The 60,948-nt window shown below is 36.4% G+C and overlaps 3 protein-coding genes across 3 annotated transcripts; 1 reads left to right on the top strand and 2 right to left on the bottom strand.

Annotated features, from left to right (window-relative positions):
- Positions 1 to 13,800: 13,800 nt before the first annotated feature.
- On the bottom strand, positions 13,801 to 14,460 carry LOC133800045 (pollen-specific leucine-rich repeat extensin-like protein 2). The gene is made up of 2 exons (XM_062238025.1): positions 14,207 to 14,460; positions 13,801 to 14,077 (listed from the first exon to the last, which is right to left on the bottom strand). Exons 1-2 carry the CDS (start codon positions 14,458 to 14,460, stop codon positions 13,801 to 13,803), a joined length of 531 nt encoding a protein of 176 aa, XP_062094009.1.
- A 17,673-nt stretch (positions 14,461 to 32,133) lies between these two features.
- On the top strand, positions 32,134 to 44,410 carry LOC133802467 (anaphase-promoting complex subunit 6). Its single transcript, XM_062240778.1, has 16 exons — positions 32,134 to 32,474; positions 32,924 to 33,058; positions 33,937 to 34,010; positions 34,162 to 34,201; positions 34,517 to 34,562; positions 34,787 to 34,866; positions 35,027 to 35,208; positions 35,361 to 35,486; positions 36,265 to 36,339; positions 37,049 to 37,174; positions 37,758 to 37,827; positions 38,439 to 38,521; positions 38,688 to 38,801; positions 39,174 to 39,273; positions 43,490 to 43,525; positions 44,084 to 44,410. Exons 1-16 carry the CDS (start codon positions 32,226 to 32,228, stop codon positions 44,183 to 44,185), a joined length of 1,638 nt encoding a protein of 545 aa, XP_062096762.1. The 5' UTR covers positions 32,134 to 32,225; the 3' UTR covers positions 44,186 to 44,410.
- A 635-nt stretch (positions 44,411 to 45,045) lies between these two features.
- On the bottom strand, positions 45,046 to 56,558 carry LOC133802469 (pathogen-related protein). Its single transcript, XM_062240782.1, has 4 exons — positions 56,335 to 56,558; positions 56,111 to 56,243; positions 53,086 to 53,384; positions 45,046 to 45,406 (listed from the first exon to the last, which is right to left on the bottom strand). The coding sequence occupies exons 1-4, from the start codon at positions 56,509 to 56,511 to the stop codon at positions 45,245 to 45,247; spliced, it is 771 nt and encodes a 256-aa protein (XP_062096766.1). The 5' UTR covers positions 56,512 to 56,558; the 3' UTR covers positions 45,046 to 45,244.
- Between the last annotated feature and the right edge of the window lie 4,390 nt (positions 56,559 to 60,948).

The raw sequence follows: 60,948 nt of genomic DNA on the forward strand, positions 1-60,948 counted from the left end.
GCAACAAATTACAGCAAAGTCAAATAAGAAAACGACCAAGATTGGTATATGATCCGTGATTGATAATTGACAGATATACCTCTACAAACAATGAAATACAAAAAGAAAATCTTGTAGGAAAGGCTAAGAACCCTATTATTTTAACATGGATATGTTAAGATATGAGGATTGGATACGTATTCCGATGGATGCTGGCATCAAGGTGGAGACTGTGGATGATTCTTATACCACCCCTTATGCTTGTTATAGCCAGGAATTTTGAATGTGTGTTAAGACCTAAAATCTGTACACCGAGCACGGGTGGGGGATATCAGAAGCCAAAAAGGCTATTATGACTATAGGGTGTCCTAGAGTTAGTATGGAGGAATATAATTATGAATTTTATGGGTGGATCACCTTAGATTGTGGGTAAGATGATCGAGTATGAGAAATTGTGACTCGACATATTAAGTTAACACACTCTTGTATGTGTGAGTGAGTTATCATAAGAATAAATATATGGACATGACATCGTACATCTTTGTGGGGCACTAGAGTCGATAGTGTCGGACTGAAACCCTTTATTTGTTTTTCCCATGAGCATAATGGTGAGATCTTGAATTATTGGTTACCATCAGACAGATTGACAACCTGAAGGAACAACTCAAACTTTAAGCATTTTATTTCGAATATGTAAGTTTTCAAGACATTGAGGCAAATACGATTCCTTGATTGGATTGTCACGGTGATGAATACCGGTCAATGGCTGGAGTGACCCTAGATAAGATATTTTGAGATAAGAAACAAGAATTACCCACTTCGGGGAATGAAATGAGAGACAGGAAGTTTTCTGGTTCGGAATCAGTCCGAAGGACCAATAAAGTTACTAAAGATTAGTAGGGCAGGAGTGTCTGCTTTATTGAAAGAACATAAGAGTTCACAAATTTTAATATGGGACCGTGGGATTCCAGAATAAGAGACCTTGTGCCTCTCTAAGTATTATTAATTAAAAGGTAAAATAATTTGGAAAGAAAGAGAAGACTTGACTCTAGATTTGTTAGATTTTTGAGATCCTAACTAGGATTAGGCTAGGGGCCTACACATTATCCTTGCCCTTGCATGGGTGGAGGCTCATAATGTTAGGAAAACTTATACAGGATCTTTATTTATTTTCATGTAGATCTAATATTAAACAAATTAATATAAGATAACCTAGAACATGTTTCTAAAATTGAATTCTAAGAGAAACAATGATTAGAATACTTACAGTATACGCAGTGGAATGAATGACTCATTCCTTCAGTTTCTCTAACCCTTGTACCATTTCTATCGCAGAGTATTATCAAGAAACTGAACTGATTTTCTATTATCTTCACAGTCTTCCAAAGTATCCTTAGAATCACCTAGACTAGAGTGAGCAATTCTCAACACATGAGATAGATACAGAGAGAAGAATAGAAAATAACAAAGAGGCTTAGAAAAGGACTTGTGTTTAGAGAGAATCTAAAAACTGTCAAAAAATCTGACTTATGACTTGTCAAACTTATGTTTTGACTTCTCTCTAAGCAATCCTTTTATAGACTCAATTAGGCCATTTAATTTAATTAAAAAATCAATAAAATAATAGCCAATTTGAAACCCTAGGTCGAAATTATCATGGATTTTAGGCCCGTGAAATTTCTCATTTGATTATAAGCCCATTAGACTTAAAATCAAGGCGTGTATTATTTTCTATTGATTTAATTAATTAAATAATTATTTAAATTCTTTATCAAATTAATTATTTATAATTTGAACCTTGATTTAAACTTATTTATTAATTTAGATACCAATTTATCTTAATTACTAAATCTGCCCTAATTTTTCTTTTCTTCTCAAAATTACATAACTCTGTGAAACTATCCAAAATTGACCTGGTCAACTTTGATAATTCTAATTGATAATTAAATCAATTAATTGAGACTATCTAGATGATTTTATCCAAGGTACAATGGGGACCATGGGCCTATGAAATCAAGCTCCAATAAGTTATCATAAATCTAACAAATAAATTTACTAACTTATTAATTCCTCGTGACTCCACTAAAGATGCAGAATTGCACTCTTGAATTTATAGAACGCTCTATAACAAATATAGATATGCTATTAATTATCCATTGTTACAACCATAGTTGTCACTCAATCCTCTATAGACGGTCTTCAATGAGATGGGACTAAAATACGGTTTTACCCCTCATTGTATTTTATCCTTAAAACACTTAGTTCCTTGTAAATGATATTTCAGTAAACTATGAGATCTCTATCATTTAACACCTTGAACAAAACTAAAAGGAAACCATTGTTTCACTTCTTCATTAGAAGCTATAGATGTTCATATCTATGATTAACACTCCCACTCAATTATACTACCGAGTTCCCAAGATGTAAGTATGGGCTAGTCCGTAGGGTAAGCTGGTAACGAACAAGTCAAAGAACTCAAATAATATAATCAGTTAGAATACTAACCACTCAGAATTGAGATTAAATTGACCTATGGTCAACTATATGATATGACTATAATAGATAATAGCGGCATGTTTACTTATCTTATCAACTGTCAATATCGATCTTGTCTGATGTAATAAATACATCTGATCTTATCTACCTTGCTAATGTTCTGGAAAGTACATAACACTACAATGTATAAGTAGATCATATCGTAGATTGGCAAGTCAGTGTAAATCCTGTGCACTGACTAATCTTAGGACTAACTTATTTTGAACATATAATCATATTTATATTCCACTGTGATTATGTCACTATAAATACGATTAGCTATATGCTCGATATTTAATAGAAGTTTATATTAAACAAATAATCATGAAAATAAAACATGTGAGCAAAGTGGTTGACCAAGTCAAAAAATGATTTCTATTCTTTTATTGATAATAAAATGAGATTACAAAGAATTTGGGTTTTAATTAGGGCATAAAACCCCAACAAACTCTCACTTGCACTAATTGAAGCTAATGCCTTAATTCTACTAATCCCATTTCCTTGATATGCTTATCAAATGTAGCTTCTGGTAGTGTCTTTGTAAACGGATCTGCAAGATTGTCTTCAGTTGCAATCTTCATAACCTTCACATCTCCCCTGGCCACATATTCTCGAATAATGTGATACTTCATTTCTATATGCTTACTCCTCTTGTGACTTCGAGGTTCTTTCGAGTTGGCTATCACTCATGTATTGTCACAAAACAACACAAGCGGTTTATCCATTTTTGGAATAACACCAAGATCCGAATAGAACTTCTTTAGCCAGACTATTTCCTTAGCTACTTCTGACGCGGCTATGTACTCAGCTCCATGGTGGAATCTGAGATTGCAGACTGCTTTACGCTTCTCCATATCACAGCTCCACCCCCAAGATTAAACACCATTGTAGAAGTAGAATTCCTGTCATCGACATCAGTCTGAAAATCTAAATCGGTGTAGCCTACAAGGTTCAGAACACCACCCTTGTAGACTAACATATAATCCCTAGTCCGTCTCAAATACTTCAGGATATGCTTTACTGCTATCCAATGTTCCGGTCCTGGCTTTGACTGATACCTGCTCACTACTCCCACTGTATAGCAGATATTTGGTCTAGTACAAAATATAGCATACATTAGACTTTCAACTGCAGATGCGTAAGGAACTTTTCTCATTGCATCTTCCTCTTTAGGAGTCTGGGGAGACTGCTTCTTTGAAAGATGAATTCCGTGGCGAGACGGTAGACGCCCTTTCTTGGAATTTGTCATTGAGAAACATTCAAGCACTTTATCTATGTAAGCTACTTGAGATAGAGCTAAGAGTTTGTTCTTTCTATCCATGATGATCTGGATACCTAGAACATAACTTGCTTCATCCAAATCCTTCATTTGGAATTGAGTGCTCAGCCAATTCTTCACATCTGATAATTTCTTAACATTGTTTCCAATGAGTAAGATATCATCTACATAAAGAACCAGGAATACCACTATTTGATTTCCCTTTAGTTGGTAAACACAAAGCTCATCAATATTTTGTTCAAAGCCATAGGTTTTGATTATTTCATCAAACCTAAGATTCTAGGAACGAGAAGGTTGCTTAAGTCCATAAATGGGCCTATTCAACTTGCAAACTTTTCCTTCTTGTCCAGCTACTTTAAATCCTTCTAGATGATCCATATAAATGACTTAGTCAAGCTTTCCATTAAGAAAGTTTTCTTGACATCCATTTGCCAGATCTCATAGTCGAGAGTGGCTACTATGGATAGGAGGATGCGAATGGACTTGAGCATGGCTACCGGACTAAAAGTTTCCTCATAGTCCACGCCTTTTCTTTGGGTATTACCCTTTGCCACTAATCGAGCTTTATAAGTCTCGATATTTCCACCAACACCTCATTTCTTCGTGTAGATCCACTTGCACCCAATGGCCCTAAAGTCACTAAGTGCTTCCCCAAGATCCTAGACGGAATTTGAGTACATGGACTCCATAACCTGTTTCATGGCTTTGAGCCATAGTTCCTTTTCAAGGCTAGCCATTGCCTGTTTGAAAGACAACGGATCATCATCACTAGTGTCACCAATAACCATATTGGTTTCACCATCCAAACCATAGCAAACTAGGTTCCTAGAAACCCTCCCACTACAACGAGGCTCTGTGACTGTTTGCTCAGGAACAATGGTACTTTCTTCATTTAAATCGACTTGTGCCAGTTGGACATGAAGAGTGGGAATTTCATCTTCAACTCGCGTTGATGACTATGGAACATTGGTTGGATTCAATTCTTTAACCATTTCCTCTAAAGTTACTTTGCTGCGAGGTTTGAAGTATTGGACATAGTCATTTTCCAGAAAAGTAGCATTTGTAGAAGTAAACACTTTTTTTTTAATGACTATAGAAAAGTCCACCCCGAGTACCTTTAGGATAGCCAACAAACATGCAAACTTCTGTTCACGGTTCTAGCTTTCCCTCCTTTTTCCTCAGGACATGAGCGGGACACACCCAGATTCTATAATAGCATAAACTAGGTTCACGACCATTCCAGCGTTCTAAAGGTGTTTTGGAGATTGATTTAGACGGCATGACATTGAGAATGTCGTTCGTGGTTTCAATTGCATGTCCCCAGAATGAGGTTGGTAGAGTTGAGTAACTAAGCATGCATCTAACCATTTCCAATAAAGTTATGTTCCAGCGTTCCGCTACACCATTTTGTTGCGGAGTACCTGGGGTAGTAAGTTGTGATAAAATCTCAAGTTCAATTAAATGATCTTGGAGCTGCATATACAAATATTCTCCACCCCAATCAGATCGCAAGATCTTTAACATTTTACCTAATTGGTTCTGAACCATTGCTAGGAATTCCTGAAACTTTGAAAATGTTTCTCATTTCCTATGCATTAGGTAAAGACATGAGAATCTAGAGTAATCATCAATGAAAGTGACGAAATACTCAAAACCACCCCTGGCTTGTACATTTAAAGGTCCACAAACATTTGAATGAACAAGTCCAAGTGGTTCTTTGGCCCTATCACCCTTTGCAGAGAATGGACGCTTGGTCAGTTTGCCTTCCAGACAAGATTCATAGACAGGTAATTCACCTAAGGTGAGTTCCCTCAAAGGCCCGTCCTTTGTAAGTCTTTGAATCCTATCATAGCCAATGTGACCTAGTCTCAAGTGCCATAAATACGTCATATTATCGTTATCGGTCTTTTAACATTTATTGGTCATAGGTTTAGCTACTTTGAATAAATCATTGTTAAGAGTGAGGGGTTCGTTAGGTCGCAGAATATAAAGCCCATTTTCCAAACATGCAATACACAATTGTGATCCATTAAAGGAAATAGATATATTAGAACTTGTGAAAGTCATAACAAATCGTTCTAATTGCAACATGGAAACTAAAATTAAATTTCTACTAAAATCCGGAATAAAAAATACATCATTTAAAATTAAATATTTATTTTCAAACTTCAGACGAGCTCTTCCTCTAGCTTGGACCGCAACAAACGCTCTGTTCCCAACTTTAAGCTTTAAGTCGCCTTCGTCCACTTCCTCCCACGATTCAAGAAACTGTAAATAGTTGCAAACATGGTTGGTAGATCCAAAATCAATAATCCAAACGGATTTATCATTCTCTAAAACACATGTTGCGGTGAAAGCACTAATCTTTACTTTTCTTGTTTTTCTTGTTTATCCCCTTAGGCATCTGTGCACTTGGTTATGCACTCGACTTTGCAGCCTTTGCAGGCTTAGGGTTGTTGTTTTATCCATCTTTCCTCTTTTATCCAACTTTCGAAGACAAAGCTTGGTTAGCTTCAGCCTTAGCTGGATCAACAGCAACAACAATAGTCTTATTTTCTCCTCCTTTACTAGGTCCACCCATGATAGGCTAAAGAATTTGAAGCTCCTTCATGAGATACATCAAACCATAGTTGAGTTGATCATGAACGTGCAGACACAGTGTCATGCGAGCATTCACGGTGTCATCACGTATGTGCGGAGACAGTGCTACCAAGCATTTATGGTGCTATCACGAGCATTGACAGTTCCATCACGAACGTGCGGACACGGTGCTCGTTCTGGGGATTCCTCAATCATGATGAATTCAAAGTTGTCACCAATCAAGTCTATGTTGATATTCTGCTTCCAATTAAGGAAGTTTTCTCCAGTGAGTTTCTCCATCGAAAGTTGAGAAAGGATGGGAGTAGACACAGACACTACTTACAATAAAACTCCTATTCACACAAATTTCAAGAAATAGCACAACATATACCAAAAATATGTAAGATATGAGAAAAAAAATACCAAAAATAATCATATCTCTATTTCTTTAGGTTTTTAACTAATCTATGATATCCTTGTCCCGGTTGGCGAGAGTAAAAAATACCACTAGTTAAATAGAGTTGTAAACTCATTTAATAATGGACACCACTATTGACGGTAAGAACTCGCCAACGGAATATGGATGGAAAAATCAAAAACTTAAATCAGTATCTAATGAACAAAAATGAGCTTATAGAAACTTGAAGGAAAACTACAAGTAAAAAATAGAAAGAAAACTCGTATATTGCTCTTAGATTAATCTGATCTTACAAGAATTTTTCCAACCCCCCTCAATGATGAAGTGAGGCTCTCTTTATAGTGGGCTCTAATGGCCCCTAATACATTGTGGTCCCAGGGGACAAAATTATCCATAAGTACAATGTCAGGGAAGTGGCACTAGACGTAGTGGCACAGGTGGTTGTGGTGTCGGATGTGATATATGATCAGAGACATGCAGGCCATGTCACCACTCCTCATACTTCCACTACTTGCCATGGATGGATGTCAAGAGTTGGCTAAGAAGGACCACACCAGGTACCTCACTCGTACGACTACTACCTATGTGGCATGGATATGAGGGTCAAATGCATGGGGTTCTCAAAGTCATACACCAATACGTACTTCATACCCGTGCGATCTTTTTGAGCCGTGTGTAGGCTCTTACACTCATAGAGCGCCTATCCCTTTTACCTTTGAAAGCTCCATCTTTGCTAATATAATCACTCCATTGGTGCGAGTCACCGTATGGTTGATTGGTGTGTGCCGAGGATCTCGTGAGGTACTGGGCCTGGGCACACGAGCGAGGCACGTAAGACGGTGGTGCGCGAGGCCCTCCTGTGAAGCACATGAGACGGTGGCTCACGAGACACTGGCGCAAGGCACTACTGCAAGCACGGGCCTGGGCACACAAGTGAGGCATGCGAGATGGTGGCGCGCAAGATGGGGGCGCACGAGATGCTGCCATGAGGCCCTCCTGTGAGGCATGAGCCTGGGGCACTCGAGACGATGGTGCGTGAGGCCCTCCTGCAAAGCACACGAGATAGTGGCTCACAAGACGCTGGCGCGAAGCCCTCCTACGAGACACGGGCCTGGGCACGTGAGACGGTAGCGCGCGAGATGGGGGGCACGTGAAATGCTGGCGCAAGGCCCTCTTGCGAGGCATGTGAGATAATGATGCATGAGGCCCTCCTGCTAAGCAAGCGAGATGGTGGCTCGTGAGACGCTGGCGTGAGGCCTTCCTATGAGACACGGGCCTGGGCACGCGAGCGAGCAGACGAGATGGTGGCACGCAAGATGGGGGGTGCATGAGACGCTATTATGAGGCCCTCCTGCGAAGCACGCAAGAGAGGTACACGAGACAATGGCATGCGGCTGGTGGCGCAAGGCGCCTAGGTGCGCGGCACCTAGGCATGGGTCTATAGGACCTTTAGTGAGGTGGGCGAGGTGAAGTGTGCTTGGGCCTTGCGTGGGGCGAGACAGGTCAGTCTCGCGAAGGCCTTCTGTGAGGCTTGGGTCTTTCAGGATCATGTCCAAATTGCGGTGTTCACACTTGCCCCCAGTCTACGAGAGAGTCTTCAGGCTCTCTTGCAAACTTCAAGGTGCGATGCATTCAGGATGCCCGCGAGGTATTAGCTTGTGGATCCCAAGGCAAGTGCCAAGCCCCCTTCTTGACCATTGATCAAGCATCGAATCCAATGGCTAAGATGAGCTTATGGTTCTTATAAATAGGCCTTCATATCTAGACTATTATGTACACTTTATCCCCTTAGCTTAGTGGTTTTGGAGTCTTTACTTCTTTCAAGAGGTAAGGGGTTCAATCCCCCACAACCTCACTTTGGTTGTCCTTCCCTTTTATTATTTGAGTTCATTTATTTTATGCCAATATCCACACAGGTCCTTGGGGACTAAAACTCCTCTCTCCTCCATTTTTTCAGGCGCGAATCTTCAACCCTTCGCATTTGTTCGATCACGGCGGTGCTTTGGACCCTTGCCCTCCTTTTGACCGTGTTGGTACTTTCGACCTTCGGCCTTCCTTTAACTGTGACCACGCTTGATTTTTCTTACATAAGGTATACTTTCTTTATTTCTTATTTCATTGGGTCCAAATTAGCACTACTCAGGATGGGTTTCCTGGGTCGGAGCTTGTTGTGAGTTGATCCATTTACATGCCCTTGTTTGTACCCCGTAGTTGGTCATTTAGAGCGCTCATGTCTAGAGGTTTTGAGCCCATTCCTTTGTGTTTTGTAGCAATCCCCTCATTTACACGTGCACCCTTATTACCTACAAGACAAGGTTCCATGGCATGTGAGGGATCGTCTGGTGCTCCTCCGGGGGTCGAGTTTGTAGACTTATCTTTAGACTCAAAGTCCCCCAAAAACGACCCTCACCAAGACTATGACACTTTGAGGCAGGCCCGTATACGTCACCTTGAGCATATGGCTAAACTTAGGCGTAAAATCTGGGTAGTGGAGAGCGAAATAGACTCAGTTTTGAGGGACGATGGAGTTTCTTTCCCCTTTGACCTTAGCGACTACATAGCAAACCTTAGGGTGACTCTTTTGGATCTATAGATGGAGTTGGAGTTCATGGAGGGAAATCTTCCACCTGAACCTCCTGCCCCGTTCTCCCCATTGCCATGGGGTCATCCCGGGTTCCCCTCAACCCTTGTTTTCAATTCACCCTTGCTTAGTGCTCCCACACTCAATGCCTCGGTGGAAGACCCTTACTAGGAAGAAAAAATGGAGGGTAAAGTACCCTGTTTCTACCTCACCTTTTTCCTTTGGTTTTGCAGATATGGCAAAGAGAGTGCATCAGCAGGTGGCTTCCGAGGCACAAGATTCTTGTCCTTTATTGGCATCTTCTATTATGTCCAATGTGTCAAAGAGTCGGCTGTTGGAGCTATTCGCCAAATATCGCATTGGCAAGGAATACAAGTTGTATGTTACTTCCAATAACTGTCGAGCCGATAATCCCCACCAGGGGTGCGTGGCCATGAGCGAGCATATCTTGAAAGCGGGTGGGACCATTCCTTTGCACCCATTTTTCATCATGATGCTCAATCACTTCGATCTTGCTCCGCTCCAGCTGGTGCCTAACAGCTAGCTGACCTTAAGTTGCCTATACATGGCGTTTACTAAGCTCAAACAACGCGCTCCTATGGCTCGAGAGGTGCATTTTATGTATAACCCCATGCCAGCCCCTAAATCCAAAGGCTTCTATTTCTTACATAAGGCCAATTCCTAGGTTTCCCTCATAGAGGGTTCTATATCAAACCCGGGGTCCTGGAAGCAAGACTTTTTCTTCGTAAAAGGTCCCATTTTTCGTACGTGAACGCTTTTGCTCGTCCCCAAGTAAGTACTTCAAGCTTGTCTTCCTTTTACTTTGAATTGGTTATTTTGGAGCTTATGCTTATATTGGTAATTATGTTGATTGTGTAGAGGAGTTTGGTGACCTTGACATTCCCCGGTCGGAGGCAACGCCAATGGACAAACTCCTCGATGCCGACCCCGCCAAGAAAATGGTTGCCCGCCTCTTCATCGTGGCAAACCTGAACTGCCACAATTTATCTGCAGTATCGGATCCTGATCCATTGTGGCACGTTTCCAAGTGAAGAAAGAAGGCGCCTTTAGTTGAACATCACTCTGACGGGGGCAACGCAGAGTGGGTGCCCAAGGAGGTTTCCCAAGAACCCAGACGACCACGCCAATCATCTTCGTCTCCCAAGGGGTGCCCTCCTTTGGCCCTTATGGATCGTGACATGGCCTCTCACTCCCACGGTCTCCAGGCCATGCCAGGGTGCTTCGTCTGTCCCTTTTCTAAGGAATACGATACTCTTCCTCCTTCGTTGAGGGCACCCCTTGAGGGCTCATTTTCTCGGTGTTCCTGCGCCCCCTCCTCCTTCGGTGAGCGGGTCATCTGTCCCTGCTCATTCGGGCACCCCTGACTCGGAGGGGGCACCCTGGGTGGGTCGTATGGAAACCTCTTATGGGCAACGGTATACCCGGGTCGCCGAGGGTCTTCCTGAGACCGATTGGAGAAGTCTCGGGAATTTTTCCATGTCAGAGCTTGGGGAGACTCTTGTGCGCTCCACAACTTGGGTGAGTTCATGCGTCTTGCATTGGCCTTACTCTCTCTCTCTCTCTCTCTCTCTCTCTCTCTCTCTCTCTCTCTCTCTCTCTCTCTCTCTCTCTCTCTCTCTCTCTCTCTCTCTCTCTCTCTCTCTCTCTCTCTCTCTTTTGGATTCTTTATTCGCTCATCATCATTTTTTTATACACAAGTTCTTTTTTTTTGTGCAGGCTTCTCTGGTGGCCCAACGCTTCGCCGACTCGGCGCAGGACCTCTCTTCGTCAAATGCCGAAAGGGACCATCTAACGATCATGGTTCAGGAGCTTGAGAGGGAACTCACTGATACCAAGCTTAAGCTTGAGAAGGCCCTGGCGAAGGCCTCTTCATCGTCGAAAAAGAAGAAAAGGGTGAATGCCAAGGCCGTGATACTGTAGGAGAAGGTTGCTCACCTAGAGGCTGATCTTGGGGGAGCAGAAACTAAGGTCGCAATGTTGCAGGAGAGGGTCACTCTCCTAGAGGCGAATTTGGCTAAAATCGAGTACAAATCCATAGAGCGCGCCCTCTATGGAATGTGGAGGCAAAATCTTAACTTCGATTTCTCCTCCTTTGGTGAGCACGCCGTCGCCAGGGTGGTTGAGTGGAATGCTTGCGACGGGAGGCCCTGAGATTCTGCTTCTGCGATATTATCATTTAATTCGATTTGGCTGTATGCTCACTTGAGCCTATCATTCTTTTTTTTTTTTATTTTGCTGGAACTTTTTTGAGTCCTGCTATATTATCACAACTCCTTTTTTCTGTATATATATATAAGCGATTATTTGCTTTTGTTCCTCTATGTTTGAGGTCCTTTTGAGCCCGCAAAAAAGGGTTCGATAGGTCTTTTCTTTATATGCTTTTTTATTTATCATGCTTGAGATACTTTGGAGCCAGTACAAAGGGATTCAATAGGTCTCTCTTTCATTCACCTTGATTGTATCTATAAGGATATGTTGACCCTTTGGGTTCTAGTCATCCTTTTATATACTTTTGCGCGCTTATTATTTCTTGCGAGAAGTGTCCTTCTCGTCATTATGCATAGTACTATTTTTGCAATGGTCCCTTTTAAGACCCTTTTTGGCTAGACGGCTTGGTGGCCGCCCTAGGCTTATTGGTGGATGCTCTTCCTGAGGCCTTTCCTCTCGTGGAAGCATCAGCCTTTACTAGGAGGCTCTTCCTGAGACATTTCCTCTCGTGGAGGTATCAGCCTTTATTAGGAGGCTTTTCCTGAGGCCTTTCCTCTCGTGGTGGTATCAGCCTTTATTAGGAGGCTCTTCCTGAGGCCTTACTTCCCGTGGAGGTATCGGCCTTTATTGGGAGGCTCTTCCTGAGGCCTTTCCTCTCGTGGAGGTATCAGCCTTTATTGGGAGGCCTTTCTTCTCGTGGAGGTATCAGCCTTTATTAGGAGGCTCTTCCTGAGGCCTTACCTCCCGTGGAGGTATCAGCCTTTATTGGGAGGCTCTTCCTGTAGGACCTTTTAACCCTCTTAGTATTCATAAGGGTTGCTAATCCTTGTGAACTCAAGAGATGTCTTGCAAGGTTTTCTTCCTTATTATTTTTTTATAAGGGTCTCTTTTAGAACCATTTATGGCTGTGTACCCTGCCCCCCAAGTGGTTGGCGAGATTTATCTTGTCGGGTGCTTTGGTCATTTTGCTCATGCGCTTTGATAATTCCAATAGGTGATAGGTGCAAAAGTTAGATACGTGCTCACGTAAATGAGGGGTGTGACATGCCAATAAAAAACATATTCATTAAAAATAAGGAGAGTACATAGGTATTTGTGGCAACGATGTTCTTACTACATATCAGGACATCTAAGTTACCCCTCTAATTCATAGGGGATAACTATGGTAACCCTCGCCAATGTCTTTATGATATGAAATTGACAGTACTTAAAATGGGTGCATTCCGCGGTGGTGTGGCCAATGTTTTTATGATACTGACAGTACTTTCTAGGGTCTCTCTTTGACCGATCTCTCTTCATTGGTGGGGGTCTCCTGAAGGGAACCTGATTCTCGTTTGCTATGAAGATATGCTCCCTAGTATGTGTCAGGTCAATGTAGAAGGTGTGGGATGTTTGCCTAGGATTACCTCCGTGTTTGTGCTTCCTCTGGTGGTCATCTCTTGGGCCTTCATACACCCTTTTCTTTTTTGCGTCATTCAAACTTTCAGGGGCTGTGGGCTTGACAAGAGATGCCTTCAAGTTCTCATGGCCGACTTCGACATGAATGTACTTCTGTGCTCACTCGTAGAAATCGTATAAGTCTGTGACCTCCCTTTTGAGCATATTATCCCAAAGCTTACTGCCTGGGCGCACTTCGGTCGTGATCGCCATCTTGAGTTCTCCCCTGGTCAAGCTTCCCACTTTAGCCACTTCCATGTTGAACCTGTGGATGTAGCTCTTCAACCTCTCTCCTTCACCTTGCTTTATATTAGCGAGGCTAGTTCCCGATAAGGTATAATCGCATACGACATGATGCTGTTGGAGAAACTCGTTGGAAAATTGTTGCCAAGACCTAATAGATCCTGATCGGAGTCTCTTGAACCATTTGTACGCAGGTCCTTTTAACGTGGTAGAGAAGCAGTGGCACCTGACCCTGCTATTAATTCCTCTCAATTTCATCAGATCATTGAACACGTCTAGATGGTATTTGAGGTCCGTATTTCCCTCATAAGGGGTCATATGAGGTTCTTTAAAGTTATTCGGGAACCGTTCCAACTGGATTTCTCGCGTGAAGGGCTACTCGTAGTCGAACTCTTCATCGGTAATGTGCCCCCCAGACGACGTGACGATCTTGCTCCAAAGGCTCCTCATCTCGATGTCTAGCTCCTATCGCCTCCTATTCAAGGAGTCCCTCAGCTCTGTAGGGTCGGCCTTTCCCTTTTATCTACCCTTCGAAGGGGGCACAGGAGGTGTTGTCCTTACTTCAGACCTCCTTCTATTGAGCTTTTCTCTTAGGTCAGGTGGCACTTCCCTAGAGGTGACTTCGGCGTCATTATGAGGGTTAGCGTTGTTCTTCTGCTCTGGCCCCTGGGGCTGCTTCGCCTTCCCAGGGTGTTCACGTTGCTTTGTCCGAGGGGTATTACTAGTGGAGAGCCGAGTCCTCCCATCATCCATAGGGATCGTGGTTTCTCCGCCCTCTGGGCCTTTTTCCTTTCGTCTAGGAAGGGGCACGCTCAATTTTCCTTGTAACAGGTTGTTCAACACCTCTTGCATATTTCCTAAGGTGGTTTCTAGCCTTTGGTTCTTCTGGTGTAACTCGCGTATCTCCTCTTCATAAAATTGAGACCTTGAGCTTATAGAATGCACTCGGTGACTCTTTCCCGGCTTGCGCATTGATGGACTCGGATCTTGCCGGCCGGAGTTCGGTACCCATGGTGGCCTTGGGGGTGGAAGCTCTCCGGCATCTCTCACGGGAGCAGCCGCAGATCGTGGATGGTTCTCATCAGGTTGGACAGTTGGGGATGAAGCCTCCCTCTCATTCCCAGGAACCGTGGGCTCCTTCGGTGCATCCACATTTTTGGGTGGCGAAGGAATTTTCATGGAGGCTTTCAGTTGATCACCGTTGAGGTGGACCTCCACCTCTCGTGGCTCTCTCAGTCGCTTAGAGCGTCTTGGCATCTTTTCTTGCCGGAATCAATGGAAGAACAATGGATTGGCACTTATCCTTCCCACAGACGGCGCCAAACTGTTGACGATAAGAACTCGTCGACGGAATATGGATGGAAAACTCAAAAACTTAAATCAGTATCTAATGAACACAAATGAGCTTATAGAAACTTGAAGGAAAACTACAAGTAAAAAATAGAAAGAAAACTCGTATATTGCTCTTAGATTATCTTATCTTACAATAATTTTTCCAATCCCCCTCAATGATGAAGTGAGGCTCTCTTTATAGTGGGCTCTAATGGCCCCTAATACATTATGGTCCTAGGGGACAAAATTATTCATAAGTACAGTGTTAGGGTAGTGGCACCAGACGTAGTGGCACAAGTGGTTGTGGTGTCGGCTCTGATATATGGTCAGAGACATGCAAGCCATGTCACCACTCCTTGTACTCCCACTACTTGCCAAGGATGGATGTCAGGAGTTGGCTGAGAAGGACCACACCAGGTACCTCACTCATACGACCACTACTTATGTGGTGTGGATATGAGGGTCAGATGCCTGGGGTTCTTAGAGTCGTACACCAATACATACTTCATACCCGTGTGATCTTTTTGAGCCACGTGTAGGCTCTTACTCTCGTAGGGTGCCTATCCTTTTTACCTTTGAAAGCTCCTTCTCCGCTAATATAATCACTCCATTCGTGCGAGTCACCGTATGGTTGATTGGTGTGTGCCGAGGGTGCAGCTATGTGGTGCACGAAGCGTGTTTGATGAGGACCTCGCGAGGTGCTGGGCTTGGGCACACGAGCGAGGCACGCGAGACTGTGGCGCGCGAGGCCCCCTGCAAAGCACGCGAGACGGTGGCTTGCGAGACGCTGGTGCAAGGCCCTCCTGCAAGACACGGGCCTAGGCACATGAGCGAGGCGCAAGACGGTGGCGCGCAAGATGGGGGGCCCACAAGATGCTGGCGCGAGGCCCTCCTGCGAGGCACGGGCCTGGGGCACCCGAGACGGTGGCGAGCGAGGCCCTCCTGCGAGACACGGGCCTGGGCACGCAAGCGAGGCATGCGAGACGGTGGCGTGCAAGATGGGGGCACGGGAGACGCTAGCGCGAGGCCTAGGGCACGCGAGACGGTGGCGCGCGAGGCCCTCCTGCGAGACACGGGCCTGGGCACGTGAGCGAGGCATGCGAGATGGGGGGCGCGTGAGATGCTGGCACGAGGCCCTCGTGCGAGGCACGGGCCTGGGGCACGCGAGACGGTGGCGCGCGAGGCCTTCCTGTGAAGCACGAGAGTGAGGTACACGAGACGGTGGCGCGCAGCTGGTGGCGCGAGGCGCCTAGGTGCGTGACACCTAGGCACGGGTCTGTAGGACCTTCAGTGAGGTGGGTGAGGCAAAGTGTGCTTGGACCTCGCGTGGGGCGAGACAGGTCAGTCTCGCGAAGGCCTTGTGTGAGGCTTGGGTCTTTCAGGATCATGTCCAATTTGCGGTGTTCACAACCTACTATTCGATCAAAATAAGAAAACAAAATCTCTTATTTTATGAGCTAAACCCATGGTTTCGATAATCATAGTTTAGTTCTAGTAGTCACCGTTGGGGTGAGTCTAGTAGAATTTGACCTATAATTATCTATCTTTCGAAATCTAACATTGTCAAAATAACTAATGAACACCTTCCGTAGGGGGACGAATCAAAGTGTCTCGAGGCCCCATTAAGTTATAGACTGTGTTAAACCAACGGTGGAGATCGAATATAATTCTTAAAATAAGCTCATTATTAAAATTAAAAAATAGTATTTTTATTATTTATGTTTAGAAAATTAATGACTATGTTTCTTTAAAAAAATTTAAGATTAGAATTTTTAAAACCAAAGTCCTATAATTTCCTATTAATTCTAAAATGTCACATTGAAACAAATTCAATTAATTTAGAACTAATTTGTTGCTAATCAATATTTAGGTTTAACTAATATAATGAACCTATACAATTAAGTCCAACTCAGGTAAATGGGGCTTAACAATTGGGCTTATATGGAGGAGGGTTGGGTCCAGTATGTCGTTCCCACTACAAAGGCCCCCAATCTTCCGTACAATGTCCAAAAGACAGAAATTCAAACCTTCGTTTTATTAATTGATTAGGCCCACTATAGTCATGAAAAACAAATGGGCATTCACAAGTAGAATCACCCACAAGAGAGGAATTTAAACTTTACATTTTCTAATGGGCCCAAATAAAACCTATAATTTTATGAATATTTTATTTGGCAAAATCCATATATCTAACAAACATATGAGCCATTATATGTATTTAAGCTCAATTGCAAAAATATCACATATAGTGCAACACAGACAAGTTATAATTGGATGGGCCTAATCATGTTACTATATGAGCAATTCTATGAATTTATGCAAAAATACCACAATTTATTTTATTTGCAAAAATACCACAATTTATTTTCTAGAATTTATCAAAAAATTCGAATTAATTAAATTTTTACAAAAATAAGTCAATTTAAATGAAATTTAAAAACTTGTTTTTGATTAATTTGAAAAAAAATATATTAATTTAAATAGGATTATCAACAATTAACCAAAGTTAATTTAAATCCCATTTATTAAAAAAATATTTTATTAATTGGTTGAAAAAAATTATATTTTTCAAAATTTGATCAATTTTAAATTTTAAAATCAATATCTTAACTGTTTTTAAAAAAATATCTTGTGTTGTTACAACTATTAGCTAATATTTTAACTATTTAAAAAATAAAATATTAATAGTTATATCAATCCTAAAATATTTCAAAACAGCTAATCAAATTCAAATATCCATAAAAATATCTAACTAACAATATTCAAATTTCAAATAATTTAAATATTAAAAACTATAGAATAAAAATATATTTATATTTTCAAATAAAGATTTAATAAAAATATCAAGAATTTAAAAAAAATATCTTAAATATTTGATATCTTAATTCTAATATTTTAATATATTAAAAGATTTAAAATTAAGTTGTTAGTCTATTTTAAAATTTGAATTTGAATCTTTGTAGAAAATATCTAATTATTTAAATCTCAACTAACAAAAATATCTTATTTAAAAAATTATATTTTTAAATGATAAAACAAATCTCATATTTTTGGCTTTGATTATAAATAATAAATTTTCACATTTAAAATTTTCTTTAATTAAAAAAAAAATTTAAATTGTGATGAACATTACCCGTGACGGGTACTGATCACCATGCTAGTGGCTGGGCGTTGCACGCGGGAGTGCTCGCGGGGCGCGCGGGTGGTGCGCACATGGACAGCCAGGCCAAATTTTTCCAAATTTTTTTTTTTTAAGAAATTTTTCAATCCAAAACCATTTTCTAATTAATTTTTAACATGTTTTACACAAAATAAAAGCATATATAAAAATTAATAACATAGAAACACACAACAAAATAACCTAAAAATTGATAATAATCACATAAAATCAATATGTTTCATATAAATGTGGAATACCATCTAATTATTCAAACACATCAAATAATCCAATTTTTAACATATTCATGCATGAAAAAAAAAAGATTACCAAAGGCTATGAGGCCAGTTGTTGGCAAAACTTATACATGATCTTTATTTATTTTCATGTAGATCTAATATTAAACAAATTAATATGAGATAACCTAGAACATGTTTTTAAAATTGAATTCAAAGAAAAACAGTGATTAGAATACTTACAGTATACGCAGCGAAATGAATGAGTCTTTCCTTCAGTTTCTCTAACCCTTGTATATTTTCTGTCGCAGAGTATTATCAAGAAACTGAACCAATCTTCTATTATCTTCACAGTCTTCCAAAGTATCCTTAGAATCACCTAGATTAGAGTGGACAATTCTCAACACATGAGATAGATACAGAGAGAATAATATAAAATAACAAAGAGGCTTAGAAAATGACTTGTGTTTAGAGAGAATCTAAAAACTATCAGAAAATCTGACTTGTGACTTGTCAAACTTGTGTTTTGACTTCCCTCTAAGCATTCCTTTTATAGACTCAATTATGCCATTTAATTTAATTAAAAAAAATAATATCCAATTTGAAGTCCTATGTCGAAATTATCATGGGCTTTAGGCCCGTGAAATTTCTCATTTGATTATAAGCCTATTGGACTTAAAATCAAGACCTGTATTATTTTCTATTGATTTAATTAATTAAGTAATTATTTAAATCCTGTATCAAAATAATTATTTATAATTTAATCCTTCATTTAAACTTATTTATTAATTTAGATACCAATTTATCTTAATTAATAAGTTTGCCATAATTTCTCTTTTTTTCTCAAAATTACATAACTCTGTGAAACTATTCAAAATTGACATGATCAACTTTGATAATTCTAATTGATAATTAAATCAATTAATTGAGACTATCTAGATGAATTTATCCAAGGTACAATGGGGACCATGGGCCTATGAAATCAAGCTCCAATAAGTTATCATAAATCTAACAAATAAATTTACTAACTTATTAATTCCTCGTGACTCCACTAAAGACTCAGAATTGCACTCTTGAATTCATAAAACGCTCTATAACAAATATAGATACATTATTAATTATCCATTGTTACAACCATAATTTTCACTCAACCCTCTATAGACGGTCTACAATGAGATGAGACTAAAATATCGTTTTACCCATCATTGTATTTTATCCTTAAAACACTTAGTTCCTTGTAAATGATATTTTAGTAAACTAATGTAATTACTGAAATGAGACCTCTATCATTTAACACATTGAACCAAACTAAAAGGAAACCATCATTTCACTTCTTCATCAAAAGCTATAGATGTTCATATCTATGATTAACACTCCCACTCAAGTATACTACCAAGTTCCCAAGATGTAGGTATGGGCTAGTCCGTAGGGTAAGCTGGTAACGAACAAGTCAAAGAACTCAAATAATACAATCAGTTAGAATACTAACCACTCAGAATTGAGATTAAATTGACCTATGGTCAACTATATGATATGACTAGAATAGATAATAACAATATGTTTACTTATCTTATCGACTGTCAATATCGGTCCTGTCCGATGTGACAAATACATCCAATCTTATCTACTTTGCTAATGTTCTGGAAAGAACATAACATTACAATGTGTAAGTAGATTATATCATAGATTGGCAAGTCAGTGTAAATCCTGTACACTGACTAATCTTAGGACTAACTTATTTTGAACATATAATCATATTTATATTCCACTGTGATTACGTCACCATAAATACGATTAGCTATATGCTCGAGATTTAATAGAAGTTTATATTAAACAAATAATCATGAAAATAAAACATGTGAGCAAAGTGATTGACCAAGTCAAAAAATAATTTCTATTCTTTTATTGATAATAAAATGAGATTACAAAGAATTTGGGTTTTAATTAAGACATAAAACCCCAACACATAAGGTGTTAATGGTGCCAATGCTAAGGAAAGAGGAGTCGACTACTACCCCTGTTTGGGTGAAAAGACCCTGGGATTTCAGTAGGACTCATTGTGTAAGGAAAAGCCAGTGGAAATCCTGGATAGAGGAGATAAAGTCTTACGAAACACGACTGTTACTTTAGTGAGGGTGTTACAAAGAAATAGTAAGGTAAAGGACTTGACTCTGGAGTTAGAGTTAGATTTGCTGGACCAGTATCCCGAGATGTTTGAATAAATTTCGAGGATAGAATTTCAATAAGGAGGGGATAGTTGTAACGTCCCAAATTCGCTAATAAGGCTTAATACCTTGATTGCTATGCCAGGATGGCATAATCAGAGTTATAAGTGAAATTAATTGAATAAATGTGTGATCATGTGGCATATATGATTTATATGGTGATATGAGTATTTATGCATGTTTATGTGTATTAAATATGCATGTGGGCATGTTTTGGTTATCTAAGGCATATTTGTAATTTTTGACCCGTTGAGGGTATATTTGTGTTATATATGCTTTATGAGTGAGAGCACTGATAACTCCATTTCAGTGTTGTTTTAGGATGTGTTTTTGTGGTAATCTTGAGTATTTTTGTTTGTTTTGTGCAAGATTATGCTTGTGTTTATCTTTGTTGTAGGATGGTGCTATGAATTATGATCTAAACGGGAAAAGAAGAAGAAATGGTGGGAAAATGGAGCTTTTGGTGGTTGTTCGAGTCAAATTGGCATCAAGGAGGAGTTAGAAGAAGTTTTTGATGAAGGAAGGATTTAAAATGGTCAACTTTTGAAAAAAAAAATAGAATTAGAGTCGCGACATGGGCTTAAGAGTCGCGACTCTAGCAAAGTCAGAAGATATTCAAACATGGCATGAATTAATGCCACGGCATGCCCTTTAGGGTCGGGGCATGATGAGTGGTAGAGAGCAAAGGAAAATCTAGGCATGCACACGGGCAGCGGCATGGTCATCTAAGGGTCGTGACGCTTAAAGACGGAGGCGCAAACCTCCTTGGCATTTTGAAAACATGGGCCGCGGCATGAGCAGACCAGGGTCGTGGCACGCGTCCCTAAAGAGAAAAAAAATACTATTTAGGGTTAAAAACATGAGGATTAGGTATTAATTAGGGTTTTAATTACGAATTTTTAAAGAGTTCTTGATAGCTAAGCTTATTTTCTGCATTCTTCTTGTAACGCCCTGGATAGCCAAGACTGCTACACTGTGTGATTATAAAGGTGTGAGACTTACTAATCAAGTCGTTTAATCAAAACGTGTCATTAGTTAAAGTGTTATAGGGCTAAAAGACATTTGGCCTCAAAAGATACATTTTATAAATTATGAACAATTTATAGAAGGGATCCCCAAAAGTACAAAGTTTAAAAGCTAGTTTACAAAATTCAACAGTTAAAAGTAAACATTAGCCATACTAAGGCAAAATACAAGGTTCTGGTCCTTTCGTCCCTGTAATCTCCTCAACCATGGCGGCTGAGCGGCCTATCATGTACATTCACCCTGCAGAGCTCTCCAATCAGGGTTGATCAATCTTGCCCTTGCCTTTACCTGCACCACGCAGCACCCGTGAGCCGAGGCCTAGCAAGAAAACAACATACACAACATATACAATAATGACAGTCAAATACTTTAATGAGCATGTTCAATCATTCAATCCATAGCATGTAAGCATACTTCAAGGTGAAAATAAACCTCATCTATACTTAGATTATTCAACAATCTCATTATTTCACATTTATAGCCAGTACAATACTCAATTCACACAATAACTAGGGTCGACACCTTAGGCCGCACCCTCTGTTTAACCCACTGACTCCGGCTCGCTTAAACCGAGCTCAGTACATGATAAGCTGTCCTCGGATACCAGTGTCCGAGCCGCACCATTTGCGCAAGTTAACCGTGGCTCGCTTAGGTCGTTGGTTTACAATTTATATGGCATAATACCATTCTCTCAATCATATATATCAAGGAGCCCTTAGTCCCGTTCAATTATTCAACCGGGTATAGTTTTCTTACCTTTAATCTTTACGGTTTCGGATTACGAGCGATGCTCCTCAGGCACGATCCGTTCCCGAGCCTAAGCCTTTATCACCTAGTCACAACCAAGGTAAAGGATACCATCAACAAACTTAAACGAGCTCTTAGACAAAGTTCTAATCTCCGGAACATTGAATTTCACCAAACATGATAAAAGATTCAATCCCGAGCACCCTAGGTTAATTTCCCAAGCCTAGAACCTCAAAATCCCAAAATCCCTTAAGGGTCGCGGCATTAGCCAACCATGCCACGACATGGCCCCAATCAGGGACCACCCAATGCCCAAAAATAGGTAAGGGCCGCGGCATTGCTTAGACCATGCCACGGCCCGCCCTCCTTCCTCAGCATCCATCAGCTTCGAAGGGTCGCGGCTCACCAAGAACTATGCCGCGGCCTGACCCCTTCGAACCCAGAAAAATCACAATTTTTAACTCTCAAACCTCATGGAAACTCACTCAAAACCACCCCAAATCCTCAACTCAACTATCCACAAACTTCCCACAAGATTACAACAACTCAACCGAGCTGAAACCTAGGCTAGAAACCCATCAAAAACCCATTTCAATTACTGAAACTTTCTAACTTAAAAACACAAAACCCAGCCATGCCAAACTCGAATTCAACCATTAAACCTTGGATTAAAGCTTACCTCAGCTGCAGAATCACTTCTCCAAGAGTTCCTTGACCTGACTTCAAAGATTCCAGCCTCAAATTCAACCTTAAATGCCAAAACCATAAATATTTAAAACTCAGCCATTACTCAAAATTTCTAACCACAGAAACGAAAATTCATTGCTTACCTTAGCTCTGTTTTAGTTCTTGATTGGTTCTTGAGCTAAACCTCTAATTCATCCCTTCAATTTCCCTAAGCTTTAGCTGATTTCCCTTGAAATTTAAGTATTTTTTCTTCCTTAAGAGAGAGAAGGCTGAGAAAGAGTCGGTTTAATTTCTATCTCGTGTTTTCTAAAGTCTTCCCAAGTCTATCCTTAGGCTATTAAGCTAATCTCAAAGCTCGGGGTACCGGAAACGTCCCCAAGGGCAAAATAGTAAATTTCCCTAGTATTCCCGCCTAGACATCCTAACCACAAATATATACCCAATTATTTATTTTCATAACCCGATAGTCTAAATGACTACCCGATACCTAAAATACCCTGGACTTGTCCAAAGTCAATCATAATGCCCCGTTGTGACTTTTCCCGCTATCTAGCCCTAAGATCGCCCCAAGTCGCCGGCTGCAGAGTTATCCACATAATAATGTGGTTCTCACATATATCACATGTATATATATTTCATATCATCATACAATATCATCAATTATCATATGCACACTATTAATCATATAATTGCGCATTTAAATCAATAAAATTCATTCTAATCCCAACCAGCACACTAATCAAGGCCCTTAAGCCTTATTAATGATTTTGGGTCGTTACACTTCTTCTTTAATTTCTTTTCAAGTTTTGGATGTTAAAGAGTATAACATTTATTTTTATGGTGTTAGCGTTGTTTGCCATTGTAATGCCCTCCTAATCCAGGACCGTTACACTGTGTACTTAAAATTGTGTTGGACCTGCTAAACAGGTCATTTGGCTTAAATTGTGTAACTAAGGTTAGTGACAAGGGTTAAGGTTAAAATTTTTGGTCAAAGAACCATTAACTTTTACTCCAAAAGTGTTATACAACATGGGATCCCACAATATTACAACACAATTATTAAAAAGGGTAAATACATATCAAAAGTTACATTAGCCAGCCTAAACGGCAAAACAGAGCTATAACCCTAGTTCCTCTGAGGTAACCCCGGTCGTGATGGTCAAGCAGTCGCATATGTACACGCCGCCACCGAAGTTTTCCAACTCATGGCTGGTCAAGCTTTCCCCTTTCCCTTACCTGCACTACAAAGAAAATAGAACATATAACAATAGAGAATATAACTTTAAATAACCATTCAACAATAATCAACAACATTAATTCATAGCCAATGTCATTTAGTTCAAACACACAACCATTGGATCGACCTGGGCCGTTGCCCTATTTAGTTGGCTTTCATGCCAACTCTCGGGCCTATGCCCTAGCTACATGACCATAGAGTCACCTGGGGCCTCGCCCTTAGCTCTGTCTCACTAGCCATAGAGCTAGCCCAACCCCCGTGGTTCATCTTCGACCTTAGAGTCGATCAACGTAATAGTACGTTGCTGGTTTAGGCCAATGCTTTGCGACCAACATATAGTGCGCTATTGCCGTCCTTGACTCATAAGTCAAACCATGATCCAGGGTCACATACCTTACTTATAAGAAACAGATGTGGATAGGCACATCCCAACAAATTAAGCACATATTCATGCTAATCATATAATCCCATTGGATAACCATTTCTATAACACTAAACATATTCACATGACGGGGCCACATGCCCTAACCATCGAACTTATGTAACAAATATAAGCACTTAAGCATTTATCAACAAGCATTTATAAAAATAGTCTAACATAACAAATCTTGGGGCCGAAGCCCTAATCATATTAATATATAACAAATGGGCCAAGCCCTAATCACATACAAACACGTTCTGGGTGCAGTTTTCTTACCTTAGGTCCAAGCAAGCGTAAATAAGAACGACCCTCGAGCACGATCCCGGTTACGAGCCCCTTAGCGATACCCTAAATCATAACCATAAAATAGGATTCTATTAATATCGAGTGATCAAAGGCTTTCGGATCAAGTCCTAGCCTCCGGGACCTCGGGTTCCACCAAACCGGGTAGTGGAAACAATCCCGAGCCCCTAAGGTTGAGTTCCTGCGCTCAAAACCTTCTAGGGGTCCAAAAACCCCTTAAGAGTCGCGGGCCTATGCCCCTATGTCACGACCCGCCTCCAAACAGAGGCCCAGCCTCCCCAACCAGCAGACATGCACCGCGACCCAGCCATAGTGGCGCCGCGACCCACCCTCATCCCTGGGTCCCATCTGTTCTAGAGGGCTGCGACATACCAAGAACAAAGCCGCGGCTCGACCCCCTTCGAACCTAGAAAAACCTCCATTTCAGCAGCCAAATCTCATCCAATTTAACCCAAAATCATCCCAACAACACAATTAGATCAACACAACAGCTCAAATATGCTCCCAGCAACAAAACACAACAGAAAACTAGTTCCAAAACTCACTAAGCCGCCAATTAAATCTTTGAACTTTAAGAGCTCAAGAACACTTAAAACCAGCCATGAAAACTCAAATTTTAAATGATAAAACCATAATTCAAAGCTTACCTCAATCTCTGTTTGAATCCACAAGCTAATACTGAGCTAATCTCCAAGTCTAGAGCTCTAATTCTTGTGAACCTAGCCCAAAAATCCCTTGGTTCAATGGTTAGCTTGAAAGAGCTTCTTGAGAGAAAAAGATGAGAGTAATTGGAGAGGGAGAGTCAGTTTCAGGCAGAGCTTCTAAGTGTTTCCCACCCTTTGTCTTACCTAACTTAAGTCACTTAAGTTAATCCCAAGGCTCGGGGTACCAAAAACGTCCCCGATGGCAAAATGATAAATTTCCCCAATATTCCATTCTAAACATTCTAACTTCAAATATATCTCAAATTATTTATTTCCATAACTCGATAACCAATTAAATATCTAATACCCAAAATACCCCTTACTCTCCCCGAGTCGGTGTTGGGTCCCGTTGTGGCTTTCCCGCTAACTTGCTCCCTAGGATCGCCTCGTGCCGAATAGTTCAAATAAACCCACATAATAGTGTGATCTCTCACATAAATCACATATATCCACATAAATACACATTTATGCCCGCAACAGGCCAAATTACCAAAATCACCCTTCTAATAAGAAGCGGCCCACATGCATATTTAATATCCCTAAATATGCGCATTTAATCATATTATCACATAATTCACATATTTACAACTAATATAACAATTAAACACGTAATTCCATATATTTTCATCCCGGCCCCCTAATCAAGGCCCTAAGTAGAAGATTGAATTATGCTGAAATAGTTAAATTGACAAGTGAATTAGTTGATGAAATTAATACCCTATGTCTTTATTCTTGAATTACTTGTTATTATTGCTTTGTTTACTTTATTTTTTATTATTAGTTTATTAATTAATCTGAATTTTGATAGTCAAATAGAAACCAAGAGTAAATTATTGGTAATTGATTAGTCGTCTTTGTGGGATGATCCCATTCTTACGGAAATTATTACTTGTCACGACCATGTATGCTTGTGTGCGTTATTTTCCCGATCAACCACAATGTTAGGGGGTTATATTTGAGATGTGTGGCCCGAGGTGATCCTAGGGAGCAATTTGGCGGAAAAGTCACAACAGGGATTTATACCCGGCTCGGGGTGAGCCAAGGGGTATTTTGGTAATTTTGTGTATTTTAGAAATTTATGGAATATGAGATATATTTGGGGAAAATAATTATGAGTGGAAGATTAGTGAATTAAATTGAGACCTTGAGGTAAGTGGGAATTTTTAGGCTAATGACCATTTTGACCTTGGGATTTATTAAGAAGGGGTATTGGGAGGAAGGGTAGTTTGGTCTTTTGACCATGGGGATAGTGGGAGTTGATGCTAGCTCCTTTCCTCCTATCATTCACGCTCTAAAGTTCTCTATTTATCCTCTTTGGTTACTCTCAAGAACTCTACCAAAATCATCATCACAAAGGGCCTTGGTTGAGCAAATTATTGGGCATTTGGAGTATTTGGGATGGATTGGTAGCTGCTAAGAGTCCATTTCGCCTAGGGAATTCGAGAATTTTAGTAAGGTCGTTTCTGGTTTTAGTTTCCTTGATGTTCTTCCAAGTTCTTGCTAAGTTTTGGGTTTAAGGCAAATTCTGGGAATTTGGTGTTTCTAGGAACTTTTGGGTTGTGATCTATGGCGGAAAGGCAATTATAAGTTGTTCTGAAGCTTGGAAGTTAATTGAAAATTGGAGATTTAGCTTGAATTTTCAAATTTGGGGTAAGTTTCTAAACTCTTGGCTCCCATTTGTTTAATGGTTGGTGTTTTGTTGTTTTGATGAGTTTGAGTAAGTTTTGGTGCTATATTAATATTTGTGTTAGGATGTTAGGAGTGTATAGGGCGTTTTAGGGTCATTAACCTGTTGGAAATACTTGTTTGGGTCAAGTTTCAGGTTTGGTTTTGTAGGGGAATCGCGGTTTTGGGTTTGGGGAAGAACATATTGGTTTTTGGGCATTTTTGGGTTTCTGGCAACCTAGCACGGTCGCGCTAGGTTATGGCGCAACCACGCTAGTGTCCCAGAAATCAGAGAATTTGGTTGGGATTGGGGTACCTAGCCTAGGGGCACTACCGCGCTGGGCTAGGGAACGAATGCGCCAGGGGTAGGCGCGACCGCGCCAGGTGTCTCGAAATGTGGTTTTGCTGATTTTTAGGATTAGGGCTCGGGGAGTTCGAGAATCCATTTGGTGGCCCACTTGGGGGCTTGGGGGACGTTTCTAATGTCCCGACAATTGGGAATAGTAATTTTAAGAATTTAGGTCTGGGATGAGGCTCAGGATTTAGAGTTAATCCCTAATAAGAGTGTGTTTATGTTGTGACTAGGTTACCGCAAGGCTTGGGACCAAGATCGTACTTGAGGCCGTATGGTCTATCGCACGGAACTCGAGGTAAGAAAATTGCACCCGGGTTGTAATCGGGGCTTGGACCTCTATTAACGGATATGACTGTGGTTATAAATGTAATTTTTCGATTAGACTTGCATGTATATGATGCATCTGATTGTGTATTATGCAATCTATATATTTGATCATATCTAATTTGGGACCCCGACCTAAGGGCGCCAAGGCGGACATCAAGCATGCGGAACACAGCTCGGCCTAAGAGAGTTGGGTCTGACCGTCACCTAAATATTCAGAAGTGACGATTGCACTTGTCTAACTCATCGATTACTAAATTGGATTATGTATTTGTTTGAGCAGACTGTTGCTGCTAAGCTTGTTGTTTATATTCTCTTACTTATTGAATGTGTTGATTTAAGTTTTTTTGCTGAGCCTTGGCTCACGGGTGCTTTGTGGTGTAGGTAAGGGCAAGAGTAAGCTGGACCATCCATGAGTTGGAGAGCTTTGGGGGCGATGTGTATATATGCAGCCTACTTGATCGCCACAGTCGGGATAGCTTAAGAGTAACTAGGGTTGAAGTCTGTTTTTCCACCTAGGACGACTAGTGTGTATTTTATTTGTCTTTTATCTGTTTGTAACCACTTTTTGGGATCCCATGTATAAACTAAACACTTTTAATGAAAAATGATTACTTCGTTGACCAAAATTTTTAATACCTAACCTTAGTTTAGTATTTAATTGCACATTTAAGTCCAAATGACTCGTTTATCAAGTTATGCACCATTTTAAACATATAGTGTAACGGTCTTGACTAACTTGGGCGTTACATAATGTTACAATAAATATAAAGCAATACTAAATATACTTTTATATAAAAATATATTATACATTCTAATATTATGCTATACTATACAATACCTTATTATAATAAGACACATCAAATCAAAGGCACGAAAGATTAATTTAGGGGCCTCTGGTATGTAGGAATCTGGAGATGAGAATGAGAATCTGAACACTCATGTTTGGTACTATGTTTGAATTTTTCTAACCCAAGAAACTGTACTCCAAGGGTTTTAACTTTTCTTAATTCAAGGTTCAAGCGAAACCCTTCTGACAGGGTGGTTTTCAGATACCTAAGAATGTGAAACATTTCAAAATTATTAATAAAAAAAATCTTAAACCAATAATTTTTTGTGAATGACTTATTTTATTTTTGAAGCTTATAATATAAAAACGAATATACATTTATCAAACTATAAAATGATAAATAATATTTGTTTATTTAAATAAATTGATATGTAAAGTTTTTATATCATTACTTTAGTTTTAAATAATAAATAAAATATTATTAAAAATAAAATAAGGGTATTTTTGTATTCTTAAAAATTAGACTAGATTCTAGTATATAATAGCGGTATTTTCAAATTCTGTGTTAAAAGAATATTTCATAAGTAAAATTGTTTATAAATTATAATTTAAGAAAAAATTTGGTAATTTTTTAAAATTTTATTTGTTATTTATGATTATATTATTTATTATTTTGATAAAATATATCATTATATTAATTTTATAAAAAAAAAAACTTGATTGATTCATGTACATAACCAAAACACAAAATAAAGTGGTATTTCAGTAATTAAATTTCAGTGCTCAAACATACACGCAACTAAACTAGTGAAAATTATATTTTAGATGAGTTTTTTAATAAAATTTTCAAAAATATGGCATTTTTTTTACAAGTATTATTTTATGATTTTTTAAAACTTGTATTCCCTTCTATGGGATTTTTTTTCCATATTTTTGTAAAAAAATCATTATGCCATATTTTTATAAAAAATTATTATTATGCCATATTTTTTTTCTCATAATATGATTTTTTTAATTAAATTTGTCCATACAAACGAAGAAAAGTTTAATTACCATATTTTTGCATGCATATTAACGGCTAAAAAGCCATATTTACGAAAAAAATCCCATATTTATAAGAGATGTTTACATAAATATGGGAAAAATATATATAGTTTCTAAATTTATGGGAAAAAATATAATTGTACAAAATATGGTAAGTTTTTGAAAAAAAAATTTAAAATATGGTAAATAAATTACCATAAACTTAATTATCTTATTTTCTCTTCTCTCCTCACGATCTCTCTCTCTTCTTCTCATTTATTTCTTTCTCCTCCCCCATTTCTTCCTCATTTCTTATTTTCTTTCTCACGATCTCTCCTCAGATTTCTTCCGGTGATGCTACCTCCACCGCTGCCTCCGACGACGACGACGGCGAACTGGTTTTTCTTCTTCTTCTTCTTCTTTCTTTCTTCTTCTTTCTTTCTTCTTCTTATTCTTCTTCTTCTTCTTATTCTTATTCTTCTTTTTCTTTCTTCAAATCTAGTTTATTCTTTTTCTTCTTTTTCACATCTGATTTTGAACTTCATATTTGATTTTTATGGGTTTTTTTTCTTTCTAAATTTGTTTAAGTAACCAGGTACTTGACTTCATATTTGATTTTTCTGGGTTTTTTTTTCTAAATCTGTTTAAGTAACCAGGTACTTGACTTCATATTTGATTTGATTTAAGAAATGTACTTAAGAAAAGTTGATTGCTATTATTTAATATAGACTAGGGTAGTATAAGAAGCTAGGTAGTTGAATATTTTAGGGTACTTTTAACATATGAAAGCTTAGGTTAGCTGATTATTTTTTATGGTTGAAAATGGCAAAAGTTGTCAAAAGGTTCTTCCCTGAGATGTTTAGATCAATTGGATATAGGTTTAGCAGCCAAACGTTCATCAAATAAGGTTCTAACATAAATATTTATGTGTTTATTTATTATTTAAAGAAATAGAACTAGAACGTTTGCTCAAAAAATGTATCGATAGGTTTACAAAATTTATTCAGAATACAAGTACAAGAAATAAAAAAACAAGCAAACAAAACTTTTGATTTTTCTGGGTTTTTTTTTCTTCCAAATCTTGTTTAAGTAACCAGGTACCATGACGCCTGATTCATTTTATTCATATATGATTTTTTTTAGACCTATGAGTAACCAGTTACGATAACGATTAGATTTGATTTTGTTTTTACACTTGACTAAGTAACCAGGTACCATAGCAATTGGTTTTTTTTAGATTTGATTTTTTTTTCAAACCTCGCTGTAACCAGTTACGATTATGATTAATTTAGATTTTCTGTTTGAATCTTATTTTTTTCCAAGTCTGGCTAAGTAATCATTTACCAATGCAACTGTCTCTGTTTTTTTTTCATTTTTTTCAGACCTAGTTGTAACCAGCTACTTTCAAGATCAATGTAGTTTATTTTTTTCATATCATTTTTTTTCTTCCAAATCTCACTGAGTAACCAGTTACAATTCAGTTGATATTTTGATAATGATACATTACTTAAAAAAATAAAAATTATTTTTATAGTTGTAACCAGTTACTACAACACCTCTTAAATAATAAAACTGATTTTTATAGTTGTAATCGGTTACCACATATCATTAAAAAAATAGACAGTGGCATACGATTATTATCACAAAAAAAATCAAAATTGTTTTGATAGGGGTAACTAGTTACTGTGGATAAAATATTGATTAAAGAAGATAAAAATGGAAAAAAAGAAGAAGAAATGAGAATAAAAAGTATGGTGAAGAATGTCTCAGTTTTTTCTTTCAAATAATAATGTAAAAAAATATTTTATCAAAAATAAATGATAAAAATTAACACAAATAGATTAAAATTATTAAAATAATCTCAAAATATAAATGATACTTGCTTGATGATGATTGATTTCTTCTCTTCTTTGGAGGAGCAGTGGTGGAAACAATTGAGGAAGTGAGAGTAACAGTGGATGAATTAGGCTGCTGTAATATGCAATGCAAACACTTTCTAATATATCTCCAGGAAAATAAGATGAAGATGAAGAAGAAGAAGAAGAAAAAGAAGACGAAGAAGATAAGATCAATCCAAATTATATGAAGACACATCCATATGAATTTGAAAACCCAGTAGCAACTTTCAAACAACTAAGAAAAAAAAAGAAAAAAAAAATCAAAGAATATGAAGAGAAAAGAGAAATGAATATATAGATAGATAAATATAGAGAAACAATAAGAATCTGGAAAATCAACAAAAGAGAAAAGAACAAAAAAAATAATACTACCAATAATAATATAAGAATAATCAATACAATCGTTTTCTTTTGAATATCTCTTAGTTTTATCTTTTAAAGAATTATATAAAAAAATATTTTATCAAATATAAATGATAAAAATTAACACAAATAGATTAAAATAATTTCAAAATATATCAAAAATAGGTACTAAAAAAAAATAAAAGATAAAATATAGTATACAAATAAAGTTTTACAATGAAAAAAAAAATCCCATAAAAATGTAAAAAAAAAAATATGCCATAAAAAACTTTAAAAAAAAAAACTGCAAAAATACCATATTTGGTTTTGGTGTAATTTCCTCTATTTATAAATACTGACAAAAGCCCAATACAGTCCCCGAACTGAAACCTCCAACTCTATTCAACCTCAACAAAAGCCCTTTCTCTCTCTACCCCTCGTCATCTTCGTTTTTCCTGGTTTTTGATAAAGAATGATGAGAGAAGAAGAGATCGAAAAGCTTCGGGGAGTAGTGAGGGACTGCGTGAGCAAGCATCTCTACTCCTCCGCCATTTTCTTCGCTGACAAAGTCGCCGCCTTCACCAATGACCCAGCCGATATCTACATGCAGGCTCAAGCTCTCTTCCTTGGCCGCCATTACCGCCGCGCCTATCACCTCCTCAATGCCTCTCAGATCGTCCTCCGAGACCTTCGTTTCCGATATCTCGCCGCCAAATGCCTCGTAAGTTTTTTTTTTAATGGCAGCCGATTGATACAGAAATTCAAATTCCTACAAATGGAGGTGAAAAAAGAAAGACTTTCTTATGATTTGTTGCTTGAAAAAAAGTTTATAAAAGCTGTGTTAAGAACTTGGCAGAAGCATTGAGTTTAGCCTTTGTGTACAGTGTAGACCTACTGATCAGTAAGATTTTATGTTTTCATGCTACTCCAGATGCTGCAAATGTATAGATAAATATATATTATTTTAAGAATTTGAATGGAACTTTTGTATGGGTTTGACTTGAGGGTTTCCATTCCACCCTTTTGCTTCTTTTTGTCTTGTAAAAAATACTAGTGAAAGAAATTTTATTGTAGTAGCGATGAATTCAATTGTTTACTGCATAACTGAACAGAAGCTTGTGTATATTATTAAAAAATACATCGGTGGTTTTAAATGACGTGTTTCATTAGGAGGAACTGAGAGAATGGGATCAGTGTCTACTAATGCTTGGGGACGCTAAAGTGGATGAACACGGGAATGTCTATGACACAAAGGCTTCCAATGCATTGCACTTGGATAAATATGGGGAAGATCGCGAAATTAATGTAACTCTTTCTTATCTCTTATTTTCTTGTGCAGTTTGTAATCTATGTTGTACCACTTATTAGTCACTCGAATGGTTAGAATAGAAAATAGTATATAATTGAGTGGTTAAATTTGCAGGAGCTTACTTTTAAAATCTAATAGTGTTGAGAAGCTGCTTTATTTATTTATTTTTTTGTTTACTATTTTTTTAATTGCAGTTTAGATAATCTAGTTTCATTCATATGTCTATACACATGAATAGTAATGTACTATTTACTTTCAAAAGCAAAAATCAGTAGTGTTCATCTAATATTTAGAATTTTAGGCTAAGTTTGTTTGCAGTTTCTTTCATGTTTGCTGATCTGGTGAAAACATTTCTAATGACAGTTTAACAATTTACCTTTTTTTTTTTTTTTCAAAACTACTTTTCTAATTAGTAAACTAATTACTTCAATTTGTACCTTGTACAGTAACAGTAGTGATCATTAATCTATTTGGCATGAGTGAATGTGAAGTGTGAAATTTTGAATAAGTCTTGCAAACAGTTGATTATGAATTTTATGATGAGACATACTGGTTTTATAAAATTTGCTTAGTGACGAGAAATGAATGACAAAGGGGGGGAGGTGGGGTTTGGGGGGTGGGATATATGGTTGATATCAGATATACTTTTCACTCATTGGATGTTAAGTTTTCTCTACAAGTTGTTTCAGTAAATAATGTGGCTACTAGCTATTTCAAAATTCGTGGAGATGTGTATTCCTGACATTGTAATCATGATGATAATAAGTGTACTTTATATCTTATTGTCTTGGCTAATATTGTGATTAAATGTGTTAGATGCATTGAGATCTTTAGTGAAATCAACGGTTAAATCAATATTCTTATTTTGCTACAGATATCTTCTGCAATATGCTTTTTGAGAGGCAGAGCATATGAAGCTTTGGAAAACCGTGCCCAAGCTCGACAGTGGTTACTTTTTGTTTTTTCAGCTTGAGTCCATATTACTTTTATGTGTTTTGGATTTATGTTAAGCAGATGGTTTTAGGTGCTTATCTGTATTCATCTTGGAATACTTACTGATAGGATACTTAACAAAATTTCCATTTTCTGTTTTGTGAAGGTATAAAGCTGCTATTAAAGCTGATCCTTTATGTTATGAGGTATGCTTGGATTTATATATTTTGTTTTGGTTGGGTCTCTTAAATCTTTTGTTAGACGAAGTTAGCTTCCTTGCCTATTTGGTTAGTGGAAATCTCCAAGTAACAGTTTGTACTCTTTTAGCTTCATTAAAATAACTAAAGTAAAATCCAAATGTCAATTAAAAGAAAATTTATTTATTAAGATTCCTTCCCCCCTCCCATTTTGTTGTTGTTTTAACATTTTCTTTTCAACTCAATATGTGCTAGATTTATTATAGGGAATATAATTGTTCATCCTTAATACTTCTCTTATTGTTGGTCTTGATTGTTTGCCAGGCTCTAGAATGTCTTATTGAAAATCACATGCTTTCAAGTGAGGAAGGTATGCTGTTGGGTGTTCTTTTTCTCACTAATTATTGTAGTAGCAAGTGGGGTTCGATACTTTCTCTGTTCAGTAGGCTTTGATAGAAAACAATGAAGTTTAATTTTGGCCCATGTCTTTTCATGTTTGATTCATCATATTGTGCAAGAGGAAACTGATGCAATATATAACCTGGGAGGTTATTGTATAATGTATAAATTTGTTATTTTACTGCTGAGTTTCAGAAACAAGTCTCCTTTCCTCATTGCACTTTGGTCCTGAAGATGGGTGGCTGTCGTCATTCTATTTCTGTTTAATAAAAAAGGTAAATAGAAGAACAACTTTAACAATATCCAACTACATGTCAATATCAAGAACCTCTAATAATTTTTATTTTTTCAAATTTTTATACCTGCAAAATTGCATTATTTTATTCATTTCATTGTTAACACTCCTGGTTTTCATTTTCTTATTGTGTTCTTTAGTATGACAAAGAATATGTCGTTGAAGCCAAATTCAAAGAACTCGAGAAAGAAAGTTGTAATAGTAACCCTTCTGATTCCTCCTTCAAGTGTACTCTCAAAAGCAACACTGATCTTTTGGCCTGCAAAGCTGAATACTATCATCAGTGTGGTGAATATCAAAAATGCTTTGAACTAACCTCCATGTAAGTAGGTAACCATTTTGGAGCTCTAATCTTGATTTTAGCTCCTCAAGAATACCCGAATAACTCTTATTTTCATACATATACATGTTTGAACTTCTCTTTCTATATAAGCATGTATAGATTTCATTTTTTATCATTACATTTGCTGACAGACTCCTTGAAAAGGATCCTTTCCATCTGAAGAGTACATTGGTGCATCTTGCAGCTGCCATGGAGCTTGGGCATTCAAATGAACTCTATCTTATGGCATGCAATCTTGTTAAGGATTATCCTCAAAAGTGAGACTAATTATGTTATCTCGCAGCTTATGTGGTTGTATTCTTAAATCTTGTTTACAAGTACCTGGGATAGAGCCCTGTATTTTAAGCAGCATGTGTAAAATTTCTCTTGTTAGCAATGTGAACAAAGTTTGACATGATTTAGGAATTCAAGTATAAAAATGGTAAGCCTCCAGTTAAGTTAGTTTACACTAGGAGGCCACAGAACACATAAGCCCAGGACTACTCTATATTTTAGTTCAATATATTGGTATTATTTCGATGTGTTTGTTTATTTTTATCTAGCTGTATTTTATATTGTAAGGGGGCTGAGTTGTATTAATTCTTTTTAGATCCTAGCTGGGATTTTCCTTGGACTGTTCAGTTTCTATAAGTAGGGGTTGAGATTCATTTGAAAAGGGGGAGAGGAAATTAGAAGATAATAGACTCTAGGAGAGAGCAGCCCTCTCGAAAGGTTGTGTTTGGAGATACTAGCATCTCGAAAGCTAGATTGTTCTGTAATTTTCATCATCCATAAAGAGGTTTTCTGTGAGGGATTTCATACAATTGTGTTCAAGAATTGATAGTCTACTTCTCAACTAAGAAGATTCTATCAAAAAATTGGTTGTAAGTAGGCTTGAAAAGGAAAATAAAAATGTTGTTTCATTTTCTTAATAACCTTTCTGCCTGGGTGTGAAAGAAATATTAGTCTTGTATTTCATTTAGTATGATTATATGTATAAAGAAATATTAACCTTTCCTCTGCTGCACATCTAAAGTTTACCTCATTACTTTTCAGGGCTTTGTCATGGTTTGCTGTTGGTTGCTATTACTATTGTATCAAGAAGTATGTCCAGTCTCGCAGTTATTTCAGGTATTTAAATCTTAAACTTGTCACCTTTGAGTTTTGTACACCGCTTCCAAGTGTAGGCATTTTGCTTTAGTTGGGTTTCCTGCATTAACTAGAAGGGTATTTTCAAAACATGACATTTCATGCTGTTCATTTGAGCAATTCAAATTCTGGCTTTTTTTCCATTAGCTGTTTTTAACCTGAGTAATCCTGAAAAGAAGTTTTTGTTGCCTGATCTCCATATGCGGAATTTAATGATTGTTAAGTGTTGCTCTTGTTTTCAAAAGTGTTGCATTTTACTTGTGTCAGGAGCAATTTAATCTGTGATTTTGTTTTCTTAGAGCCTTTAATATGAAAATCTAAAATTTTAGACAGCTTTATCGAAGTGATGGAGATGGAATAATGTTTGCTGTATAATTGTAGTTTCACTTCTTTATTTTTGGCTTTCAATAATTTAGCACTATTATCCAAAATGTAGTCCCATACATAGTATCGTAGATGTACCAAGTACACTTCCTGCCTCTTATTGAAGAATTGAAAAGTAAAAAATTAAAAAAGGAATGAGAAAAAAATGGAAGTTGTTGCAATTTGAAGGTTCTGCTTTTTTAGTCTAGTAATATAACCTCAAGCTTACTAAATCTTATTCGTTCACTCATACTAGTTTATTTATTTTGTCAGTTACCTAGAGTATCAAGTGTAACCAGTGATTTTTTTTTTTTGCTCTTTGCAACAGTAAGGCTACCAGTCTAGATGGAACCTTTCCTCCTGCATGGATAGGCTATGGTAATGCTTTTGCTGCTCTAGAAGAAGGTGATCAAGCAATGTCAGCTTATCGCACTGCTGCTCGTCTCTTTCCAGGGTAATTTATGGGTTGTATTGTTGTTTCTTTATCTTGTTTATTTGTTCTGTTTTTTTTTTCTCTCTCTCTCCCCCTCTCAGATATAATAAAACTAGTCAACTGCAATTGTTGTTCCTGTCACTCGGGTATATATCAAAGTGGCAGTTCATTTTCTTTTTATCTTTTCAAACGTTTGTTGACCTTTTCAGGCTTGAGTTAAGTGGAACTGCCCTTATAACTTATGTATGTATTAAAGAACTCTACTGTATTTGCTTGATTTTTTTTGTTTGTATATCTAACTATATTCTTAATTGCCATTTTTATTCTGTACTAATTGAGGTTTTTAAGCGCTCATTTTTAGCTTTTATTGTCAATAGAAATTACCACAGTACATTATCATTGGCTATAGTTATGCACTTGTACTATTACTATGTCAATTGAAAGAAAGTAATAGTAGAATTTTACATCAATAATCATGGCTGAGAATGTGAGCGTCTTATTATTATTTCGTTTCTTAAGTGACAATGTCATGATAAGTGGAGCTTCTCTTATTATTAATGTTATGTCCTTTTACAGGTTGAATCTTGATATTCTCTTATTCCAGGTGCCATTTGCCAACTTTGTACATTGGGATGGAGTATATGCGAACCCGCAGTTTTAAACTTGCAGAGCAGGTGCCTTACTGTCTCTTACTCTTACATGTCTAAATTGTTATTTTCGGATACCCAAGAGGGGTAGGTCAAGACAAGTGGTGGTCCTCAAATAGTTTCCTAGTTTAAAAGAAACTGTTATTTTCGGACTTGCTTTTTGTGAGAAACTGAATATTTTGAAGATATTGTCATGTGAGTTTCGATGAAATTTTTTCTTCTGTGTATATCATTGATTCTCAATTTCACTAATTATATGAATGATTTCCCTAATTTTTTGTCTCAAGTGTACAAGCAAACACACGAATGAAAGGAAAAGTGAAACATAATAACATTGATTTAGAAGTTTAGAAGAAGTTGAGTGTGACTGTGATATAAAGCATAGACTAATTCTAATTCTTAAACTGTTTAATTCATTAAACAAAGTCTAAATTATTATAATTACAAAGCCTGTTTATAAATTAACAACTAGTGGGAATCAAACATTAAAAATACCTAATTCTTAATTGGATAATTCTATATACTATTAAGTTCCCCATTTTATTAATGCCCCACTTTCAATGTACTTGGGTAACAATGTTCATATCATATTCAACAATATTTGTTGTGTTTTATTGACAAATTTGTTTGTCCGTCAGTTTTTTATGCAGGCTAAGAGTATTTGCCCATCAGATCCGCTTGTATATAATGAATTAGGAGTTGTTGCTTATCATATGAAGGAGTAAGTGCTTTGGTCCAATGGAATATGTTGCCCCAAATTTAGTTTCTAATATTCTTTTTTTTTTGTGACGTGGGTTCTGAAAAACTAGCTCACCCCAAATTTGTGCTGATAATACAATGCACTTTGTTTTGGGGTTTTAATATGAAATTGTTTGCTTTTAATCCAGGTATAGTAAAGCTGTACGGTGGTTTGAGAAAACATTGGCTCACATTCCTTCCCCTCTAAGTGAAATGTGGGAACCGACTGTGGTTAATCTTGCCCATGCCTGCAGAAAATTGAAGTATGTGAATTTTTATTCTGCTCTCTATTTTAGATAAAATATTTGGAATAAGTTGGATGTGAATTGCTCTTCAATATTAGATCAGATCATTTAAGCATTTAAGATAATTCAGTAGCCTAAAAATGTCTAGGTTTTCTTCTCTTTTGATCAACTTAAATAAGTAATATATTGCTTGTTCACCTGCAGAGAGCTTTTTTCTTTACTAGGAGATTACTTAATCTTCAGGCTTGGGAGCTTGTTTATCTTTTTTCCTTTGAATGTTGTAGTTTTTTTTAATGGATTTTATTCAGTAGACTAAAAATCTCTCCTTTTACTTCAGTTGTTAAAGTAAATTTTTTCTAAATCCTAAAAAGATAACCTTCTATTTCTCAGGCTATATGGAGAAGCAATTTCATACTACGAAAAAGCACTTGCATTATCAACAAAAAGTGTGAGCACTTATGCAGGTCTTGCATACACCTATCATCTGCAGGTATGTGAAATTTTCTTTGCTTACCTATTTTTTTTAGGGAAATTACCCGATATACTATAATTTTGATAAACTTTTCAATTATACGGTTAAGTTTTTATTAGTTCAATTTTATTTAGAATTTTTTTCTATTGTACGATTTTTTTACTATAAATTTTTGAATTATATTGTTTGTTCATCAAAACATTTATCTTATACGAATTTGATGAGTGCCGCTATTTGAGGGCAACATATCATGTTTGATCGATTCTAATATTACTAAATTTAAATTTTGTCAAAATGAAAAAGTTATACGTGATTGATTGTAAAGATAAAATTACTTAGTATTAATATTAACCGATCAATAGTCGATATTAAATAATGATCAAGTCTTTAGTAACACTTAGCATGGGCTAGCTACTCCATTTATCTAATCTAATGAAATATATATTTATATTGGAAGAGGTATGTGAGTAGCTTGCTATATCACTTAAGTGACGATACAGATCCAATGTATATGTGTCATGAACTTTTGTTTTATTATACAATATTATATCAAACTGAGCAATTTATAATTTACCATATATGTTAATGCAACCTTGTATAAATAAAATATGTTTTCTTCTAATTGAATTCTAGAAAAAGCTACTAGTATTTGTATGATTGATCCTTTGCATTCTTGGTATTTGTTGGTAGAAAATTGGAAGTCGTGAGTGGTGTGATTTAGAAGCTCAACCATTGCCATTTTAATCTGGTTATACTTTTTGCCTATAAATTAGCTTCAAATGGTTCAAACCTGCTATTCTTCAGCCTCTTGCTGTAAAATCCTCTACTCAAATTATAAGCTAAATAACAATTGATCTACAAAGTAGTTTGAAAATATTAAAGTCGGAGTCTAGCACAGCAAGTAGGGGTATTAATTAGATCACATCCAATGTTTTTAGACCTATCCGATCCGATCTAATTATTCATTGGATGTCCAATCCAATTAACTTGTCTCAGCCGATCTGACCCAATTATCCATTGGATTGGATCGGTTTTATCCATTGAATGTGTCCCTTGCTTATGTATTTGATCGGATTGGATCCATCCAATATTTTTGAGCATTTATTTAGTTTAATTTGTTTAAATAACTCATAATATTATAAATAGAAAGTGTAATTTGTTCAAAATGAACAAACCACTGCAACCTCAAATGCAAACCTATGAAACTGAATGTAATTAAAAAAAAAATAGCTTAAGCAACCTTATATGCAAGTAAATCAACTTATAAAATTTTATTTCCAAATTAAGGTTGCACATGTTGCACGTTAGGTTTCAAATGATGCAATAGAGATTGTTGATATTGTCGTAAAGGTTCCAAAAGTTGAAACGAAGGTTGCAGAGGTTGCACACATTGCAACAAAAGTCGCATACCAATAGCAATAGCTACCTCAAATGGGAGATGTTTTAAAAGAGATCGCAACAAAGGTTGCATATTGAAAGCTACCTTGGATGGAAAAGGTTTTGAAAAATGTTGCATGGGTGCATACGTTACAACCTCAAATGGAAGCACACGAGCCCACTGCAATCTTAAATAGTAGTCCAACTTAATGCAACTCAAAACAACTTGTAAACTCATTTGGAAATTTCATTATAATGCAACTCATGCAACTTACTTCAAATGCAAACTCAATGCAACTCAAAACATCCCAAAGGATAACTCACTGCAATCTCAGATGCAAACCCATGAAACCTATAGAAACATACAAACCCAAATACAATTTCAAATGCAACCCACTGCAACCTTAAATGCAAGCCCAGTGCAACTTAAAACATTATGAAGGAACCCACTATAACTTCAAATGCAAGCCCATGCATGCAAACACTATAACCCCATGCAACTCATGGCAACATAAAAACTAATATTCTATTTTCATTTTTATACAAATCATGCAACATACTTTAATGCAACTCCCTGCAACCTCAAATGCAACCCACTACAACCCCATGCAATCTAAAGCAACACATGGAAACACATGCAAGCCTATACAATTCCAATGCAACCCATGCAACTCAATGCAATTTTAAATGCAACCTAAAAGAACCCAACTCGTCTAACCCATTGTAACCTTAAATGCAAACCCAATGGAACCTAAAACAACCTTAAATGCAAGTCCATGCATCCCTATACAACCTCAAAGGTTGCAGATATTGTGACAGAGGTTGAGAGGTTGCAACTCATGTTTCATAGGTTTTGCATATGTTGCAAATGATGTTGTAGATGTGGCGAGAGAAGTTGCAAAAGTTTCAAAAGTAGTTGAAATAGAGGTTGCATACATTGCAACAACCCCATACAACCTTAACCCACTGTTCCCAATCTAAAAAGTCACATACAACCCCGAACAACTCAATGCAACCTAAAGTACCTAAAGCAACTTAAAGAACCTAATGTAACCTAAATCAACCCACTAATGTAACCTAAATCAACCCACTGCAACTCACATAAGCTAAATTACACATGCAAAATAATGCAACCCAATTCTTATGTCAAATACCACCTAATGCAACTGAATGCAATTTCAAAAGCAACCTAACCTAATGCAAGACATGGAAACTTAAAAGAACTCATGAAAATTCATATGCAACTCAATGCAAACTATGACAACTTAAAAAAAAACTCATGCTAATTTCATTTGTATGCAACTCAAGCAACCTACTGCAATCTCAAACGAAAGTTTAATGCAATTTCATGCAACCTAAATCAATTTCAAAAACTAATATCCTACTTTAATTCTCATGCAACCCACTCCAACCTCAAATGCAACCCCTTTCATTCTTATGAAATTAATGCAACCTGAAATGCAAGCTCAATGCAACCTGAAATGCAAGTCCAATGCAAACTAAAGCAACTCGTTGAAATATCACATGCAAGCAATTGCAATCTAAAAAACTTTAAAGAACTCTTTTACAAATTGCAAAATGCAACTCAATGCAACTGCCATGCAATCCAATGCAACCCCATATATAGTATGTGAACACCATTAATAGAGGAAAGCCATGTGAACTGTAACATATTAGGTAAAATTAATTTGGGTTCAAACATATGCATTTGCTCCCATCTCTCATTCTCTTTTGTCCTTGGAGCTTGTATAATCTTTCACACTCTAATATATCCTGAAAAAGAGGAAAAATAAATATAAATTGTTGTATATATATATATATACATATGACAAAAGGAGTTTGTTGATGTTATATGGATAGAGTGAGTTCAAACTTTTCTTTATAATCTTATAGGGGCAACGAAAGTGGTAGGAGGTAGTGAAATTGTTTGTCTCCTATTTATATATATAAAGGTGTTGAGAGAGAATTGATAGAAAATTGGAGTTGGGAGGAAATGGAAAGAAAAATGAACTGGTAATTTATTTATACTTTGAAGTTGATTTGAGTTTTATATTTTTAGTTACAATACGAAGGCCAAGGCCAAATCTTGAGATAGAGAGAGAGAAAGAGAGAGATAGAGTGTGTGAAAGATTATAAATATATATATCATCATTGCTAAATTCAAAGCTTGATTTGTTCTCATAACTCCCTTCTGTAATTTAACTCTAAAAAAATAAAAATAAAAAGTAAAGAAATCACCTTCCGTTGTCATATATTACAATTTGATTTATGTAAAATATTTCTTCGCATAATCTAAAAGATATATGGAGTTTTTATTACAACAAAACTAAATTTTCATCTCTTTCTTCACCAATATATATTAATTCCATCATCATAATCATTATTTATATATATATATATATATGTTTAAAAGCAATTAACTACCTGTAAATCATATATGACAAAAACCATAAATATATATGCTTTAATTTATATATATATATATGTGTAATATTGTCTTTAGCTAGTACTCGTGCAAGACCCAATTGACTCTAGATTATACGTGGATTACAATACCTCATTGACTCTCTAGATGATCATGCATTGCAAATGAAAAAAACAAAAAAATCATATAGTTTTGAGAAGTGATAAGAGAGACCGTATTTTTGCATTAAAAGCTTTTATTTATATAGTATTGAATTAAGTATTAGTTTACCGTATAAATGAATGATAAGTTTTATATATAGGTATTTATAAAAAAAATCCCTTTTTTTTATATATACTTGTTAACCAAACTAGGTAAATATACTTTTCGTGATGATTGACGATGATTAATGCATGATAATATTACTTATTCTTTTCTCCAATCATTATGCAGGATAACTTTACGGCGGCAATTACATACTATCACAAAGTAAGTACTGAATTGTTTATTTCTACAGCTCTAGCATGTAGGTCATAGTGTGTCTGTCTGCTAAGTGGTTTCTGCTGAGACCGAACTTGGGTTTTGCCTGAAATGTTTTCACTACAATGTGATCTATGTGAACTTGACTACGCAATTTCAAATAGAGCAAAATAAATTACTCTATGGTAGCTCAGGCGTGTGGTTTGATCTAAAAAAAATCTTAATTTAAATTCTATCATAGATACCTACATAGCAATCGCCATAGTTTTCTGGTCCCCAAATATTGTAGGGTTAGGCGGGGAAGCCTAGTTTCACAAATGACATTGCAAAACTGGTGTCGCATCCCAGAAAACCTAAAATATATCTCATAGTGTCAATTCTGTTGTTTGTCTTATCATATGGACTGAAGTCTTTACTACTATGTATCTGATGCCCAAATACAACTTGAACGTATAGTTCTTAACAACATATGTATCTGATGAAAATAGTGATCCAACTTTGGCTCGGATTTCATTTAAATTTATAATCAGTCTTTAGTTTTGTTCATCCACATAAATGTGATTCCAGGCGTTGTGGTTAAAATCCGATGATCAGTTCTGCACTGAAATGTTGAGTTTGGCTCTAGTAGACGAGTGTCGGGGTGGTGTGGATGCCAAAGTTGAGTTCTGACGAAATGAGGCTTACCTCTAATGGTGCTTGCTGGTATGGATTTTGTTTAATTTTGTAAGTAATTATTACCACAATCATCTTGCTCGGTTATGGATCTTGAATGTAATTCATGAGTCAATTTAAAGAAAGTCAGGGCTATATTTGTTGTAATTTTCTTCTAAATTGTGAGGTCCTGGTATTCTTGATCAATCTCAACTTAACCAGTGCATTATTATTTATTAGTTATCCTGGTCTTGTGTGTGTGAAGCCTAAATTAGCTGTTCAGATGATAACTACGAACTAGGAGTGACAAGTCAACTAGTTTCATTGAAAAAATTATATTCTATAAAAAAACATAATTTAATGTATATTTTAATTTGTACGGTCAATTTGAATAAATTGGATGTTTTTGCTTGGAATTGTGATTTTACCAAAACTAAAATTGTGAAAATATATTAGAAAGAAAAAAAAAAGAATTTCTCAATTAAATTTTTTCCCCCATCTAAAAATAAGTTATAAAAACAAAGGAAAAAATCAGGTGAAAAGAGTTTTCCTTTTGTTGGTAAAAATAAGACAGTACTATAGCATGAATCTTATTTGGTCTTGTTATTTACTTGGTTTTCGAATTTAGATTTTAAGAAGGAAAAAAAAGATACGAAAGATTTTATTTTCTTTTATTTGGATTAAAAAAAGAAATTGATCATAATTTTATAATATTTAGAATAATTACAAATACGTCTAAAATAAAAAAAAATAATAAATAATTGGTTATAAAATTTTAGAAAAATGTTTTCATCTTTATTTTACTCTTTTTCTCACAATTTTTTTTCTTGCCAAAATTCGAGTTCCAATCAAAGTCTTAAGATGAGAAAAAGAAAGACTTAGTTTTAACTTGAAATTATTGCTTAAATTAAGTGGAAATCTGCTGGGTACATATAAACTTTCAAATACAAGAATAAAATACAAATATCAAGCAATGTTTAACTATTTTTTTTTTTGGCTTAAAATCATAAATAAACACTAGACACAATTATATTATACATAAAGTAGGTAAAAGTAGTTGAAGGAGCACAGAAACAATTATTTAACATTAAGTTTGGAAAAAGGACATTCAAGTTTGGCTTCTGAGCCTTCATCAGTCCCACCAGATTCTGAAATAACCTCTCCCTTCAGAAACCCTGCAATTAGCTCGGCAGGGTCATAATACACCTCAACTTCCTCTACCTTCAGTGTATCATCAACCTATATATACACACACAAATACATCCATAAATAATATGGTAAAGAAAAGGAAGACCAATGTAGTAGCGAGGGCAAAAATTAAATAATTGTAATACTATGTATATTAGTACGGACATTATAGTATGAGTACATAAATGATGGTATGACTTTCTCTATGAATTATCATATATTCATGAAGAAAACAAGATTGCCAATAACAACCTTCCCTTGATCAACCCGTACCAAATATTCCTAAAATACATTACTCCTTTTACCCGTTCCTTTAAAGCACTCATCAAACCATCCTACAAAGCCCTAAAAGAATATATCAAAGCCTCTAAATTCAGCGAGTGTCAATTGAGACCTACTCCTGAGGTCCAATTCGTCACTTTACAAATCCCACCTAAATTTATTCCTGAGTGGATTGCGCAAGGATTTACCCATATACATTTTGGTACCATTCGCTTAGCTATTTCCCTTCATGGCCGAAAGGGCCTTCCAATCGGCTGCCGAATGGGTCTGCTCGACACCCGAATGAGGAAATACCAACATGCAAGCATTGCCACCATAGAAACTACATTAAACCCAGGAACAGTAATAACTACACTGTTTCCTAACTTTAATATGTCTCTCAAGGACAACCGTTTGACTGATGCTTTCAAAGTAGAGGTCCAACTTTCTGGAATTGACCAAGATCTCACTTCCATTGGAGCTACTCTTCACTACCGGATGGCATACAGACTCCAAGACCACGCTCTGGATCTTTCCTTGCCAACAGCTGACAAAGCATTACTGGTCTCGGTAGACTCTACCCAAGTTCCAACATGCACTCATATTCCAAGGCAAATCTCTACAGATGATCTTATGAAGATTTTGCCTAGTTCATGGATAACAAATTATGAGATGCTCCATCAACCTCAAAAAGCCGTTCAGACTCTTACTGAACCATCTTATCACAAAAGAGAAGATGGCTCTGTCGAAATAATCTGTGACAAAACTCAAACAAAGGCTCCCAGTTGCTTTACCACCCAGTATATGATGACTTCTGTCACACCAACTGATGTGGAAATCCAATCCTTCGATTCTCCAGGCAGCCCTATTTATGCTTTCGAATCTACAGATAGACATAAGTATTGGGATGTTTGCGACTGCAAAAGTTGCCTAAAAGTGGAAGAAGACCTCCCAAAGCCAAAGCAATGTCTGAGCTCAGGAAAACGACTTAAGCAACAACTAGATCAAGGAGAAAAGGAAATAGGATTGTTAGGCCAACCCTCTGGAAAGTTTGACTATATAGTCAAATATTCTACTCCCAAAGGCTTACCTGACTCTCCTCCAGAACCAACTGGATGGGACATTGAGCTTCCTCCCACAGGCTCCCAAGAGCCTCCACTTTCGGCTCCCCAACAGAACATTTTGCCATGCTATAAAAAGGCATCAAAATGGATGCAACATCATGGAGAAGCTTTTCCTGCTCAAAATCAGTTACAACAAATTCCACAGGTATGTATGATGACTACTACTGATTATGAGTTAGATTTTCCTCCTCTCAAGAAATTTGACAAGCAAGATGACCTAGGTACAGTCTCTCACCAACCAAAGGTTCAAAACCCCACAACCAGGAACGCAGATGGGACTCTCAAAAAGGTATCTCCGGCCGAAGAAGTTCTCAATTGGCAATCAGAAAATATGATTGCCCAAAACAAGGTCTTAAAGCAAGTTGAGTTACAGAATACCAGAATAGAGACGGCAGTAAAACAATCCCAGAATACTGTCATTGACAAACTCACTGTGAAGATCCAACAGACTCATGAAGAGCTTCTAGCTATCATCAAAGCAAACTCAGTTCCGATGCCAGTATTCCTGGCAAAAGAAGTCGAGATGAAGAGCCTCAAAACCCAATATAAATCCCTCAAGAATCGGTTCTGCCAACAAGAACCAACAAATGCACCTTCAACTAGCTATTTGGGAACCTCGTCCCTGTTCGGGATAACTACGACGCCGGTCCCTTGGCAGTTTGCTACAATACCAAAAACCTCTTAGCCTTTTCCTATTACTGGATCTGTACAAGAGGACTCTGTTGTAAGACTAAGGCGCATGCTTGATGAAAACCAACAACATAAGACAAAAAAAGGGAAGAAGAAAGAATCACCAAGCCAACCGACAGACGAACTCAAGCAACTTATGGTTCATCCAGCCACAAATCCTCTGTCACAAATGATTCGACATACAAGCACTCTCCACATCACAGAAAATGAAACGGACTCAGACGATCAAAGTTCTTCGACTAGTTTAGACGATTCTACAAGTGACTGGTCTGAAGAAATAAGCTCAACTTCTAATGATTCTATACTGAGTGACCCCGAGAGCTTATCCAGTAAAACTTTATCTAGCGATGACGATGAAACATTTCCACATCTGATGGTGCAACCAGCTGAATCAAACTCACAAACCGAACCAATTATCACAAGCGAATACGAAAGTGGAAATGAATCAACAACACCACATGTTCCCCAAAAACGAAAAAGTAAAGGTTCAAATTTTCAAACTTTTACTTTAGATGACCTCCCTCCATCAAAATGGCGCGAAAGGTTCCAAGAGTTTCAAGCTTGGCTCAGCCTAGAATCACAAAGACCGGAAGCACAGACAGGAACGATTCTCCTCACCTTTGTTTCCCGTTTCACAGGCACCCTACAAGACTGGTGGACAAGTCTGGGCGATTACAGACAAATGACGTTTTTACAACTTCCATCTGTCACCAATGCCCTGACCTATCTGTATATTGAGTTCTGTGGACAAGACGCTCAAGTCACTGAAAGACTTCGCGCAGAATTCTTTAAACTAAAATGTTGTTCAATGGATAAGAGAGATTTGGAGAAGCATTACAAAAAGATGACTCAATGATTCTACTAAATAGGTGGAATTGATGACCCAAACCTAAAACAGGCTTTCCTCTCTTCCATACTAGAACCACTAGGAGAAGAAACCTTCAGACTTCTCTCGGGAACAGGAAGAACCTTAGCTGATGCTACGATTGGAGAAATCTATCAACTAGTTCTAAAACCATTGGAAAAGATGTGCTCTCAGCACAAATTTATCCAAGAATTCATGAAACAATCCAAGAAGCTTGGAAAGGTTTGCAGCCAAAAGGATCTACGAATCAAATGCCAATCAGAATCAGCATGTTCCCGCCTTCCAGAAAAAAGGAAACACAGCAAAAGGTTTAAAACCTTTAGGACCTTTAAATCCTCAAAGGAAAAAGGACGCCGCTCATTCAAGTTTCTAAGGAGGAAGCGCTCTTTCAGGAAGAAGTCTGACAGATGTTTCATCTGTGGTGAAAAGGGACATTATGCCAAGCAATGCCCCAAAGTAAAAACTGCCAAACTGATCTCCCACATTCAACAAACAACGGGCATATCTCTCGAAGAGAATGATCTAGAATCCATCTTCTCTACTGATGACGAGATCAATCCAGAATCCCTTTGTGCATTCGAACAACAGAAGGCCCCAGATGAATTCTACCACATGACATCAATCAATACAATACAACCATCGCCAATCATCTCCATGCAGATCCTCTCTACAAAGTATGCTCAGCCAGTCAAAGTAGTAGCCTTCTTCGACACAGGAGCATCATACACCATGATGAACCCTGATGTTCTCCCTCCAGAATATTGGAGGAAAGAAAAGCAATTCTTCCATGCTGCAAATGGAAGCATCTTCTGTACAGAGTTCATCAGTAAACCAATCAAATTACAATTCTTCCCAGGATGCTCTATCATTCATAGAGTAATTGGTTCAAAATTACCAGGGAAAGATCTAATTATTGGTTTTGATGTCTACACTAAGAAAAATGGTTTGCGAATCCTTCCTGGTGGCCTTGGTTACAAACAACATTTTGCTCCATGGGAATCTATACCAAACTATTTTCTCATGCCTCCTGATCCATTCTCCAAGGTCAGACAACGACTCATAGAAAATTCTTGTGCCACAAGTCATGCTGAATTCCTCCAGAAATGTGAACGCCCTCTTTGGAAAAATCATCAGTTCTTCATCAGTTTACCATTTAAGCTCAATGAAGATGTTAACCCTACCAAGGCAAGCCACCCAGGCATGAACCCAGAGCATCAGAAAATGGCAACTGAGGAATGCAAAGAACTACAACAATAAGGACTAATCGAACCAACCACCTCTTCATGGGCATGTCATGCTTTCTACGTCAATAAGAGATCAGAATAGGCTCGAGGAAAACAGAGGCTGGTCATCAATTATAAGCCTCTGAATGAATTTTTGGCAGATGATAAATTCCCCCTACCAAACAAAAATTATCTATTTGCAAGCCTGTCAAAGGCCCAAATATTTTCAAAATTCGACCTAAAGGCAGGGTTTTGACAGTTGGGTATCAAAGAAGAAGATAGGCCAAAAACGACCTTCTGCATTCCAAATCACCATTATCAATGGACTGTCCTTCCCTTTGATCTCAAAATAGTTCCATCACAGTTCCAAAAGGCCATGACTAAAATCTATGGCCCTATTCTAGATAAGGCCCTAATCTACATAGATGACATATTGCTCTTCTCACAAGATGAACAAGCCCATCAAAATCTTCTGGCCTAGTTCATTTCTCTCACAGAAGCCCATGGGGTCATGCTATCCGAAAAAAAGATGATCATTGGACAAGCCCAAATTGGCTTTCTTGGGATGAAGCTTATTGTAGGCCAATATGAAGCCCAACCGCACATAGCCCAAGAGTTGTTAAAGTTTCCCGAAAAGGACTTCACAAAGGTCCAAATTCAACAGTTCTCAGGAATTGTAAACTATTTACGGGATTTTGTCCCGTGACTTTCGGAAATGGCAAGACCACTCAGCGACATGCTTAAAAAGCAGACTCCACCATGGTCACAAGAGCAAACTGTAGCAGTCAAAAAGCTAAAGGAGATAATGCAGACATTACCACCTCTACAGATTCCTTCTGATGGGAAAAGAATCCTGCAAACGGACGCTAGTGATCGGTATTGGGGAGCGGTCCTACTTGAACAAGACAAGACAGGGAAAATAAAAATATGTGGATACAAGAGTGGCCACTTCAAAGACTCTCAGCTCCATTATCATTCTAGCCTTAAAGAATTATTGGCGATAAAGATGGGTATTAAAAAATTTGAATTCCATCTGATAGGACACCATTTCTTGGTAGAAATAGACTTTGCCGCGTCAAAAGGAATGATTGGTCTAAAAAAGAGCAAAACGATAAATGCCCAACTTTTGAGATTGGCAGTTTGGTTTGACAACTATTCTTTTGACATTAAACACATTCAAGGCAGAGACAATACTATGGCTGATTTCTTATCCAGATCGCCCCTTGCTATAAGTCTAGCCTCAGGATACTCACAAAGAACCATCCCCATTGTCATCCAAAAATCACCACATACCATCCCAATCATATTCATGATGGCATCTTCCTTTTCTGTCACACACAACCAATATTTTCCCCTGGATGCAAAGAAGATCCTTCCAAAAACATCCAACAAATCAGCCAGAGAAAGAGCAACCCACAGAGCAATCTTTATCTAGAATCTTATGATCTCCAAACTTGGACCTTCTATACAAAATGACTTTGGAATCCATCCAAAGTATCCATTTGCCCAAATCCTACCTCTCTGAGATGCCATCTTCACACCAAAATCGATAGCCCACCTTTTCTGGTACCTGGCCAGTGTCTTCACCATAGCTGTCAAAGTACAAACTATGGCATTGCACACATCCATAAAATCATTCTTGAACCAAGAAAGGTTCAAGCCAGCCTACCAAGTCCAAATGGATATTTTGTCCTGGTTCGCCCCGTTGGAAGAATGGAAAAGGGTCTTATCAGCTGAATGGAAAAATGTCCAAAATAACAGGCCCACTTTTATCTACCCACCAAGCCCAAATGTTGCCAGCCTAATGAACTGTTATACTGTTCTCTTTCTTAGCCTTAATGCCAAGCTCGATGAAGAACATAATATAGTTACTAATCCAACATTCGAAGTCTACGCGTCAAAAGAAGAACCATTATGTGGTCTTGGGGGCCAAGAATACATGGACATCCAAAAGAGTCTGTTTGAGAAAAACCAGATTATACCTCCTGAATTATGGCCCAAGCCAGAAGAAGATGCTCCTTGGGAGACATTCCCTTCCGACTATACTCGCAAAATAACAAGGGCCCTTGAAGCCTTCCATATCTCAAAAAATGAAACAGATCAGGCCACCAAACTCGAAGAAACATTAGAGCAAAAATATCCGTCACTGTACAAATTGACCGATACTGAAGGGGTAGTTTTGCGAAAAAAAGATTACTTCGAAGATTCACAAAACCCATATGCTGACACTACAGATATGCAAGACCCCTATCTCTTCCATTACACAGGAGAAGAATGGAACGTGATGTACACAGAATACGACGCCTGTCCTCCAGCTGGCAGTGATCAGGATGACGAACCGACAGGATGGAACCCACTTCATGAAGACCCAACATATGACTGACTATGAAACCAGCCATGAGAAAATATTTAAATAATTATTGTGTATTTCAGCCATAAGTTTTTGTCGTTTAGCCTTTTAATTTTGTCGGGGAATCTTATCCCTTATCTATGCTTTTGTCTTTGTCGGGGAATCCTATCCCTTATCTTGTCTAGGGAATCTTATCCCTTATCCTATCCCAACTATGGTTGGTTTTGACTAGGATGAGTTAAGTTTGATTAAGTTTAGTTAAGTTTGTATGCTGGAGTATGTGACTATATAAGGCCATCATCCCTCCTTGTGTAAGTCAGAGAATTATGAAGCAATAAAATACCAGAGTGTTTATTATAAAAAATGTTCTTCTAAATCATTCCTTCAGAGATTTCTGAAGTAGAGATAGTATGCAGTATGGATTATATTTGAAGGCAACTACTATTATAAGTTTTTAGATTAACCTTCGAGTTAATAAAACTAGCAATTTATCCTTTATGATCATAAGTCACACAATTTGGAGTGTGTAAGTCATGCAGATTCATGTGAGAAATTGCTGGGTTTATTGATTCGTTAGTTTGTCTAACTAACTTATAGCAGGAACACCTTAATGGTATCAGAGCTATACTTCATCCTATCCTACCGACGAATCTCTATTTCAGATCATGGAAAACGAAACCTCATCTACAAGCTCTGCAAACTCTAGTGCTCCTATAATATCACCCTTGTCACTTACTCATTCCCCATCTTTCTGTAAGTCCACAGCCAACAAACTTAACCCATCCTAGTCAAAACCAACCTAATAGAGTAAAATATGCACATATATATATAATTTAAAATTAGGGGATGCAACTATTCCTTAGTCATATGCTGGGTCCGACACTATATACTGGGTCCGCCAGTGAGTGTCTAGTACTACTGTAATCTGAAGTAATATATAGTAAAACAATTTAAAAATAAAATTAAAGGTAAGTTTGTAGTAGGGTACATATCTTGACAATTCATCAAGAATTAAGAATGTAGTGTTCAATCTTATGAATGGTTAGGATCGTACCCTATTAGTAAGTATACTTTATCCAGACTTAGCCTAAAATTAATTTGATGATACTATATATATTACTCCATGCCAGAAAACACAATATCTAAAGTTAAAATATGAGTAGTAAGAATATTTTTAGTAATGAATCAAGTAAAGAAGATAAAAAGTAGAAAGAAACCTTGAGAGTGGCAATGCCATAAAACTGAATCATTTCACCAGTAGGAGCATGTTGCTTGTAAGGGCCCTCAAAGAGACCCCAATGCCTGAACTTGAAGGCAATAAGAGGAGGTCCTGAATAGACATGAACCACTTCCCATGCAAACCCTCTTGGCAGAGCTGACCTGAACACTTCATGTGATGATTCAAAGGTTTCTTCTTCTGCTTTGTAATACTGAGACTCCTTTGGCAGAGAGTTCTTCATCAGTGCATTGTAGCTCCCAACTCTAAGAGTTTCTTCTCCATTTAACCCTTCTCTTCCTGTTCAAAATTTAATTTATACTAATTACACCTACATGCCTTTTTTTTTTTTTTTAAAAGTTATTTATATAGAGGTGTAAAATTCTTAATCCCATATTATTATATATATATATATATAAATATATATCAAAATATGAGATTTCTTTTTACGTAAACAAAAAATGAAAAATGAAATTCTGATAATAACACCTTTTTAAAAATTCCATAAACAATGGATTTTGTTCCATCTTTTTCAAAATTTCTCATTGTTCTATAATAAGTGACACACATGTATATACAGTAATATCGATTATTATTACACCTACAAAGCCTTTTATTTTTATATCCTTTATATAGAGTTTTATAGGTATTAAATTCTTAATCCCATATTATTGTATTTGTTAAGAAATAAAATTCTATACAGTTCAAAGTATGAGTTTTTTTTGTCTCATAATAAAAAAAAACTTTTTCCTATAAAAGGATGACAAATGACATTCTTAATATGTAAAAAATAATGGATTTTCCCTTTTATTAATTTTTTTTTCTTTTTCATTATATTATAGCTAGTCACACAGGCATATATATTAAGTAAAATAAATCATGTTATTGATTATTATAACATAGATTACAAGTAAAGGTATTTCCTTAACAAAATACATGATATTATCCAGCCTTAGATCGATTTCAATCCATTCATAAATTGCATTATTAAAATTAAGCATTTGAATTTCGATTCTCATGTGTCATACTTAAGAAAAACATCATTATCTGGATTAAAAAAAATGCAACATCATTGTAACACTATAAAAATATATATTTTTTGAAATAATAAAAAATTTATTTTTAATCACAAAAATCTTGTGATTAAAAAATATCATCATAATTATGCAATCATTTGTCAACAAATGTACTTTTTTTTTCTTTGTTTATTTTTTTTTCTCTTTTTAAGTGTGTTAAGTTTAGTATTAAATTTGTGGATCTCAATTTTTGTTATCAACTAAATAAAGAATAATATGTAAGTGATTTATTATTGATGAAATTAGATGGAGTACGCTTTAGATGGAGACTTTCATTTTTAGCTACTTTCTAATACTCTTACTTTTATACCCAATATTTAATTAAATCTATCCATTATACCATTTTATTAATCTTTCTCCCATTAAATCCTTCCACTGGCTCATCATCTTCTATTTACCAACCCAAATCCTTCCAGATTTAGAAGGAGAAATTAATGACAGAGATCTATGTGAAGGTGAGTAGGGTTTTTGAGTAATGGTATTGTAAGAAATGTAGTTATAAATCTGAGTAATTTTAAACTAAATATATTTATTGGCTAATTTTGATTAACTAGTCTTAAAATGGGTATTTTCCAATTTATCCCTTTATTATCCATTTGCAAAATATCTCCTTTTAGTCAAATTGGAATGAATTTTCAATTTGAAATTCAAATAGTGGAACGAGTTAACGTGTGTGACTCCTTGGCATGTGATTCAGTTTTCCATAAATATCAATTTTTTGGCATTAATTCCATACACACATTTTTATTTTCCTTCAACTATGTATGTTGACTATTAACTAAAGAAAGGGATAAATATTCAAATAGATCAAATTAAATTAAATGGGAAAAGCATTTATTTGATAAAATGTTACTTATTTCATTTGCCAAATATATCCTCTATTATTTTGTCAAAAAAAAAAAAAATCCTCTATTGGTCAAATATATGGTAAGGTATATTCCCTTTGATTTTTTTTTTGTTTATTATTTTTTTAAAAATAAATACGTACTGTCATTTCTCAAGAGGGTTATAATTTGTTTTTGGAAGTAAAATTCAGTATTTTAATTACTTTAAATCACAGCCTTCAAAAAATTACTGATAATATTAATTTATAATTATATATGTTATTGTTTAGACATTTCTAGTTTTTTTTTTTTTCATTTTTTGGACAAAAAAAACTCAACTCTTTAAAACCTGCAACAAGAACAATAACGTGATCATTACTATTTGGTGGGAAATACTATTTTCCTTCAACCAAATAATGAAACTAGCTATATATGGTCTTCTACCTAATAATTAATAAGAGCTGGCCATTTTTCATTGAGGATCACACTCGATCTTTTCTTAATAATATTAGTATCAAAGACATTAAAACCCAATTCATTATCCACGATTCCTCAGTATTATAAAAAATATTGATTGTTTGAACATTAATATAATTTTAGTCCGAGTATGTAGCATTTTTTACTTTATTAACGATTGGTATGTCTACGAATCTACGATCATCTCTCTAGAGATTTGTATTTATTTTTCAAGTAATTTTGACATGTAATGACTATGTCCGATTATCATTTAATGAAATAGTTTTTTTTTTAAAGATTTTTTTGACTTTATTAATGATTTGGTATATTGATGACTTTTTTTGAGGAGAGACCCGTATTAATTTGCTATTTAAGCAATTTGGACGTGTAATTTAAATTATGTTTGATTTACCATATTGTGAAATTCAATATAATTTTTTTAAAGTCTATAGTGTTTTTTTTTAAAGACATTTTGACTTTATTAACGACTTAACATGTTTAATATTATACCGATCATCTTTTTGGAGAGATCTATATATTATTACTACTCTTCGAACAATTTCGGCATATAATAAACTATGCACAATTTTATCATCTAGCGAAATTTCCATTATTCTTTTAAAAAAAATCATGCACTTCAAATAAATAAATAAAGAAATATAAGGCTTACCATTAACAAAGAGCTTGAATTTTTCAGGGTTAATACTCTTGAAATCTTGCAAACGAATCTTGTGAGAGAGCTCCATTTCCCATGATTTGACAGCATTTTGTACTATTTCTTCTAGGGATCCCTTTGGCCATTCCTGCAAATAATTAACATATACATATAAAGAATATATATATATATATATATATAGAGAGAGAGAGAGAGAGAGAGAGAGAGAGAGAGAGGACCTTAGTTCTGCCTTGTTCAAAGAGGAGATTAACACTATCATAGGTGGGAGGAACACCATGTCTCCATACAGTATTGGTGTTGTCTTCATCACCCAAGAAAGATCTGTACTTATCTCTTACTATCTTATTAACTTCTGATGATGATGATGATGGAGCTTCTGCTTCTCCTGTAGCCATTTTTATTTATGATTTTACAATGAAAAGCATGCTACTTGGACCCCTTTTTATAGCAAATTATGTATATGTGTGCACTCATAATTCTCCATTTTTTTTTCCGGTAAATTTTTTTATTATTAAAAGTAGGGATGAAAAAAAGTTTATAATCTTTTTGTACAAATTTTTTTTATATAACTTTTTGCAAAATATAGTATACCCCACAATACTCACCCTATCGAAAAAAACTTATAATTAATTATCAAAAGAAAATTATTTAAAAAAAAATAATAAAAAATTTATTTTCACCAAAAGTATTAGTATGACGTATGTTAAGGTGTTGAAACATTTTTTTTTTGAGGAAATATAAAATGACATTTTATGTGTTATTGGAATTAAAATTATATCTCATTTATTTTGATTTAAAATATTAAATAATTAAATTTAACAACTTATCTCATATGATATTTAAATATACAAATATTCATTTTTATTGAATAATAAATATATATTTTTATACACATATATGAGAAAGTTTATTTTTAATTATTAAATTAATTTGAAAAGTATAATTTTATATAGATTATGTACATACCTTTTGACCTATCTCCCTTTCCTGGTTAGCACGTCATATGTATACTAAATATTCGTATAAAATATATTAAATATTATTAGGTTTCTTTTGCAAAATATACGTACTAATATATATATATATATATATATATATGGGGACCGATTCTATTCCGTCCACGGAACCATTCCGTGAAAATCATTTAGCCGTTAGATCAAATCCAAGGGCTGGGGTTCAATTGGTGATTAAAAGTTTAGCTGACAATCGCAGCCTTTTGTCAGCAGGGGTAAACAGTGTTTTCACTGTTCACTCAGTCTTCAATCAACCGGCTTTGTCTCTCTCCTCTCAGCCTTACCCGACCTCCTTCTTGAAGAAAAACCCACTGTTTCTTAAAAAAAAAACACAGTCTCTTTGGTAATTAATTTTTTGGGTATGGTTTAGTATGGTTTAATGGATTCCGCTGGTGTAGATCATGGTTTTGCGATTTCAAGGTTTGAGCAGGTATAGTTGTTTATCATGATCAGTTATTGTGTTATGTTTTGCTTCTTCAAAACTCAATTTTTTGTTAACTCGGTCTCTCATTCTCTCCTCATTGAAGCTCAAAACAAGAAGCGAACTCTGTACCTGAACTCTAGGAGAGCCATTGCTATTTTCGAAGGTAAGATGGATCAAAAATTTTAATTTGTCTCGGAGAGTGCAGAGGAGAGCATGGAGCAGTTGAGTTAATTTATTGATAGAGTTAGTTTTCAAAGCCTCCTTTAATTTGATTTGTATTTTTTTTAAAAAAATAGTGGGAAATGCATGCTGACTGTTGCTGAATATTGGTTGATTGTAAAGATTTAGTGTTTCATATTTTTGTTTGTGATAGTGATGATCAATTGTTTTTTTGAGAGAGACACATTTTTAGGATTAATCTAGGACATTGCCGAGGGAAGCATTTTAGAATTTGTGATACATTGTTGTTGAATATAGAATTAGGAGATTAAAATGTTAGTCGAAGAAGCTAAATTATGAGCGTAAAAACATTCATTTAAAACTCATTTATCAAATCCCCATTACAACCAAGGGACTGAAAACCAATATTAATATGTGTAGTTGCTAGTTACAATCAAACCAAGAAAAAATGATCTCAAATGAAGAATGATGAAAAAGCCATGTCCACACTTGAAATCCCTGCAAACAAAAAACTATTTACCCTGAGAAGAAAGAATGAATGTCTCTGTTTCCTTGAAGAGGCAATGAAACGAGATATATGTACATAAAGAAATTGAGTAAGATGATGCCTTAGAACAAGAAATCATGAATATATATGTAAAAGCACCAAAATCCAAATCATATACTAACTACCAATCGAACCAAAAGTAAGCATAGATAAAGAACAATAAGACTTTCAAAACAAATATAAACATTTTCACTTTAATTTTCTCTCTTAAGTTGCAAATATAGTTGTCTTCTTTCATTGGCCATAAAAATTCAAATAGTATTAAAACTTGAACTTAGTGCTATTAGTAACAAGTAAAGCCACTCTTGACAACCTTTTGTTGGTTGCGAATTTACTGCATTAAAACACTTCACCTAAACCTGGTTAAGCCCTTGTAACCCATGATCAGTAGCTATCAATATCTTTCCAAGTTGGTATCCTAGTGCAATATGAACCTTAATTTCTTGCCATGAAACAATGAAACAACTATTGAATAAACTAATAGCTATACATGGAAAATGAATAGCTAAGACTTGAAACTCATATGATGGACACTTATAGGAAGCCAAAGTTAACCAATATTTAATTAAGTAGTTGTTGTTATTTTCTGGAGATCAATATTGTAAGATCAGTGAATGTCACTTTTATTTTTCCATGCTACTTTAGAGTGTACATGTTGAGTGGTAGAGAAATCCACGAGTTAATTTCCATTAACTGTCCCAGACATGGAAATAAACCACTTTCAGACTCTGAAGGGAACATTTTATCTTTTGAACTAGTAAGAGTAGAATTATTGTTAATTTTGGATTTTGTCTGAAAACTTGGAGGTTAAAAATGTATTTCTCATGAGACTAATCATAGTAAGAGATGAGACTTGTTAATTTTTTTAATTGGTGCAATTGGAATATAGATTTCGATATTGGATCGTATTCTTAGATGGAGAATTATTTGTGAGGGAAAAGTTTTATGTACCGTTTTTGATATACATTTTTTATCTAGGGTAGCTATTAGTCGGCACGATTTATTTAATTTTTTGTAATGTACTATCTAGATTGTAGTCGATTATTCTAGATGGTCATCTAGATTTGTGGTTTAAATCGGGTTGTGAAGCAATTTTTTAATTTAAAGGCCAATTTTTTTCATTAATATTTGAACTTGTAATTTAATTTTGAATTTGATAAGTGTTCAAATTTGTTAAAACTGATTATGTACGTTGTTTATAGGTTGTTGTGAAGAATATTAACATCATAAATTGATTTGTATTTTGACAGCTACTATTTTGGGACCGCATCCAAGAAGACTCTTCACCATTAAATAAGATTGAACAAGTTTCTACAGAGACATGTTCCACCTATTGTATCCAACTGAGAAAGATGCCCCGTTACCCCCCCAAAAAAAAACCACCTCGAAGACTGATCGGGTCAAAAAAGTAATAGAAAAAAGTCCTGATGCAGCATCAGGGGATGATGGAATATCAAAGGCTGCGGACATCATCACCCGGTGCTCGTTCGAGAGAATTAGCCAAATCTTATCAGTCATGTCGCCAGACCAAAAGGAGGTGGCTGCAATCACAGGATTCGGTTCTCTAATGAGGATTGATGGTCCAAGCACTAATAGTAGCTTAATTCAATGGTTGGTTAAGAACGTTGACACGACCGATAACAAGTTATGCATATATGGAAAGGAGTTCTACATCAACGCTACTGCCTTTGAAAGGGTGATGAATATAAAAGATGGGGGAACAAAGATTAAAATGACCGGCCCACTTCCTAAAACAGATTTGGTGAATGCTGTTGTGGGAAAAGAATGCAGCGTTTGCCTGAGGAAGCTGGAGAAAGACCTGAGGGAGTCACAAGACGCCGACGACCTCTTCATTACAAGATTTGCCCTGGCATGCATCAACAGTATCCTGTGTCCAATGGCCGGAAATAAAGTCAGTGCTTCCTACATGAAGGTGTTGCATGATGTTAATTCCATAGCATTGAAAGACTGAGCCACATTCTGCGTGTGGTTCCTTATGGAGTCCATCAGGAAGTTCCAAGTGGGCGGGTACAAATACTTGTCCGGATGCTTAATCTTTCTCCAGGTATCTTATTTGTCTTTTAATTGTTCAAGTTATGAATAAATGTAATCAAAGCTAGTGTATAGAAACTTACATTTTTTTGTTTACTATTTTATGGTGTAGCTCTTCTATTTGGATCATGTTGACTCCGGTTACGTTGATCGAACCATTCCTTGCATAGATTTCTGGACGGACATCCAAGTGAAGCGAGTGAAGAAGTGGCTTCAACAATCTGGAGGATTCCAATCGAACAATGTAATTGTTTTTTTTCCTTTCTTTATTTCAGTGAAATGTTTGTTTGATGTGCTATTCTTGATAATGCCAAAAAATTATGTAGTTATTGCTCAAGATCCTTTTCTTTATGTTTTATTTTTGCAGATTCCGCTTGCTAAGGGGGTCAGGACCATAGCTGTTGGTACCTCTAAGTCCCCCCCTGTTGCTGTAGCTGATGACGGGACAAAGCAGTATGTTGACAGTCTAAGGCAGGTTGTAGATGGTGTAAGGCAGGATGTGGGCGCTCTGAAGCAATACTTTGGCACATTCATGAGTGAGTTGACAGAAGTGAGAAAAATCATACTCACTTTACCACAAGAAACATCTACGAAAGTCCAAGTGGATTTGGATGCA

The sequence above is a fragment of the Humulus lupulus genome, chromosome 9 (assembly GCF_963169125.1).
Source record: "Humulus lupulus chromosome 9, drHumLupu1.1, whole genome shotgun sequence".
In the NCBI taxonomy this organism is placed as follows: Eukaryota; Viridiplantae; Streptophyta; class Magnoliopsida; order Rosales; family Cannabaceae; genus Humulus; species Humulus lupulus.

Excerpts from the sequence above, each read along its gene's own strand:
- LOC133802467 (XM_062240778.1), top strand. The coding sequence starts at position 32,226 with ATGATGAGAGAAGAAGAGATCGAAAAGCTTCGGGGAGTAGTGAGGGAC. Across the intron at positions 34,202-34,516 it reads CTGATCCTTTATGTTATGAG|GCTCTAGAATGTCTTATTGA; the intron begins GTATGCTTGGAT and ends ATTGTTTGCCAG. Across the intron at positions 35,487-36,264 it reads GTTAAGGATTATCCTCAAAA|GGCTTTGTCATGGTTTGCTG; the intron begins GTGAGACTAATT and ends ATTACTTTTCAG.
- LOC133800045 (XM_062238025.1), bottom strand. The coding sequence starts at position 14,460 with ATGAAAATTCCTTCGCCACCCAAAAATGTGGATGCACCGAAGGAGCCC. Across the intron at positions 14,078-14,206 it reads GTGCATTCTATAAGCTCAAG|ACGAAAGGAAAAAGGCCCAG; the intron begins GTCTCAATTTTA and ends GCCCCTTCCTAG.
- LOC133802469 (XM_062240782.1), bottom strand. The coding sequence starts at position 56,511 with ATGGCTACAGGAGAAGCAGAAGCTCCATCATCATCATCATCAGAAGTT. Across the intron at positions 53,385-56,110 it reads ATTCAAGCTCTTTGTTAATG|GAAGAGAAGGGTTAAATGGA; the intron begins GTAAGCCTTATA and ends AATTTTGAACAG. Across the intron at positions 45,407-53,085 it reads ATGGCATTGCCACTCTCAAG|GTTGATGATACACTGAAGGT; the intron begins GTTTCTTTCTAC and ends GTGTATATATAG.